This window comes from Arachis ipaensis, chromosome B4 (assembly GCF_059453495.1).
Source record: "Arachis ipaensis isolate K30076 ecotype BB chromosome B4, ASM5945349v1, whole genome shotgun sequence".
Lineage (NCBI taxonomy): Eukaryota > Viridiplantae > Streptophyta > Magnoliopsida > Fabales > Fabaceae > Arachis > Arachis ipaensis.
The window spans coordinates 56584402-56656490 of record NC_142439.1 but is presented as its reverse complement, the minus strand read 5'-3'; the positions used below and the strand labels follow the sequence as shown (position 1 = coordinate 56656490).

The 72089-nt window shown below is 38.1% G+C and overlaps 2 non-coding genes and 1 pseudogene across 2 annotated transcripts; 1 reads left to right on the top strand and 2 right to left on the bottom strand.

Moving 5' to 3' along the window:
* The first annotated feature begins 6224 nt into the window (after nucleotides 1-6224).
* Nucleotides 6225-6332, top strand: LOC148567672 (small nucleolar RNA R71). The gene has a single exon (XR_015881811.1). It is a non-coding gene; the product is annotated as a small nucleolar RNA R71 (small nucleolar RNA).
* Nucleotides 6333-28388: 22056 nt separating this feature from the next.
* On the bottom strand, nucleotides 28389-29606 carry LOC148567671 (uncharacterized; annotated as a pseudogene).
* Nucleotides 29607-54047: 24441 nt separating this feature from the next.
* Nucleotides 54048-54154, bottom strand: LOC148567670 (small nucleolar RNA R71). The gene has a single exon (XR_015881953.1). It is a non-coding gene; the product is annotated as a small nucleolar RNA R71 (small nucleolar RNA).
* Between the last annotated feature and the right edge of the window lie 17935 nt (nucleotides 54155-72089).

The following is a 72089-nucleotide window of genomic DNA, read 5'->3' as shown; positions in this document are numbered from 1 at the left end:
TTTTCTGTATGTGGCTTGGCTATTATTCTGTTGGTTGTTTTAGTTTGTGTTTTTCCAACAGTTTTGGTTTGAGTTTCTCTGCCATGGCTGTTGAGTTTGATTGTGGTTGTCTCCCCATCTGAGTTTGGGATGGTTCTTCCATGAAGGGTTGTAAGTATCACCATAGACTTCATTTGGCCCAGAATTTTGGTTGTGCATGTACTGGACTTGTTCTTGCTGTTGCTCCTCTTGAGTTTCTTCATTTTGCCCCCATGTGTTTGATGGTTGGCTTGTGTTAACTGCTGTAACTTGGAGACTATCAATCCTCTTGGCCATTTGCTCAAATTGTTGTTGAATTTGCTGCTGCATCATTTTGTTTTGAGCTAGGATTGAGTCCACTCCTTCCAACTCCATCACTCCTTTCCTTTGTGATGGTTGGCATTGCCTTTGGTGAGCAAAGAAATACTGGTTGTTGGCCACCATATCAATGAGATTTTGGGCTTTCTCTGCAGTTTTCATTAGTTGTAAAGAACCTCCTGCTGAATAATCCAAAGCCTCTTGAGATTTCAGTGTCAAGCCTTCATAGAAATTTTGCAATCTGTCCCACTCACTGAACATTCCCGGTGGACACTGGTACGCAAAATTGTGATTACACTTTAATTATGTAAAATTCATCGCTCTTTCTTTCCCTGGCAATGGCTCCAAAAACATGGTGCCAATACCATGGTTCACAATTCCGTGTAACTGACTAGCAAGTGCACTGGGTCGTCCAAGTAATACCTTACGTGAGTAAGGATCGAATCCCACGGAGATTGTCGGTATGAAGCAAGCTATGGTCACCTTGTAAATCTCAGTTAGGCGGATATCAAACAGTAATGGGTTTTTGAAAATAAATAATAGAATAGGGATATAGGTACTTATGTAAATCATTGGTGAGAATTTCAGATAAGCGAATGGAGATGCTTTTCGTTCCTCTGAACCTCTGCTTTCCTGCTATCTTCATCCAGTCAGTCTTACTCATTTCCATGGCTGGCTTTATGTGATACATCACCATTGTCAACGGCTACTTTCGGTCATCTCTCGGGAAAATGATCCAATGCCCTGTCACGGCACGGCTAATCGTCTGGAGGCATCACCCTTGTCAATGGCTTCATCTTATCCTCTCAGTGAAAATGATCAACGCACCCTGTCACGGCACGGCTATTCATCTGTCGGTTCTCGATCATGCTGGAATAGGATTTACTATCCTTTTGCGTCTGTCACTAACGCCTTGCAATCGCGAGTTTGGAGCTCGTCACAGTCATCCAATCATTGAATCCTACTCGGAATACCACAGACAAGGTTTAGACCTTCCGGATTCTCTTGGATGCCGCCATCATTCTAGCTTACGCCACGAAGATTCTGGTTAGGAGATCTAAGAGATACTCATTCAGTCGAAGGTAGAACGGAAGTGGTTGTCAGGCACGCGTTCATAGGGAATGATGATGATTGTCACGTTCATCACATTCAGGTTGAAGTGTGAATGAATATCTTAGAAGCGAAATAAGATGAATTGAATAGAAAATAGTAGTACTTTGCATTAATCTTTGAGGAACAGCAGAGCTCCACACCTTAATCTATGGAGTGTAGAAACTCTACCGTTAAAATTACATAAGTGAAAGGTCCAGGCATGGCCGAGATGGCCAGCCCCCAAAACGTGATCAATAGATCAAAAGATAATCCAAAGATGTCAAATACAATAGTGAAATGTCCTATTTATAATAAACTAGCTACTAGGGTTTACTGAAGTAAGTAATTGATGCATAAATCCACTTCCGGGGCCCACTTGGTGTGTGCTTGGGCTGAGCTTAAGTGTTGCACGTGTAGAGGTCCTTTCTGGAGTTTAACGCCAGCTTTTGTGCCAGTTTAGGCGTTCAACTCTGGTTTTGGCTCCTTTTCTGGCGCTGGACGCCAGATTTGGGCAGAGAGCTGGCGTTGAATGCCAGTTTGCATCGTCTATTCTTGGCCACAGTATGAACTATTATATAATGCTGGAAAGCCCTGGATGTCTAATTTCCAACGCAATTAGAAGCGCGCCGTTTCGAGTTCTGTAGCTCCAGAAAATCCACTTTGAGTGCAGAGAGGTTAGAATCCAACTGCATCAGCAGTCCTTCTTCAACCTCTGAATCTGATTTCTGCTCAAGTCCCTCAATTTCAGCCAGAAAATACCTGAAATCACAGAAAAACACACAAACTCATAGTAAAGTCCAGAAATGTGAATTTAACATAAAAACTAATGAAAACATCCCTAAAAGTAGCTAGATCCTACTAAAAACATACTAAAAACAATGCCAAAAAGCGTATAAATTATCCGCTCATCACAACACCAAACTTAAATTGTTGCTTGTCCCCAAGCAACTGAAAATCAAACAAGATAAAAAGAAGAGAATATACTATAAATTCCAAACTATCAATGAATCATAGCTCCAATCAGATGAGCGGGACTTATAGCTTTTTGCCTTTTGAATAGTTTTGGCATCTCACTCTATCCATTGAGGTTCAGAATGATTTGCTTCTATAGGAACTTAGAGTTCAGATAGTGTTATTGATTTTCCTAGTTCAGTATGATGATTCTTGAACACAGCTTCTTTATGAGTCTTGGCCGTGGCCCTAAGCACTTTGTTTTCCAGTATTACCACCGGATACATAAATGCCACAGACACATAATTGGGTGAACCTTTTCAGATTGTGACTCAGCTTTGCTAAAGTCCCCAATTAGAGGTGTCCAGGGTTCTTAAGCACACTCTTTTTTTTTTTTTTTTTGCTTTGGATCTTGACTTTAACCGCTCAGTCTCAAGTTTTCACTTGACACCTACACGCCACAAGCACATGGTTAGGGACAGCTTGGTTTAGCTGCTTAGGCCAGGATTTTATTCCTTTTGGCCCTCCTATCCACTGATGCTCAAAGCCTTGGGATCCTTTTTATTGCCCTTGCCTTTTGGTTTTAAGGGTTACTGGCTTTTTGCTCTTGCCTCTTGGTTTTAAGAGCTTTTGGCTTTTTCTGCTTGCTTTTTCTTTCTATTTATTTTTTTTTGCCTTTTTTTTTCTTTTTTTTTTTTTCTGCAAGCTTTGTTCTTTGCTGCTTTTTCTTGCTTCAAGAATCATTTTTATGATTTTTCAGATTATCAAATAACATGTCTCCTAGTCATCATTCTTTCAAGAGCCAACATATTTAACATTCTTAAAACAACAACTTCAAAAGACATATGCACTGTTCAAGCATTCATTCAGAAAACAAGAAGCATTGTCACCACATCAATATAATTAAGCTAAGTTCAAGGATAAATTCAAAACTCATGTACTTCTTGTTCTTTTGAATTAAAACATTTTTCATTTAAGAGATGTGATGGATTCATAGGACATTCATAACTTTAAGACATAGTTACTAACTACTAGTGATCATGTAATGAAGACACAAACATAGATAAGCACTTAACATAGAGAAAACGAAAAACAGAAGAAATAAGAACAAGGAATGAATCCACCTTAGTGATGGTGGCATTTCCTTCTTGAGGAACCAATGATGTCCTTGAGCTCTTCTATGTCTCTTCCTTGTCTTTGTTGCTCCTCCTTCATTGCTTTTAGATCTTCTCTGATTTCATGAAGGATGATGGAGTGCTCTTGATGTTCCACCCTTAGTTGCTTCCAATAATTGTGTGGAAGAAAATGTATCCCCTGAGGTATCTCAGGGATCTCTTGATTTGCAGTCAAATGTTCTACCACTGAGCTATAGACCCTTGATGGAAGCTTTTGTCTTCCCTTTCCTCTTTCTAGAGGTTTCTCTGGTCTTAGGTACCATTAATGGTAATGGAAAAACAAAAAGCTTATGCTTTTACCACACCAAACTTAGAATGTTGCTCGCCCTCGAGCAAAAGAAGATAGAATAGAAGAAGAAGAAGATATGGAGGAGATGGAGGGATGTGTGTATGGATGTGAGTGGTGAATGGAAAACAGAAGGGATGGTCCTGAATGGAGAGAGAGAGGGTGAGGTGGGTGGGGATCCTATAGAATTCACAGATCCTGAGATGATCCTGTGGTGTCCACAGATCTTGAGGTGATCCTGTGGTGTCCACAGATCCGGAGGTGTCAAGGATTTACATCCCTGCACCCATTAGGCATGTAAAATGCCCTTGCACACAACTCTGGGCGTTCAGCGCCAGGTTGGTGCCCATTTTGGGCGTTCAACGCCCATTTACTGCCATTTCTGGCGTTGAACGCCAGAACCATGCTTGTTCTGGGCGTTCAACGCCAGTATGCTGCCTATTTTGGGCGTTCAGCGCCAGAACCATGCTCTGTTCTGGCGTTTGAACGCCAGACAGATGCTCCTCCAGGGTGTGATTTTTCTTCTGCTGTTTTTGATTCCGTTTTTGATTTTTTTGTTTATTTGGTGACTCCACATGATCATGAACCTATAAAGACATATAACTAAGAAAAATATAGTTAGATAAATAAAAATTGGGTTGCCTCCCAACAAGCGCTTCTTTAATGTCAATAGCTTGACAGTGGGCTCTCATGGAGCCTCACAGATGTGCAGAGCTTTGTTGAGACTCTCCAACACCAAACTTAGAGTTTGGATATGGGAGTTCAACACCAAACTTAGAGTTTGGTTGTGGCCTCCCAACACCAAACTTAGGGTTTGACTGTGGGGGCTCTGGTTGACTCTGCTTTGAGAGAAGCATTTTCTGCTTCCTCTCCATGGTTGCAGAGGGAGATCCTTGAGTTTTAAACACAAGGGAGTCCTTATTCCATTGAAGGACTATTTCACCTCTGTCAACATCAATCACAGCTCTTGCTGTGGCCAGGAAAGGTCTTCCTAGGATGATGGATTCATCCTCTTCCTTTCCAGTATCCAGGACTATGAAATCAGCATGGATGTAAAGGCCTTCAACCTTTACTAACACGTCCTCTACTTGTCCATAAGCCTGTTTTCTTGAGCTGTCTGCCATCTCTAATGAGATTTTAGCAGCTTGCACCCCATAGATTCCCAGTTTCTCTATTACAGAGAGGGGCATGAGGTTTATTCCTGAACCAAGGTCGCATAGAGCCTTAAAGATCATGGTGCCTATGGTACAGGGTATTATGAACTTTCCAGGATCCTGTCTCTTCTGAGGCAATGTCAGTTGATCCAGATCACTTAGTTCATTGATGAACAAGGGAGGTTCAACTTCCCAAGTATCAATGCCAAATAATTTGGCATTCAGCTTCATGATTGCACCAAGAAACTTGGCAGTTTGCTCTTCAGTAACATCCTCATTTTCTTCAGAAGAGGAATACTCATCAGAGCTCATGAAGGGCATAAGGAGGTTTAATGGAATCTCTATGGTCTCTAGATGAGCCTTAGAGTCCTTTGGTTCCTCAGAGGGAAGCTCCTTATTGATCACTGGACATCCCAGGAGGTCTTCCTCCTTGGGATTCACGTCCTCCACTCCCCTTGTAGGTTCGGCCATGGTGCTTATGTCAATGGCCTTGCACTCTCCTTTTGGGTTCTCTTCTGTATTGCTTGGGAGAGTACTGGGAGGGATTTCAGTGATCCTTTTACTCAGCTGGCCCACTTGTGCTTCCAGATTTCTAATGGAAGATCTTGTTTCATTCATGAAACTTACAGTGGCCTTAGATAGATCAGAGACTAAGTTTGTTAAATTAGAAGTATTTTGTTCAGAGTTCTCTGTCTGTTGCTGAGTGGATGATGGAAAAGGTTTATTATTGTTAAACCTGTTTCTTCCACCATTAATAAAGCCTTGTTGAGGCTTTTGATCCTTCCATGAGAAATTTGGATGATTTCTCCATGATGAGTTATAGGTGTTTCCATAAGGTTCACCTAAGTAATTCACCTCTGCTATTGCAGGGTTCTCAGGATCATAAGCTTCTTCTTCATAAGAAGCCTCTTGAGTACTGTTGGATGCAGCTTGCATTCCATGCAGACTCTGAGAAATCATATTGACTTGCTGAGTCAATATTTTATTCTGAGCCAATATGGCATTCAAAGTATCAACTTCAAGAACTCCCTTCTTCATAGGCGTCCCATTACTCACAGGATTCCTTTCAGAAGTGTACATGAACTGGTTATTAGCAACCATGTCAATGAGTTCTTGAGCTTCTGCAGGCATTTTCTTTAGGTGAATGGATCCACCTGCAGAAGTGTCCAGTGACATCTTTGATAGCTCAGATAAACCATCATAGAATATATCCAGGATGGTCCATTCTGAAAGCATGTCAGAAGGACACTTTTTGGTCAACTGTTTGTATCTTTCCCAAGCTTCATAGAGGGATTCACCTTCTTTCTGTCTGAAGGTTTGAACATCAGCTCTAAGCTTGCTCAGCTTTTGAGGAGGAAAGTACTTGGCTAAGAAAGCCGTGACCAGCTTATCCCAAGAGTTCAGGCTGTCTTTGGGTTGAGAATCCAACCATAATCTAGCTCTGTCTCTTACAGCAAAAGGGAAAAGCATGAGCCTGTAGACTTCAGGATCTACTCCATTAGTCTTAACAGTATCACATATCTGCAAGAATTCAGTTAAGAACTGAAAAGGATCTTCAGATGGAAGTCCATGAAACTTGCAGTTCTGCTGCATCAGAGAAACTAATTGAGGTTTCAGCTCGAAGCTGTTTGCTCCAATGGCAGGAATGGAGATGCTTCTTCCATGTAAATTGGAATTAGGTGCAGTAAAGTCACCAAGCATCTTCCTTGCATTATTATTATTTTCGGCTGCCATCTCCTTTTCCTGTTCGAAAATTTCTGAAAGGTTATCTCTGGATTGTTGTAATTTAGCTTCTCTTAATTTTATCTTCGGAGTCCTTTCAGGTTCTGGATCTGCTTCCACAAGAATGTTCTTATCCTTGCTCCTGCTCATATGACAAAGAAGAAGGCACAGAAAAATAATAATAATAATAGAGATCCTTTATACCACAGTATAGGGATCCCTGTGTGAGTAGAAGAAGAGGGGGAGACAAAGAATGTAATATAATGGAAGAAACACAACTGTGAGGAGGGTTGAGATGTGAGATGAGATGTTAGTAGATGAATAAATAAATAGAATAAGACGAGAGAGAAGGAATTTTCGAAAATAATTTTTGAAAAAGAGTTAGTGATTTTTGAAAATAGTTTTTGAAAAATGTTAGTAATTTTCAAAAATTAAGATTTAAAAATTAAAATAATTAATAAATTAAAAAGAAATTTTGAAAAAGGGGGAAGATATTTTCGAAAATGAGAGAGAGAGAGTTAGTTAGGTAGTTTTGAAAAAGTTAAGAAACAAACAAAAAGTTAGTTAGTTAGTTGAAACAAATTTTGAAAAGATAAGAAGTTAGGAGGTTAGAAAAGATATTTTGAAATCACATTTTTGAAAAAGGTAAGATATTTTTGAAAAGATATGATAGAAATTAGTTTTGAAAAAGATTTGATTTTTAAAATCACAATTAATGACTTGATTCACAAGAAATCACAAGATATGATTCTAGAACTTAAAGTTTGAATCTTTCTTAACAAGCAAGTAACAAACTTCAAATTTTTGAATCAAAACATTAATTGATTATGTTATTTTCAAAAATTTGATATAAAAATAAGAAAAAGATTTTTGAAAAATATCTTTGGAATTTTCGAAAATAACTAAGAATTTTGAAAAAGATTTGATTTTTGAAAAAGTTTTTGAAAAAGATAAGATTTTCAAATTGAAAATTTGATTTGACTCATGAGAAACAATTTGATTTTAAAAATTTTTGAAAATGTCAATCCAAATTTTCGAATTTGATGAGAGAAAAAGGGAAAGATATTTTTTTGATTTTTGAATTTTTATGATGAGAGAGAAAAACAACAAAAAGACTCAATGCATGAAAATTTTGAATCAAAACAATGAATGCATGCATGAATGATATGAATGTCAAGATGAACACCAAGAACACTTTGAATATCAAGATGAACATCAAGAACATATTTTTGATGCAAAGAAAACATGCATGACACCAAACTTAGAAATCTTTAATGCTTAGGCACTAAGTATTCAAGAATGCATATGAAAAACACCATACAACACAAAACAAAAAATCATCAAGATCAAACAAGAAGACTTACTAAGAACAACTTGAAGATCATGAAGAACACTATGAATGCATGAAATTTTCGAAAAATACAAGATGCACATGCAATTGACACCAAACTTATAACATGACACAAGACTCAAACAAGAAACACAAAAATATTTTTGATTTTTATGATTTTATGATTTTTTTGTATTTTCTTTTAATTTTTTCGAAAATTATTGTGACAAGTAAAAATAAGGATTCCAAAATTTTTAATATGAATTCCAGGAATCTTGCCATGTTAGTCTTAAAGCTCCAATCAAAGGGTCAGGCATGGCTTAATAGCCAGCCAACCTTTAATAAAAATATGAGTGTAATTCAGACATGACAAGCCAAACATGCCCTATGCAAAAGAATTGGACATGACTCCACTGAGGTGATTAGTTGAAGGCCAATCCCAAAGCAGTTTGGGTATGGTTTTACAGCCAGATAGGCTTCAACATGCTTCATGAGACACTAGAATTCATTCTTAAAATTTTGAAGCCATAGAATAATTTATTTTTGAAAACATTATTTTTAGTAAATTTTTTTCGAAAACAAGTGAGAAAAATTTGAAAAATTTTTTTGAAAACAAAACAAAAAGAAAATTACCTAATCGGAGCAACAGGATGAACCGTCAGTTGTCCAAACTCAAACAATCCCCGGCAACGGCGCCAAAAACTTGGTACGCAGAATCGTGATTACACTTTAATTATGTAAAATTCATCGCTCTTTCTTTCCCTGGCAATGGCTCCAAAAATATGGTGCCAATACCATGGTTCACAATTCCGTGTAACTGACTAGCAAGTGCACTGGGTCGTCCAAGTAATACCTTACGTGAGTAAGGGTCGAATCCCACAGAGATTGTCGGTATGAAGCAAGCTATGGTCACCTTGTAAATCTCAGTCAGGCGGATATCAAACAGTAATGGGTTTTCGAAAATAAATAATAGAATAGGGATAGAGGTACTTATGTAAATCATTGGTGAGAATTTCAGATAAGCGAATGGAGATGCTTTTCGTTCCTCTGAACCTCTGCTTTCCTGCTATCTTCATCCAGTCAGTCTTACTCCTTTCCATGGCTGGCTTTATGTGATACATCACCATTGTCAACGGCTACTTTCGGTCATCTCTCGGGAAAATGATCCAATGCCCTGTCACGGCACGGCTAATCGTCTGGAGGCATCACCCTTGTCAATGGCTTCATCTTATCCTCTCAATGAAAATGATCAACGCACCCTGTCACGGCACGGCTATTCATCTGTCGGTTCTCGATCATGCTGGAATAGGATTTACTATCCTTTTGCGTCTATCACTAACGCCCTACAATCGCGAGTTTAGAGCTCGTCACAGTCATCCAATCATTGAATCCTACTCGGAATACCACAGACAAGGTTTAGACCTTCTGAATTCTCTTGGATGCCACCATCATTCTAGCTTACGCCACGAAGATTCTGGTTAGGAGATCTAAGAGATACTCATTCAGTCGAAGGTAGAACGGAAGTGGTTGTCAGGCACGCGTTCATAGGGAATGATGATGATTGTCACGTTCATCACATTCAGGTTGAAGTGCGAATAAATATCTTAGAAGCGAAATAAGATGAATTGAATAGAAAACAGTAGTACTTTGCATTAATCTTTGAGGAACAGCAGAGCTCCACACCTTAATCTATGGAGTGTAGAAACTCTACCGTTAAAATTACATAAGTGAAAGGTCCAGGCATGGCCGAGATGGCCAGCCCCCAAAACGTGATCAATAGATCAAAAGATAATCCAAAGATGTCAAATACAATAGTGAAATGTCCTATTTATAATAAACTAGCTACTAGGGTTTACAGAAGTAAGTAATTGATGCATAAATCCACTTCCGGGGCCCACTTGGTGTGTGCTTGGGCTGAACTTGAGTGTTGCACGTGTAGAGGTCCTTTCTGGAGTTGAACGCCAGCTTTTGTGCCAGTTTGGGCGTTCAACTCTGGTTTTGGCTCCTTTTCTGGCGCTGTACGCCAGATTTGGGCAGAGAGCTGGCGTTGAACGCCAGTTTGCATCGTCTATTCTTGACCAAAGTATAAACTATTATATATTTCTGGAAAGCCCTGGATGTCTACTTTTCAACGCAATTGGAAGCGCGCCATTTCGAGTTCTATAGCTCCAAAAACTCCACTTTGAGTGCAGGGAGGTCAGAATCCAACAGCATCAGCAGTCCTTCTTCAACCTCTGAATCTGATTTCTGCTCAAATCCCTCAATTTCAGCCAGAAAATACCTGAAATCACAGAAAAACACACAAACTCATAGTAAAGTCCAGAAATGTGAATTTAACATAAAAACTAATGAAAACATCTCTAAAAGTAGCTAGATCCTACTAAAAACATACTAAAAACAATGCCAAAAAGCGTATAAATTATCCGCTCATCAGACACTTCCTGATTAGAGCTTTGTATCATTCCCATGCCTCATACAAGGGTTCAGCATGCATTTGTGTGAATGTTTGCACTTCAGTCTTCAATCTAATAACTCTTTGAGGTGGGTAAAACTTGGCAAGGAAATTGGTTACTAGATCATCCCAATTGTTGATGCTGTCTCTTGGGAAGGATTCCAACCATTGAGTGGCTTTGTCTCTGAGAGAAAATGGAAATAGCAGTAGCTTGTAACTGTCAGGGTGCACACCATTGGTTTTGACAGTGTCACAAATCCTTAAGAAGGTGGACAAGTGTTGGTTAGGGTTTTCAAGTGGTCCTCCTCCATAAGAACAATTGTTTTGAACCAAGGTGATGAGTTGTGGCTTTAGTTCAAAGTTATTTGCATTAACATTTGGGGTGAGAATGCTACTCCCACAATGTCTAGGATCTGCACATGTGTAGGAAGCCAAAACTCTTCTCTGTGATGGATTATTGTTGTTATTGGCTACTCCTTCTGGTGGATTTGGTGGGTTTGTTAAGTGTTCCTCCATATCTTGGAATTCTTCTTCTGACTCCTCTTCTCCAACAATGTTTTTCCCTCTTTCAGCTCTTCTTAATCTTCTGAGGGTTCTTTCGTCTTGTTCATAAAATCTGGGTATAACTCTCCTTGTACCTGACATACAACCAAAGCATAAGAATCACACAACACCAGAAAGGCAATAACACTTCAATCCAGATAGTTAGTGTGTTAGTCAAAAATTAAAGAAACAGAAAATAAAAAGTGCTTGATCTAGATCTCCACTTCACTTAATCATTTCAATCTAATTCAATCCCCGGCAACGGCGCAAAAAACTTGATGTGTGGAAAACGATCCAACACAAAACTCATCGGCAAGTGGACCGGGTCGCATCAAGTAATAATAACTCACATGAGTGAGGTCGATCCCACAGGGACTGAAGGATTGAGCAATTTTAGTTTAGTGGTTGATTTAGTTAAGCGAATCAAGTATTGGTTGAGTGGCTTGGAATTAACAGAAACTAAATTGCTTGAAATGTAAAGGGAGAGGGAAGAATTGCAGTAAATTAAAGAACAGGAAAGTAAAAGTGCTGAATCTTAAAGAACAAGTAAAGTAAATTGCAGAAACTTAGATTGCAAGAAATGTAAATGACTGAAGCTTAAAGTACAAGAAATGCAAATTGCTTGAATCATAAAAGGAATTGGGAATTGGGATCGCAGAATTTAAACAAGAACAAGTAAATTGCATTAAACAGAAGAGTAGAATGTGGATTGAGGTAAAGTAGATCTAGGCAGAAAAGTAGAAATGCTTGAGAAATTAAAACAGAAAATGACTTGTGCTTAAATTGCAGCAAATTAAAAGAAGTTGAAGATCTCAGGAGTGGAAGAGACTAGAAAACAAGTCTAGATCTCAAATCCTTCCTTGATCCAACAAGAGCAATTGCAAAAGAAATAAAGAAAAGTAAATTGCAGAATTAAAGAGAAGATAAAGCAGTAAAGTAAACAGAAATGGAAATTCAATTATGCAGAGAAAGTAAACAAGAGATCTCAAGGTGAGATTGAAATAGAAGTTCTTCAATTCTTTACCCAAGATCAAAAGCAAGAAAAGTAAAGAGTGCTTAAGCAAGAACAAGGAAGAAGAGAGATCAATTCCTCTTTCCAATTCTCTAAGATCTAAATTCCAAAGTAAAAGCTCAAAAATGAAAATGAAAGTTCAAAAGAAAAATTCAAAGTAAAATATAGAGGTCCTAACTAAATCAAACTAGCTTCTATTTATAAACTTTCTATTCTTGGATTTTAGAATTTGGATGGGCTTTCAAATTTGGAGAAGAAATGAATTAAATTGGATTTTTAGTGAATTTTGGCCCAGGTGCACCTCCCAGGGGCAAGCTCAGTTGGAAAACCAAACTGAGCGCCCAAATGTTGCCTTGCTTGTGTGATTTGGTGCGTCAGACTTGGCCATGCTTCATTACACTAGAGCTCAGATAGAATTTTGAACTGAGCTCTAAGTGTGTAAATGTTGTGCGCCTCATGGGATCCTGGCCGTGTCAAGGTGCGCATGACAAGCTCCCTTGTGAGCATTTTGTTGCGCTAAAGAGTGGGAGGCTTGGGGAGAGTGGTGCTCAGTTGGGAAAACCAACTGAGCTCTCCTTGGTGGCGCCTTGCTCTTGTCTTCAAGGTCCCAAGTTCAAATCCTGGTGGAAGCAAGTTTGAAGCGAATTTCCTTGGAAGAGTGGGCGCTCCTCCTTCCCCTTTCATGAAGCTCCTTGGTTCGAACCCTCCTGTATGCATCTTTGCTCATTTTCTTTGCATTTAAAAGTGGCGCCCCTCCTTGTGTTTCAAAGAGCTCCCTGGTTCGAACCTTGGCCAATGCATCTTGGATTATTTTCCTTGCAAGCTTGGTAGTGATAGATCCCTTGTTCGAACCTTGGAGGAAGCATTTTAGCTAATTCTTTTTGATTTTTCTTGCAAGGAGCGTTCCTTGCCTCCTTTTGGTCCTTGGTTCGAAACTTGGTGGCTTCCTCCCTTGGAACTTCATCTTGAATTAATTTTGAGAAGCCCCCGATAAAGCTCACTTAGTGAACTGAGCCTTATGTTGTTTCCTTGCTTTCTTTAGTGCTCAGTTAACTAATTGAACTGAGCTTGGTGCTTTGCTCTTTCCCATTTGTCTTTGTGAAGCTCAGTTTGCTTTCTCAACTTGGCTTCCATTCTTCTTTGATTTTCGCCACACTTTTCCTCTCTTGGGCACGTTTCTTATGCCACGCTTTTCTTCTTTTCTTCTTTCTTCACCTACAAGTAATCAAAACAACCAATCAAAGTATCACCAAATTCACAAGGCTTATAAATGATTAAAAATCAATGAAATTTGACTTCAACCTCATGATTTAGCATCAAATAAATGGTGGTTATTTGATTCAAAGAAGTTATGCATTTTCATTCCAAATTACTTACTTAGAATGCAAGAAAGTGCATAAAACCTAATAAAAACAAAGAAAAAGGCTAGTGAAACTAGGCTAAGATGACTTGTCATCAATGTCTGCCGAGCTTCCCTGGTCAACCAGTGTTCGGTGGAGGTTGGCATTGGCCAGTCTGATGGTAACGACTACAGGATCGTCATGTTCAGGAATGATGCCAACGGCATCTTCTTTGGTGAAAGGAATGGTGGGGAGGTCGGGCAACTTACTCCCCTCTCCGACATGGTATACCTCCTTGAGGTGTCTTTTGCGAGACAACTTAGAGATTCCTCCTCCTGCGAATCCTCCATTGATCATGTGAACATGCCTTTCTAGGGTGTGAGGGGGGCATTTAGCTCGTCTTCCCTCTTCCTCTGTTCGTCTCTTTTTTGGCTCATCCGTTCTGTAGGCTAGGAATCAATCTAGTCTTCCTTCTCGAGCCAATTTTTCTAGAACGGTCTTTAAGTCGTAGCATTCGTGTGTGGGGTGCCCGTAGATTTTGTGGTATTCGCAGTACTCGGTCTGACTTCCTCCCCTTTTGTGTTTAATTGGACGGGGTGGTGGGATCTTTTCTATGAAACATATTTTCCTGTAGACATCTACCAAAGACACCCGAAGAGGAGTATAATTGTGGTATTTCCTGGGCTTCTCTGCCGGCTGGTCTTCTTTCTTTCTTGGCTCCTTGTCTTTGTCCTGGGATGGGTAGGAGAACCCTGACTTGTAGCTCTCTCCTAGTCGGGAGTTTTCCTCTATGTTGATATATTTCTCCGCTCGTTCTTGTACCTCATTCAGGGATGTCAGATGCTTCTTAGATATGGAGTGACTGAATGGCCCTTCCCGTAGGATGTTGATAAGTCCTATGATGACCGCTTCTGTAGGGAGATTCTATATGTCGAGGCACGCTTTGTTGAATCTTTCCATGTAGCTTAGGAGACTTTCTCGATTTCCCTGCTTGATCCCTAGTAGACTTGGAGCGTGTTTGGTTTTGTCTTTTTGATTGGAGAACCTGGCGAGGAATTTTTTGGCAAGGTCATTAAAGCCTGTGATTGATCTCGGGGGCAAGTGATTTAAGAGAATTGTCGTGTCGGTATAGAATTTCACAGAAAATGAATGAACTCTCGTTGCAAGTATAGTTCCACACCAACAAACAATCCTCCCAATCAAAAATTTGAGTTGTCACGAATAACAAACCCCAAATAAGAATTAACCGGAGTATTTGGACTCCGGATCATCTCACAAGGAATTACAATGAAGTGTATGATTATTAGCTATGAAGGGGTAAGGGGGTTTTGAATTGATAAGAGGACAAGAATTTAAATGTGCAAGAAAAGCAAATCAAGCAAGCAATTAAAGAAGAGAGACATTCATGGCAAGAGTTGAAATCATAGGCTTTCTATCCTAGTCATACAATGATTAATTCATCTTATTTAGTCAACTCCAACACATAGGGAGAAATTCAAACAAGATTAATCAATCATATCACAATAATAAACAAGAATTTATCCTATTTCATCATCTCCAACATTGGAAGAAGGTATAAGTTATCTTCCATGAGAGAAAGTAAAACAAGACTTGTTTATCTCAATCCAATATCCTAATCAACTCACTAATTGAATTAGCAAAAGATTAGAGTCAATGGAAATAATATTAACTAACAACTCTAGATCACCAATATTAGTTGGGTATTCATGACTCAAGATTGCCTAATTACTCTTTCCAAGCCAAGAATGCTCAAAATCTACTCTAAAGCCCAACCAAGTATTTTGTCAAACACTTGGTGGGTACAAATAGAAAGCATGGTAAAAGTGCAAGAATAATAAATCTACCAACTACTAATTACAAGAAAAGTAAATTCACAATTCAAATCATCAATAAAGAAACATCAACTATCAAATCTCATTAAAAGAAAATCCAAATCCAACATGAGTCCATGAACATAAAAGAAGCATAAAAGTAAAATTAACATCACAAACTAAGAGAATGAAAGTGTAGAAGCAAAAAAATCATAAAGGAAACAAGATGAAAAGATGAGATTAAACCTAGATCTAGGAGAGATTAACCTAACCTAATTCTAGAGAGAAGAGGGAGCTTCTCTCTCTAAAAACTAACCTACATGATGCTATACTAACAAACAATTTCTCCCTCCTTTGCCCAATCTTGAATTTTGCATGAAATAGCATTAGAAATGAGTTGGGTTGGGCCCAAAGTGCTTCAGAAATCGCTGGGGGCAATTTCACTTTAGTGGGCCACGAGCAGCATCGGCGTGCGCACCCCTAAACGTGAAGCAACATATGGCAAATTTTATATCATTTTAAAGCCCCGAATGTTAGCTTTCCAACACAACTGGAACTGCATCATTTGGTCTTTTGTAGCTCAAGTTATGGTCATTTGAGTGCGAAGAGGTCAGGCTTGACAACTCTACGGTTTCTTTGATTTCTTCCTGAGTTCTCCCACTTTGCATGCTTTTCTTCTCACTTCTTCCATCCAATACTCGCCTTATGAACCTGAAATCACTCAACAAACATATCAAGTCATCGAATGGAATTAAAGTGAATTAATATTACCAATTTTAGGGCCTAAAAAGCATGTTTTCATATTTAAGCACAAATCAAGGGAGAATTGCAAAACCATGCTATTTCATTGAATAAATGTGAGAAAAGGTGATAAAATCTCCCCAAATAAGCACAAGATAAACCACAAAACCAGGGTTTATCAGCAAGCTGTCGAATCACTTTATTGCCGTTTTGGTGAGGGTATAGGAAGGCCCTGCAACGGGTTGCATCTGAGGCATCCGTAAGATACATCCAACTTCTAAAGTTGCAGAGAGGATGGCTTAGATCGGATGTTCCATCATATGGGGGTCATGTTAGGGGCCTTGAAGTCCTTTGGGACTTTAGCCATTATGATTTATTTTGTGAATGGATCTTGCTCTCTGTGGGGGCTAGTTTCACGGCTGGATCGAGCAGTTTTAGCTTTGAGGTCGGCTTTAAGTTTTTGGAGTTTCTCTTTTAGCTCCCGGCGTCGTCTTGTTTCTCTTTGTAGATCTCGCTTGGTCTCTTGTTCAAACTGTTTGAGGAGGTCTTGCTTCTCACGGATGGCATCTAGAATTTCTGCGTTCTGGGGTTGCTTGTCCCCCTTGGAGTGGTGTGCATCCTTTGATGAGGTTGGTATGACATCTGTGTTTTTTGTCAGTGTTCCATCTTCCAACCCGGAAGTGTGATCATTTGTAGGGGGGTTGTTTGCCATGATGGTGGGATGACTTCCAGGTTTCCGGTAACGGCGCCAATGTTCCGAGGGTTACCTGAATCTGGGAGGTCAATCTCGGACGAGATCTTCTGGTATGGTCAAGGTTGCCGCGCCCGACTTGTTGAAATGGACGGTGCTGCTGGTCCTCGTTCACCTAAGGGTGGTTGTACCTACAAGAGACTTTGATGCTTAAGTCAATACGGGCTTTAGGAAGGTGTTTTGTAGAATTAGAATGTCTGTTATACCTGGGTCTCCAGTGTATTTATAGTAGTGTTTAACGATCTTCCTTTGAGGTAAGTTCGTCATCTTATCTTATCTTTTGTGAGCGAGATCATATCTTTGGCTAACCGCCTTGTAGTAGGCGGTGGTCCTTTAATTTTGGGCCTCTCTGGCGATCTTCCGAGCTCTTTATGAAGAGTTTGTTTTTAATGGGCCATCCTTTAAAGAGGTCGGTCCCTTTTCTTCATCCAACCCGGACCTTATAGCTCGGTCTAGGGCATGAACACTGTCATTCCACCCCATATTCATATGACGAAGAACGAAAACAACACCTTAGAATTGAATCAAACATGAATTGAAGTAGAAGAGTAATAGTATTAATCCATAGAAATAAGCAGAGCTCCTAACCTTAACCAGGAGGTTTAGTTACTCATGCTTTACAAAAGTAAAAGAAGATCCAAAAATAATGTTCAGTGCTTTCAGAATCTCCCTCCCTAGACCTAAACTGATCTCCTCTTTAAATAGGAAAATACTAACCCTAAAAGATGTTAATTTAAATTTAAAAGTTACAAAGATAAAACTAGATAAGCTAAGGAGTGCTAAAATCCATTTTGGGCCCACTTGGTCATAAGCTTCGGTCAAGCTTGGCGTTCAACTTGGGATATGGGCATTGAATGCCCATTAGGGAGTGAGCTCGCTGCCTTCTGCTCCCTGGCTGGCGTTGAATGCCAGTTTTGGGCGTTCAACTTGGGAAGTCAGTCCTTCTTGGGCGTTAAACGCCAGAAGTGGTCGTTTAATGCCAATTTCAGCAGTCATTCTAGAAAAGAAGTATAGATTATTATATATTGCTGGAAAGCTCCGGAAGATAGCTTTCCAATGTGATTAAGATTGTGCCAACTGGATTTCTATAGCTCAAGATGTGCTTGTTAGATGCACGGAAGTCAGGATTGACAACATTTGCTATCCTTTCTTCGTCTCTAAATAAGATTCTACCAAATTCGCCCAAAATTCACCTAAAATCATAGAAATAACACAAAAACTCAAATTAGCAACCAAAAGATGAATTTTGCACTAAAACTTAATAAAATATAACGAAAAATACTAAGAAAATGCTATGAAAAAGGGTACGAAATTCTAGTGAGATTTTGGTAGGCTGCACCTCATAAATTCCTAGCTTCCTCATTACAGAGAGAGACATAAGATTGATGCTTGATCCAAGGTCGCACAATGCCTTCTCAAAAGTGATGGTCCCTATAGTCCAGGGAATAAGGAAGCTCCTAGGATCTAGCATATTTAGAGGTAACTTCTTTTGCACTAGGGTGCTACACTCTTTGATCAACACCATAGTCTCATCTCCCCTTAAGGCCTTCTTCTCAGAGATTACATTTTTTAAACAGGCCATATAGTGGGGTTTCTTCTCCACACCTCTACAAAAGTAATAATGACTTGTAGCTTTCTAAGGACTGCCAAAAACTGAGCAAGTTACTTATCCTCAGGTTCCTCTTGCACGTTTGAAGAGGGTTATTCTTCAGGCTCCCTCATTTCTAGAAGGACGTGCTTGGTGACACTCTCAGTCTCCTTTTGAGCCTTGATCTCCTTCAGTTTCTTAGTAGTAGGAACCTCCTTGGGTTTGGCCTCAGCTTCTATAGTGAGGGCCTTGCACTCTTCCCTTGGATTTACTTCAGTGGTTCTTGAAAAAGTGTTAGAGGGAGCCTTAGGAATCCTCTTACTCAGCTGATTGATCTGTATCTCCAAATTCCAAATGGATGACCTAGTTTTTGCCATAAAACTAGGAGTGGTCTTAGAGAGGTTGGAGACTATTGTAGCTAGGTCAGAGAGGCTCTGTATGGGCATCTTCATCTACTGCTGAGAGGGTTGGAACCATCTGATATTGAACCTATTTTGATTTGTTCCACCCTGATTGTTGTTAAAGCCTTGTTGAGGCCTTTGCTAATCTCTCCACCCGAAGTTAGGGTGATTCCTCCATATCTGGTTGAAAGTATTTGAATAGGGATTATTATTGTAATTTCTGGAAGAATTTTCCATGTAATTCATCTCCTCCATGGTGGTCCAAGCGTTGTCACCAGCGTCCCCTTCATAAGCTGCCTCTTGAGAATTGGCACCTAAGCTCTGCGCCCCACTCAAGTGATCGGAGATCATGTTGATCTATTGGGACATGAGCTTGTTCTGAGCTAAGATGGCATCAAATGTGTCCACCTCCATGACTCCTCTCTTCTGAGCAGCTCCAGTGTTCACAGGGTTCCTCTCAGAAGTGTACATGTATTGGTTGTTGGCAACCATCTCTATAAGCTCCTGTATCTCCTCAAGCGTCTTCTTCATGTGGAGTGAGCCACCAGTAGAGTGGTCTAATGATATCTTGGACATCTTAGAGAGGCCATCATAGAAGATCTCCAACATGGTCCAGTTTTGGGCGTTCAACTTGGGAGGTCAGTCCTTCTTGGGCGTTAAACGCCAGAAATGGTCGTTTAATGCCAATTTTGGCAGTCATTATGGAAAAGAAATATAGACTATCATATATTTTTGGAAAGATCCAAAAGTTAGCTTTCCAACGCCATTAAGATTGTGCCAATTGGATATCTATAGCTCAATATATGCTCGTTGGAATGGACAGAGGTCAGGATTGACAACATCTGCTATCCTTTCTTCGTCTCTGAACAAGATTCTTCAAAATTCGCACAAAAATCACCTAAAATGATAGAAATAACACAAAAACTCAAATTAGAATCTAAAAGATGAATTTTTCACTAAAACATACTAAAACTTAATAAAATATAACTAAAAACACTAAGAAAATGCTATGAAAAAGGGTACAAAATGCTCACGCATCATGTATGCCTACCCTATGGCCGATGAGTCTCATCTGTCGGTTATATAGCTAAACCCGACATGTCCGGTAGCTAACCCTAGACAGAACACCATACACGGAGCAAGTGGGACCAAACTGCAACCCTTGCATCTTACCTGCGTACCCAGAGCAGGGGATAACTTCACCCTTGCCTCTTACCTAGGTGGTGTTATAGTTCTCAACCCGGAGCAAGCGACAACAGAACTCAACCTTTACATCTTACCCGGAGTCTCGACCCTTACCCGGAGCAAGTGGATAACACCATTGCATCTTACCCGGAGTCTCAACTTATACCAGAGCGAGTGGACAATGCCACCGCCTCTTACCCGGTCACATATATCTTGTTATCATTATAATTCATTCATATTCATTCAAAATTCATAATTTAATTTACTTCTCATTATTCTTCTTTGTCATAACCAACTGCATCATCAGTCAAATCTCAACTTATACCCAAAGCAGGTGGACAACGCCCCTGCATCTTACCCGGTCACATACCTCAATATCATTCAATTAATTCAAATATTATACTCTAATATCGATCCTCCTCATCCTTTATTCAAATTCAATCATTAATCCATATCTCATTCAATTTGAAACTCATCATTATCATCATCATATTTATTCGTCACTCTTTATATAGCATCACCAACCATTCATTAATTAATTCAACACTTCGTAAAACCCTTCCAGATGTCTCCTCTATTTATTTAATAGAATTGTCCTCATTCTAAGGTTTAAAGGATTACTAACAGACCTTAAACAAGTATAAGAAGGTTTGGGAAGCTAGAGAATTGGTTTAGTATACAAAAATCTCACTTTTAGCCAAAATCGGGGTCTCGCGTATGCGAGTTTAGGCGAAACAGTAGGAACATCTTGCATAGCATGTACCGCCTGTGTATACGAGCGTCTGATTTAGCAGTTCTGCATACACGAGACTATGTCCACGTATGCGAGATATCAAGGCAGTGATTAAATCTTGCGTCGCATGTGCATGCTCGCGTAGGCAACCCCGCTTTTTTCCTCAAAAAGTTGCTAAGTTGCAGAATTTCAAAATTCAACACCAAAGTTCAAACGCTCATAATTCTTTTGTTTTAAATGATTTTTCATCCATTCTTTGAACGGCATAAACTTTACGGATCAAATTTTTATTTGAAATAAGTTTGACAAAATTTAGGTTTCAGAAGCTGAGTTATGCCCCCCCAAAGTTGGTTGAAAATCAAGTTTTACTAAAAATCCCAAAACCTCTTTTTTTTTCCAAATTTTCAATTTCACAACAAAAGTTCACACCTTAAAACAACTTGAAATACGCTCAAATCAATTCCCTAACCATTTCATCTCTTTCACAACATTTCCATACTCCATTTTATCCATAAACCATTGCATAAATCAATGATCATTAATTAATTCTCATCAATCACCACCATCATCAATCATCACATATTTACATATTTAAACTCAACATTTTCACTAGAAATCACTAAGCCTCCACATATGCACATAGTTCAACTTAACCTACGGTCAACTAGCCTAAGTTTTCACGTTACATTATACGTTATCTACGAGAAACCAAAACCATACCTTGGTTGATTCCTCCCTAAGCACAGAACACTTCAAAAATCTCTCCTTTCAGAAGCATCAAGCTTCCATATGCCAATTTCACAAGTTTAACCGCTAGAATTTCGTCTCAGCCCTCCAATTTAACTCTAATTCAACAAGATACACAATCTAATTCATACAATATTGCAATAATCAACATAGGGCTCACTAAATGACCGATTCTCAAGGGTTAACAAGTTCTTACCTTACCCATGAGTTAAACGGGCAAAATCCAATGATTACCCACTGCTAGAGTTCATCTAAACCATCAAAATCATTTAATTTCTCAAAAGGATAGAATTGGGTGAGAAAATTTGATTTTCTTACCAAATTGTTTGATGGGTTTTATAGGAAATTCTAAGACAAACGTGTGGCTGCTAGCGACTCTTCAACCGGAGCTCTGGATTGAAAGTTATGTGAGATTGAAGATTTGGAAGAATATGAAGTTAGGGATCCATGAGTCCCTCCCTCATATCAGCGTGTATCATGAATTTTGGGGGAAGAAGAGGGTGAAGCAAGCATACATATATATGGGTTGTGTAGGTGGGCTTGGGCCCACTTGGACCCGGTTCACCTGATTTATCTTGTTGGTCTAATTTTGGACCAAAATCTTTAAAATTTTTGTCAAAATTCATATTTTAATTATTTCTACCTCATTAAACTATAAATTTAACTTTATAATTTCTTTAAATAATAATTAATTTATTGGCTAATTATTTAGTAATTACCCGGGATTTACATCTGTACTCGTCCGGAAGCCCGCCTCTGTGATCGTCGTCGTCGGCAGTGACAGAGGGTGCCGTCGTCGTTGTCATCCTTGATCCTCTTCTCCTCTATGTCATGCAAACAATTGCTCAATCTTCTTCAAGAGCGTCCTCTGCTCCGTGAATCTCTGCCTGGAGCCTCGCCGTGGAATCTCTGCTCAGGGCCTCGCCATCACAAACTGATCCTCTTCTGAGCTCACTGTCACCGCCATTCTTCCCTCGCCATGTCTCCAGTAAGCCGCTGCTTTTTCAGTTTCAATTTCTAAGATTCTGGCTTCATAGTTGATTTTTTGTACTAGATTCTGAGTTGAGATTGTTTTTTGAGTTGGGTTGTTGCTTAATGCGATTCTAAATTTAGTTTGGATTATTTTACTTAATTTTTTTTTCTGGATTTTTTGGATTGGGAGGTTAAGTTGTTTGTACTCTGGGTTTTTGTTGTTGAAAAACATTGAATTTTTTGAACCTAGTGAGGGATTGGTTAGTTATAAGAGGATTGTTGCATTCTAATGGCCATTTCAGGCAGCTGCGAAGTGTCGAGATTTAGGAGCATGCAATGGTCTTCTATATCGTGCTGACCCACGCATAGCTTCCTTCGTGTAGTAGATTTTCTTCCAGTGATACCTTTTTCCACAATAAGAAATTTCATTAATGAATGGAAATTTATATGTATGGTAAAGAATTCCACAATTGAAATCTCGTTGCAAGTATAATTCTAAACCAACAAACAATTCCTCAATAAAAAAATTATTTGTCACAAGTACAAACCCCAATAAAAAAAATCGAAGTATTTAAACCTCGTGTCATCTCTCAAGGAATTGCAGGGAAGTGTTCTTGTTATTGGCTATGAAGGAATGTTTTGGGGATTTTTGAAATAATGAACAACAAATGTAAATTGCAAAAGAGATAAACTGAAACTAAGAAAGCTCTTGGCAAAGGTTGATAGTTAAGGATCTTTATCCTTGTTACTAACCACAATATGATAATTACAAGGATTAATCCCATTAAGTCATCCTCTAACAAGTGAAAGCAAGTCAAACGAGCTACATCAATCCTAATCCATAAGTCCTAGCCACCTCACTAATTAAGTTAGTGGAAGCTAGAGTCAATAGACACCAATCATCAATCACTTGGACATTAGCAACTCAAGTTAACCTAAGTTACCATCCCAAGCCAAGAACACAAAAATATACTCTAACATCCTTCCAAGCATTTAATCAAACACTTGAAAGGAATAAAAGGAAAGAAAAATAAAATTGCAGGAAATATAAATCTACAACTACCAATTGCAAGGAAATTAACAACAACAAGCAATTAGACAATAAAAGAAATAAAACATAAATTGTATTAAAGAAAAATAAAGGAAACAAGAGTGCATCAACAACAAAGTAGACAAATACAAAGAGTAAAATACTAAACTAGGAAAGCAAAGGTAAAAGAACAAGAAATTAGAAAGGAAAAATAAATCAAAGAATGAATTAAACCTAGATCTAAAGAAATCCTAATCCACATCTAACCTAATTCTAGAGAGAAGAGAGAGAAGAGAAACTAACTAAAGCATGATGAAAACTCCCCTATGTGCTCCCCCTTGCTCAATCTTCAATTCTGCATGAGGTAGTTGATGAGTTATTTTCGTGAAAAATAAATTTCTCCCAAAACACACGAATCTAACCGGCAAGTGCACCGGGTCGCATCAAGTAATAAAACTCACGGGAGTGAGGTCGATCCCACAGGGATTGATGGATCAAGCAATTTTAGTGGGTGATTAGTTTAGTCAAGCTGACATTCAGTGAATTGTGTGAAATGTAGCCAACAGAAAGTAAATTGCAATGAATCTTAAAGATGCAGAAAGTAAAATTGCAAGTAAGTTAAAGAACAAGAAAGTAAAATAGCTGAAACTTAAATTGCAAGAAAAGTAAATTGCATGAAAAGTAAAGGGGCTGGGGTGTTGGAAATTAAAAAGAGCAATAGATCACGCAACTGGAAATTTAAATTGCAGGAAGAATAAAGGAAATTGGATGCTGGGAATCAAAACAGAATTGAAATTTTGAAGTGCAGTGAATTAAAAGCAGCAAGAAAAACAAAGAGAAATCTCAGAGGGAGAATGAAACAGAACACCTTCAATTCTCCACCCAAGATTCAAAACAAAGAAAATTAAAGAGAGAGCTCTCAAATTCTAGTGCTCCCTCGTGGAGCCAGCCTCCCCACAAAAATGAAAATGATGCCTTATATAGGCTTTACAAAATGGAAATGAAAATGAAATTAAAAACAAATTACAATTAAATGAAATTCCTATTTTATCTATTTCTTGTGCCTTTGAGTGATGATCATTTGGGCCCTTGCTCTTGATGGAATTGGGTTGATAAAGGCCTTGGTTGATTGCTCTTGGAGTTTGAAGAGGAACCGAATTGAACCGGGTTGAGTTTGCAAAAGTTGGACCAAAAGTTGGAGCTAAAGTTAGGGGTCTAACTTTGGCTCCAACCTTTCATAGCAGCCCACAAAACTTGCTGGTATGAACGTTGGTGCCAACGTTAGGGGTCTAACTTTGACCCTAACGTTGGCCTCCCTTATGCACATTTATGGCGCCAACTTTGTCCTCTTGTCATGTTGCCAATTTTATGCCCAATATAGACTATCATATATGGTTGGAAAGCTCTGAATGTCAGATTTCTAACCCACTTGGAATCACTTCAATTGGACATCTACAACTCAAGTTATGATCATTTGAAGAGGGCATGGTCGCTGGCTTTGGTGTGCAGCGTTTGAGGTAACGTTTGCCTCAAACGTTGGCGAAAACGCCAGTTCTGGAGGCTCAAACGTATTGTCCACCCCATACTATTATACATTGTTGGAAAGCCCTGGATGTCTACTTTCCAATGCCGTTGGGAGCACATTATTTGGAGCTCTACAGCTCGAGTTATACTCCGTTGAAGGTGCAGAGGTCAGTTGGCCTCACTGCAGGTTGCCACCATGTTCGTTTATGCACATTGCGGGGCAGTTTTCTCCCTCAATTTTAGTGTCCACCATGCAGTGCCATATATTCTTAGAAAGCTCTTGATTTCTACTTTCCAATGCTTCTTGAATCACCTCATTTGGAGCTCTGTAGCTCAAGTTATTCTTGTTGGAAGTATACCCCTTCAAGTTGTTGTGGTGTGTGGCGCCAACGTTAGCCTCAAAGTTAGGGGGCTAACGTTGGGGCAAACTTTTGCTCCTCCCCTTGTGAATTTCATGTGCCAACGTTAGCCACCAAGTTAGGGGGCTAACGTTGGCGCAAACTTTTGGTGCCCAGGGAGGTTCTCTTCATGCCAACGTTAGCCTCAAAGTTAGGGGGCTAACGTTGGCGCAAACTTTTGGTGCCCAGGGGTGAATTTCATGTGCCAACGTTAGCCTCCAAGTTAGGGGTCTAACGTTGGGGCTAACTTTTCAACCAAAAGTTTGTGAAAAAGTTTGATGCTAACTTTAGGTCCAACTTTTTGCTTCCTGGTTCATTTTCATTTATTCCATTGTCTTCTCTTTACTCCTAGCTATTCCTTCTTGCTTCAACTCTTCTCCAAGCTTTCTTCACCTATCATTAATCAACCAAACACATCAAAGCTATGCTCAAAATCATGAGATATACATTCTTTCATAATATGTGACAATTTTAGCATAAAACCTCATGAAATAGCATGAATTCACACATGGTTGATTAAATCAAAGGAAACATGAAAATCTACCCAATTGGCTTGCTTATGGCTCAAGAAAGTGCATAAAACCTATTGAAAACAAAGGAAAAAGGCATAGAAAAATATGACATGATGACATGTCATCAGTAGTCTTTGGAATCCATTGGATTTGGGTCTGGGAAGCTCATAAATCGCCCCTAGCATTTTCACTTTAATGAGGTTACGTGCGATCTGCGATGCGTACGCATGGGTCACACGTACACGTCGATTGGCATTTTACTTCCCACGCATATGCATCATGTCACGCGTACACGTCGCCATGCGACTTCATCTTCCACACGTGCGCGTAAGTCACTCGTGCACGTTGATTCATGCACTCCAAATCCTTGATTTTCCATGTGTTCTCCACTTTGCATGCTTTTCTCTTCACTCCCTTAATCCATTCCTAGCTTTGTCAACCTGAATTCACTATCAAACATATCAAGGCATCTAGTGAAATCAAAGGGAAATTAAAATTAACAAATTAAAGGCCTAAAAGCATGTTTTCACACTTAAGCACATATTAAGGGTGAATTACAAAATCATGCTATTTCATTGAGTAAATGTGGGAAAAGTTGATAAAATTCTCTAAATTCAACACAAGATAAACCTTAAAAATGGAGTTTATCAACCTCCCCACACTTAAACAATAGCATGCCTCGTGCTAAACCAAGAAAGAAACAAGGGGTATGACATTTATTTAATGCAAATAAACTATATACAACCTATCTAAATGCAACTATCTATGTGAATGCAATTACTTGGTCAAAACAAATCAACTTCCAAGAAAACATATATAAGCATAAGGGCTAAAGCAATAGAAATCAAATCAAACCCACAATTATATTGAATTATCAAAAGATTTACAAACTTGCAAGAAAAGGGTGATCATGGTGAAAACATGTAATTGAGCAATCAAACCCTCACCGGATGTGTATCCGCTCTAGTCACTCAAGTGTTTGGGGTTGATTCACTCAATTCTCCCCTAATCATGCTTTCCAAGATTTGGTTTTCATCTAACAATCAACAATTATTTCATGCATGCATACAAATATCATGAGGACTTTTCCAAAAGTTGTAATGGGACTAGGGTCAAGGTAGGGTTATATATGGTTAAGTGGACTAGAATTTGAATCTTTGATTAACCTAAGCTTCCCACCTAACCTATATAACAACCTATACTATTCTAAACAAACCTAGCTACCCATAATCCTCACTTTTTCACATACTCATGCATTTTTTTTTTCACTTCACAACACATATGCATTGATTATTATTGAACTTCACTTTCGAGCATTTTGTCCCCTTTTTATTGTTTTTTTTTCTTTCTTTTTCTATTTTTTTCTTTTCTTTTTCATATTTATTTTTTTCTTTTGTTTTTCTCATTTTTCTTCCTTTCAAACTAAACTATATACAAGAACATCAATGCATAAGGTTTAAACATTTAATTAATATGAGTATGCACCCAATTCCCAAATTTTGACCAAAATACAAAAATAATCTTTTATCCCAACCAATATTCCCAATTCTCCCCAAACTTGAATGATAAGAACTCTCACTAGCCTAAGATAATCAAAGATCTAAACAAGGGACATTTATTATTTTTCACTTAAGGCTTGTAATATGCTACAATTAAGAACAATTGGGTTAAGCATAGGCTCAAAATTGGCTAACAATGGAAGGTAAAAGGTTGGCTATTTGGGTAAGTGAGCTAATAAAATAATGGCCTCAATCATATAAGTGCATGTATACATGGAATAATGGACATAAAGAATTAAACAAATCAAAGATCACAAACATAGAAAGAGAATAATCACACATAAGAATGAAAATAAGTGGTTATATAATGTAACCACACCATTAGGCTCAAATCTCACATGTTTGTGTTCTTAGTTCAAAAACATGATTCACAATATATATAATTCAAGCAAGCTCAACACAAAAATTTTCAATCAATTGGGGTGGTGCCCTATAGATAAATCTCTTGAAGAATTTCATTGTTTTGACTAAGCTTATTATATGTATCCTAAATGCAATGTTATGATTGAGAAAGCAAAAAATTCTTAAATTATTCCCTTTTTCAATCAAACCAAATTCTCATATGCGAAAGAGGGTAAACTAAGCTCAATAATTCAAATTTTTGCAATCACAACCAATACTCAAATATATATATATACTGTCAACTAAAAGTGCAAATCCAATCTAACAATCTAATATATATATATATATATATACAAACCGAAGTGCAAAATGCAACAAGCCAAAACAAAAGTATCTAAGGTAACTAACATATACAATAATCCCAAAAAGTGCAATAAAGATAAAGTGCAAATACAACAAATAGAACAAAATAAAGGAAGAATGTCTGAAATGGTCACCAAATTAGAAATTCCCGCCTACAACGGCGACCTCCCCAAACTTAGATGAAAGCATTGTCCTCGATGCTACGACTGAGATTGGGTGAGAGGGTTGACATCCGCATCTGGCTGAGGCTAAGGCTGTGGCTCCACAGAGGTCTGCTATGTCTCTGTGGGAGCCTGAGTCGGTGTCGGTGCCTCTGGCTACTGAGCCTGCTCCTCCCGATCCTCCTCGTCCTACTCAGAAGAAGTGTTGGAACCAGAGGGCATCTCGGTGCCTAGTGATGCGAGTGTCCGAGTAACGCATCGATAACATTGCTTGTTGCAATGTTCACTCCGCACCATGAATCTAATGAGATGCTGAACAAGTTGGTAAGTCGGCCAGGGTGCTGATGGTGGTGGTGCTGGACCGGAAGATGTAGCTGGTGCTGGGGATGGTCCAGCTGCAGCTGATGAAGATGAAGGGCTAGATGCCACTGCTGCAGAAGCTCGAGCTCTACCCGTGGCTGGTGGTCTGTCACCCACCCAAGTCCCCCACGGAATAACTCTCTCCTTTCCATGGACTGGGGGTGGTGACTCATCATCTGGCAGCCATGGAACTCCAGCCTGCTGAGCCATCTCTATGACCAAAGTGGGAAATGGGAGTGTACCTCTGACATGGGCTGGACACATGAACCTCCTAATTAGTCGGGGAAAGTACAGCTTCTTCCCCTATATAATACACCCAATCAACACGAGCATGTCAACTGGGATCTCAGTAAAGTGCGTGGTAGGCATGATATAGTGAGCAAGAATCTGTTGCCATGTCCTATCCTCCCTCATCAAATAGTCAAACATCATCCCCTTGGGTTTCAATTTGTTGGCATCCATCTCCCAAGGGGCGTCCGGCTGTGCAATAACACTCCTCAGTGCATCATAATCATAAGTCAGGCAGTGCATCTCCTCCTCAGGCCTCTGAAAAGCATCTTTATCACTGACCTTGGGCTGACAGTGGTGTGCATGCTCAATATCAATCTCTGTCATCAGAATCTGTCCTCCTCTCAAGTGAATCGAGTCAAGGGTCAGTCTAAAGAAATTACAGTAAAATTCACGGACCCACGACTCGTTCACCTGAAGTAGTTCCCTATCCACAAAAGACAGGCCCACTGCCTCAATCCAAAGCTCAATAGATTGCCTCAAATCAACGGGAATAGCCAGCTTCTTTTCCAAGTTGAAATGCCGCTACTAAAAGAGCGGAAAGTGAAGCTCACAGTACAAATTAGGGAACTTCTCTGCTTCGGTCGGAGGCAGTAGCTGATCTGCCTTATCCTTGTTAGAAAAATATATCTTGGCATAACCGGAGGTTGCAGAGGTAGCGGAAGACTGAGATTTCTTCCTTTTTTGGGAGGTAACCTTTGCTTTTCCTTTTCCTCTTTCAGACATCCTGGAGAAAAAGAAATCGCAGGATATAAACAATTAAGCAAAGCAGAGGAGTGTAAAGCAAGGAATAAAGCAGCAGATAGAAAATAGACAACAAGGGATATTGAGATATATTAATGAAGTGAGTTAAAGAGATAAAATCTTGGAATGTAAGAAAAAATAGACTTTAGACAATAATAAGAACATAAACCAAAAGAATATGAAGGAGTTAAGCTGAAAAACTAACAAGTAGGGTCAGAAGGTTAATCAAGTCAGAAATCAGAAAACTGGGTCAAAGATTAGTGGCATGACGGTTATTGGCTTAACCAAGGGAATTTCACAAAGTATAGGAAACAAGCACACTCACGTTCATGGAAATGATGCAAGTCATTGATGATGAAATATAAATTGCATAAAAGCATAGAATGGAAAAGCAAATCATCATCAATGTTTATGGTCACTAAGTTTGTAAAAATTGGTGTTGAAGGAATTGGGATCAGCACGTGGTGTGACCAAAAGATGGTTGAAAGCAATTTCAATTTAAAATGTTCACACGAGTGGAAAGCACCAATTATTACAAATGAAAGAACCTTGAGCAAAAAGGAACAAGTTTAAATCAAATGACATAATCATGGACATAGGCTTCATTGGTTAGTTAAGGTGAAATTTGAACTTGAACCAAGAAGTCATAAGGCATTTGACTTTAACCTGAATTGTTGAGACTACAAACAAGGTTCGTATTGACATAGTGAATCAAGGTTCAATTTGACACAGAAATCCATCAAATAGTACCCTGATTCTGTCAATCATCAATACACATGAGAGGGAACCAAAATAAAACGGAAATGCTGACCAAAGTAACTTATGAATTGAACTTGGCATAGGCTAAAATGAGTTCAAATCGAGAAATGCCAAGTCAATTCATAAGCTACAAGTTAACACAAGGCAATTTCCAAAAGTAAATTGGACGTTCCCGAATAGGCAAACAGCAGCAAGACACTCATATGAATTCAATATATGTCAATTAGCATGAAGACAGGAAATTCATATGACTCAGGCATCATTAAGCAAAATAACACAGCTTGAATCAGCATAGCAGCAGTCAAAAAGTAAGAAACTTCAAAATTCACAACACAGCAGCATGTAAGAGCACAACACATCAAATCATCAAAACAAATGAAAATTCACCAATTCAGACGGCAAGAACGGAGCAATTATCAGAACTAAATCTACTAACCACATCCTAGCTACCTAACCACCTAAAATCAACTAAACATGCATTTCTAATCTAACTAAACTAAACAGAATTAAACAAAGCTAACAAAATGAATCAAACAGAATAAAAATTGAAGAGAAAAAAACCAGGGGAACCTGGAAGAGGAGGGAGAAACATAACTGGATGATTGGGAAAGGAGAGGGCAGCGCCACCTAGAGATGGCGGCGACCGGGTGGTTCGCGGTGGAACAGGGGCGCTGGACTCAGTGAAATGCAGAGTAGAGAAGCAGAGCTCCCCTCTGGTTGCGGCGACGAGAAAGGAAGGAACGAGATAGGGGATGAAAAGATGTTGGTGGTGGTTGAATGAGGCTCGTCAGCAGCAATGGAGAACTGCGGCGGCAATGGTGGTGGCAAAGAGGGAATGGACAGAGGAGGAAGAAAGAAAGAAAAGAGAAGAAAAAAGGAAGGAAGGAAGGGAAGAGGGATGGTGGTCAGCGGCGGTATGGTCGTCGGAAGGATGGCCGGTGATGGTTTTCTGGGTTTGAGAGTGGTGGTTATGGTTGTGTGAAGGGAAATGGAACGTTGATGGAAAAGACAAACGATGCGAATGGCTAGGGCTTCTCGCGTCGAAGGTGTTAATGATTTTGAATCCACGCGTGCGCGTGGTTGGAGAGAAAGACAATTGACGCGTAAGCGTCATATACGCTTAGGCGTGGAAGGGGAGAGTGCACAGCGATGCGTACACGTACGCGTGGAGTGAAACTTGAGCTAGAAGTACAATGCTCACGCCAAGTTTTCACAACTCTCGGGTAGGATGTATGGGGGGTTGTGTTGACGCATCGACGCGTACGCGTACCATACCTTTTTTTTTTCAGAAACACCCAAAAACTGCTTAAAAATCCTCCTAACACTACCTAGCACTCAAAACTAACCAAAATGCAAAATTAACAAAAACCTTTTTGGTTTTTGAAAAAGTTTTCAAATGCAAAACAAGCAAAACTTGCACCTCAAGCAAAAGATGCAATTTAAACCAACTAACAACCAAAGCATTAAAAAAAGAATATATGAAGAGGAACCTACCTACAATGGTAACTCAAATCACTTATTAATCATATCTACAAGAGAATGGAAAGATGTTACCATGGTGAGGTGTCTCCCACCTAGCACTTTTAGTTTAAGTCCTTAAGTTGGATATTTGGGAGAGTCCTCATCATGGTGGCTTATACTTGTATTCATCGTTGAACCTCCAAGGATGCCTGCTCCTCAAATGGTTGTCAGAATTTCCAATCGTCTTCACCAAGCTTGGGTGAAGTTCTACCCAAGATATGAGCTCCCAAGATTGGTCTTCATGTTGTGATCCGGGATCCCATATCTTATTTTCACACCCGTCTTCTAGTTGATCATCATGATTCTTCCATCCAGGTGGTGGACACATAGAATTCTCCTTACAACACCAAATTCTCCTCCTAGACCCACACAAACTAGCGTACCTCCAACCACGATGCCTTTGTGATAAACTCCATTTTTAGGGTTTATCTTGTGTTGAATTTAGAGGGTTTTGTCAACTTTTCTCCCATGTATCCAATGAAATAGCATGGTTTTGTAAGTTCTCCTTTAATTATGCTTAAGAGTGAAAACATGATTTTTAGGTCTTTAAATAGCTAAATTTGATTCACCTTGATTCCATTAGATGCCTTGATGTGTTTGCTAAGTGATTTCAGGTTTAGGAGGCAAAGATTGGATTGAGGGAATGAAGAAAAAGCATGTAGAAATGGAGAACTCATGAAGAAATGAAGGAATCATAAAGCTGTCAACCCCGACCTCTTTGCATTTAATGGATCATAACTTGAGCTACAGAGGTTCAAATGAGGCGGTTCTAGTTGTGTTGGAAAGCTAACATCCGGGGCTTCAAAATGATATAAAATTTACCATTGTTTCCTGGCGTTTAGAGACGTTCACGCGCATCATACACGTACACATCGGTGATGGCACGTGATTCACTAAAGGCAACTCGTGGCCAGTGATTTCTGGAGCATTTTGGGCCCAATCCAACTCATTTCTGATACTATTTAACCCAAGGATTGAAGAGGGATGACACATCTAGACACTTAGTTAGTTTTAGTTTAGTTTTATCAAGCTTTTAGTTAGTTTTTAGAGAGAGAAGCTCTCTCTTTTCTCTAGAATTAGGATTAGGTTTAGATCTAGATCTACTTCTTCTTCTCTTGCTTCAATTTTCCTTTTCCTCTTTAATTCTTCTCTTGTAGTTGTAGAATTTTTCTTCTCTTGTAGTTCTCTTGTAGTTTCTTTGTATTGTTAGTTGTAGTTTATGAATTCTTTTGTAGATCTACATTTCTTCTTCAATACAATTGGTAAGTTCTTTGTTGTTTCATAATTGTTTTGATTTCCTATTATTGATCTCTTGCCTTTGTAGCTAGATCTCTCTTTAATTCTTGCAATTCATGTTGTTAACTTTATTGCCTTCTATGTGTTTGTTGAAATGCCTCTTTTAGTTATGAGTTAGATTTTGCTCCTCTTGGCTTTGGTTGAGTAATTAGTGACTCTTGATTTGTCAAACTCCTTTGTTGATTGATAATTAGAAGTTGCTAATTGATTTGAATTCCACTAAAGCTAGCCTTTCATTATGAGTTGGCTAGGACTTGTGGACTCAAGTTAATTCATCTACTTGACTTTCCTCCATGGTTAGGGGTTAACTAAGTGGGAGCAATGAATAATTCTTATCACAATTGATAGGGATAGCTAGGATAGGACTTCTAATTCTCACACCTTGCCAAGAGCCTTTCTTAATTGTTAGTTTGTTTCCTTTGCCATTTACATTTCTTGATTCTTATCTCAAAAATCCCAAAACATACCTCTAACCAATAAGAAGAACACTTTATTGTAATTCCTAGGGAGAACGACCCGATGTTTGAATACTTCGGTTATTTTCATTGGGGTTTGTTTTAGTGACAACCAAATTTTTGTATGAAAGGATTATTGTTGGTTTAGAAACTATAGTTGCAACGAGATTTCATTAGTGAAATTCTATACCATCAATTTTCCACTCATCAAAATGGCGCCATTGCCGGGGAGTTGCAATGGTGTTATGTTATTAGTTATTGTATATATGTGAACATTGTGAATATCTTAATTTTTGGATTGCTTGTTAGTTCTTTCTAGTTTTAGGACTTTGCTTCATTGTTTCTTGTTAGCTTTTGTTTCTTGTTTTCTCTTTTCATCATGAATTTTCACTTTGGCTATGAGTTTGGTTCTAATTATGTTGTAGGAAATGGGAGCTACAATGAGGATGTGTATCAAAGATGGGACACTCAAACGTGGAAGGAGCCATATTATCAATCTTCATGGCAACAACCTCCACCAATACACTATGCACAAGAGCCATTCTATGATGCATACCAATCAAATGGCTTTGGTGAATTTTCTTTTGACTTTCAAGAACCACCACCATATGCTTATGAGTCACATACTCAACATAACCCTTAACCATACTCACAAGCCCATTTTCACCAAACACCTCCATATGACCCTAATCCATATCCACCATACCAACCACCTTTTGAACTATATGAGCCATACATAGAACAGCCACCATTCCAACCTCAATACTTCCAAGAACCACCTCCTCCATATTATGACCAAGATGAACCACCTCCAATGTGTGAAAATTTTCACCCTTAAGATGAGTTCTACCTTCCACCACAACCATCCATGGAAGAATATCCATGTCCATCTTTCAAGGAAGTAATGAATCGGCTTCAAGCAACCGTCCGTGAAAAGTTAGATGCATGGGACTCATACCATATGTCCAAGGATGATTGTGTAGGAGCAACCGAAGAGGGAAGCATGAAGGGGATTGTAGAATCTCAACTTGAGAATAATAGATTGGAGTGTGTTGAGCAACAAGTAGAAGAAATGGAGTACATAGAACTACCACACCCTCACTATGATAAACCACCTTCCTATTATGAACCATTCCATCCACCCCAACCTCCAATGGATGACATCCTTGGTGTTCTTCTCCAAGGGCAAGAAGAGATAAAAAGGGATATACAAATAAATTCTCCTATGTTGAATTTAGAGAGTTTTGTCAACTTTTGAGTAATTAGTAACTTTTGAGTTGTCAAACTCCTTTGTTGATTGATAATTAGAAGTTGCTAATTGATTTGAATGCCACTAAAGCTAGACTTTCATTATGAGTTGGCTAGGACTTGTGGACTCAAGTTAATTCATCCACTTGACTTTCCTCCATGGTTAGGGGTTAACTAAGTGGGAGCAATGAAGAATTCTCATCACAATTGATAGGGATAGCTACGATAGGACTTCTAGTTCTCACACCTTGCCAAGAGCCTTTCTTAAATGTTAGTTTGTTTCCTTTGTCCTTTACATTTCTTGATTCTTATCTCAAAAACCCCAAAACATACCTCTAACCAATAACAAGAACACTTTATTGTAATTCCTAGGGAGAACGACCCGAGATTTGAATACTTCGGTTATTTTTATTGGGGTTTGTTTTAGGGACAACCAAATTTTTGTATGAAAGGATTATTGTTGGATTAGAAACTACACTTGCAACGAGATTTCATTAGTGAAATTCTATACCATCAATTTTCCACTCATCACTACGCCTCGAGGGTTCGACCTTAATAAGCCTAACATCAAACATCCAACCACTACACAACTCCCTCTTACTCTTAACTCCACAAAGAGCTCTAAGTTGCCCATCCGTTTCAATCAAACCATATTCAATTGAGAAGGTGAAGCATAATGGTAAGAATTTTACCTACTTGAATGTTGTGTTGGGTGGTGACTTAGGAAGGGATGTCTCCAATGGTTCCTAAAGCACTATTCCCTTATGCTCTTCCTTGGTTATTGACCTCTTGACAACTTTTTTCAACTTCTCCTTTCTCGTCAACTTCTTCCGATTCCTCCTCATCATCAATCAAGTCAAACCTTGGAGGTTGTGTGAAGTCCACTTCAACATAAACTTCACACCCAATAGAAAAGTCTTCAACAAGGTCACCAATGTCACTTAGTATGGAGTTATCTTCAATGACTTCAATTTCATGCCCAATGGGAGAGGATTCCATTATAGATAGAAATTCATTGATGATTGAATCCATCTCTTGATCAACCTCTTCAAAGTCTTCAACCTTGATTTGGTTGGAGGTTGTTGAGACTCCCATGGTGGTTCCGCATCTCCTAAATCTTTAACCAATTCTTCCTCTTCTTCAACAATCATGGCTTCCTCCAATTGCTCTAATACAAAACCCAACTCCTCATTCTCCATCAAATTTTTCAATCTCTCCTTCATGCTATGCTCTTCTTTTGATCCTTCACATGTGGCCATAAAAGTACTTTGAATGCATGGGTATTGGGAGGCCAAAGTGTGCACTACTTTGGTCAAGATAATCACAAATTCTAATGCATTCCTTTGTATATCCTCTTGCCCTTGAAGTAGCAAAGTGAGAGAATCATCTATTGGGGCTTAGGGTGGATAGGAGGATTCATTAATTTAGAGAAAGGGTTCATAATAGGAAGGTGGTTCTTCTTGGTAAGGGTACGGAGATGGTGTGTATTGAGGTGGTTCTTGGTAGTAATCGTCATGGGATGGTGGTGGTTCTAAAGGTTATCGCTCATAACGGTCACAAGGATGAGGTAGGGGTGGTTAGTTATATGATGGATATGGATCATAGGAAGGTATTTGGTAAAAAAGGGCGTGTGAGTATGGTTGATGGTCATGTTGAGGATGAGGTTCATAGGCATATAATGGTGGTTGTTGAGTGTCACAAGGAAATTTACCATAGCCATTGAATTGACATGCATTAGGATGGGATTATACCTATAAGTAACTGGAGGATGTTGCCAAGAGGAGTGATCAACTCATTGGGGCTCCTCCCATCTTTGATTGTTCCATCCTTGATACATGTTGTTATTTAAATTCACATCTCCTACAACATAATTTGAACCAAACTCGTAGCCAAAGGGGTGAGAATTCATAGTGAAAAGAGAAAGATAAAAACAAAACTATTAAGAAGCAAAGAGAAACAAAGTCCTACAACTAGCAAACCAACCAAAAATCAAGATATATACAACATTAACATATGTACAATAACCAATAACAAGGCACACAGTTACAATTCTCTGGCAACGGCACCATTTTGATGAATGAAAATTTGTATGTATGGTAAAGAATTACACAATTGAAATCTCATTGCAAGTATAGTTCTAAATCAACAAATAATTCCTCAATAAAAAATTTTTTTGTGACAAGTACAAACCCCAATAAAAATAAACTGAAGTATTTAAACCTCGGGTCGCCTCTCAAGGAATTGCAGGGAAGTGTTCTTGTTATTGGCTATGAAGGAATATTTTATGGTTTTTTAAAATAATGAACAAGAAATGTAAATTACAAAAGAGATAAACTAGAACTAATAAAGCTCTTGGCAAGGGTTGATAGTTAAGGATCTTTATCCTTGTTACTAACCATAATATGATAATTGCAAGGATCAATCCCATTAAGTCATCCTCTAACAAGTGAAGGAAAGTCAAATGATATACATCAATCCTAATCCATAAGTCCTAGCCACCTCACTATTTAACTTAGTGGAAGCTAGAGTCAATGGATACCAATCATCAATCACTTGGACATTAACAACTCAAGTTCACCTAAGTTACCATCCCAAGCCAAGAACACAAAAATCTACTCTAACATCCTTCCAATCATTTAATCAAATACTTGAAATGCATAAAAGGAAAGCAAAATAAAATTGCAAGAAATATAAATCTGCAACTACCAATTGCAAAGAAATTAACAACAACAAGCAATTAGACAATAAAAGAAATCAAACATAAATTGTATTAAAGAAAAATAAAGAAAACAAGAGTGCATCAACAACAAAGTAGACAAATACAAAGAGTAAAATACTAAACTAAGAAAGCAAAGGTAAAGGAACAAGAAATTAGAAAGGAAAAGTAAATCAAAGCATGAATTAAACCTAGATCTAAAGAAATCCTAATCTACATCTACCCTAATTCTAGAGAGAAGAAAGAGAAGAGAAACTAACTAAAGCATGATGAAAACTCGCCTATGTGCTCCCCCCTTGCTCAAGCTTCAATTCTGCATGAAGTAGACTCTAGAAGCCATTGGATTTGGGTCTGGGAAGCTCAGAAATCGCCCCCAGTATTTTCACTTTAAAGAGGTCACGTGCGAGCTGCGACGCCTACGCATGGGTCACACATACGCATCGATTGGCATTTTACTTCCCACGCGTACGCGTCATGTCACGCGTATACGTCGCCATGCGACTTCATCTTCCACGCGTGCGCGTAAGTCACGCGTGTGCATCGATTCATGCACTCCAAATCCTTGATTTTCCATGTGTTCTCCAGTTTGCATGCTTTTTTCTTCACTCCCTTGATCCATTCCTAGCCTTTTCATCCTGAATTCACTATCAAACACATCAAGGCATCTAGTGAAATCAAAGGGAAATTAAAATTATCAAATTAAAGGCCTAAAAGCATGTTTTCACACTTAAGCACATATTAAGGGAGAATTACAAAACCATGCTATTTCATTGAGTAAATGTGGAAAAAGTTGATAAAATCCTTTAAATTCAACACAAGATAAACCTTAAAAATAAGGTTTATCATTCATCAATGTGTTATTCAATTGAATTGTATATTAGCAGCCCAAAAAGGGATAATCAAATTGTATATTAAGAGAATTGATGTTGAATAATTAGCCTTGGGTTGAAAATATTGCCTGCAAGATCTTTAATTTTTAGCAATTTGAGTGGAAATTCTCTGCCTCGTTTAGTTATTTTAAAGTCATCAATAAATTTAGTGAAAATTAAGCCATTTAGTTTTCAATTTAACTCAATCTGAATACTATCAATGAAATTTTTGTCTTCAATTTTATTATATATTAAATTTTTAAAATACTAATGGATATTTTATAGTACTATGTATTACTCCCTAATGGTCATAATCATAATAATATATTCTTTAAATAACAATATTTAAAATTGTGAAATTGTGAACTTATAGTATTAAATTATGAATAATTTATTATGTAAAATTGTGAAATTTTGAATTTTATTAAGTTAAAAATTATTGAATTTATATATTTAAAATTATATATAGTTTTTTAATAATTTTATTTAATATTTAATTAAAACGATTAAACCCCGGTTGAACCCCAGCTGAATCAGGGAACCATTGAACCAGTGACCTTACTGATTTATTGATCGATCCGATTCTCGCAACCTTGCTACAAATAAACAAAAATGTTTTCTTTAATGCTGGATTTTTTTCTTCTTTTTTTCTCTTATTTCTTTCTTTCTTTAAGTTGAATGAATGTAGGTCCATCCTCTTCCAAGTAATTTTGCAACATTATGTGTTTCTTGTTCTGTGCTTATTTTTTTTGTTTTTATTCTTGTTAACAGAGTAAAACAAGAAGAAACTTGAGAAAATTCTATGACAAATATTTTGGATCAGGCAACGTCATCAATATGACAAAAATTCTATGATAACGATAATAATAATAACGATAATGATAACAATGATATGTATAAGAAGAAGACGGCAATGACTATTGATGGGATGGAAATGGATTTCCAACACCAAAAACTCACCGGCAAGTGTACCGGGTCATATCAAGTAGTAAAACTCACTTAGAGTGAGGTTGATCCCACAGGGATTGATGGATCAAGCAACTTTAGTGGGTGATTAGTTTAGTCAAGATAACATTGATGTGAATTGAAGTGAAATTGAAGCAACAGAGAGTAAATTTGCAGGAATTATAAAGTGCAGAAGGTAAATTGCATTGAAACTTAAAGAGCAAGAAATGTAAATTGCAGAAACTTAAATCACAAGAAATGTAAATTGCATCAAATGTAAAGGGGATTGGGTGCAGGAAATTTAAAGGAAAGCAATAAGCAGCACTTAGAACAATTGCAGAATAATTAAATTGCATGAAAAGTAAAAGGGATTGGGTGCTGGGAAATAAAACTTCAATAAGAAAATGTAAAGTGCAATCAAGCAAAGAAGTAAAAGATGAAGTAAGTGCAGCAGATTCAAACAGAAATGAAAAATTGTTTGAAGAATAAGACAGAAAGAAACTTAGCTCAATTGTAAAATCTAAGAGAGAATTAGAGGATCAAAGAAGAGCAATGAACTCAGGAAGAAAATCTGGATCTCAATTCTCCTTTGCTCAGTCAGAAAATATATTGCAGAAGAAAATGAGGTTTTAAAAATAGCAGAGAAGATTAAAACCCAATCCTTAGATCAATTGAGAGGAAGAGTGGAAGATGATTCTCAGAATTTGAATCAATGGAGCTCTTCAACCTCAATTCAAGATCCAAAACAGAAAAGCTAAAGTTGCAGAAGAATAAGATTTAAAACAGCAAATAAAATTTGAATTATGCAGTAAAAGAACAAGAGAGAATTCAAGGTGAGAATTGAAACAAAATTCCTTCAATTCTCCAATTCAAGTTAAGATGTAAAAGTGAGCTCTCTACTACTACTATCTATTGGAGCCAGCATTTCCTAATGCTCTCTATTAGAGCTAGCCTCCTCTACAAAGATGAAAATGATGCCTTATATAGGCTTTACAAAGTGAAAATTAAAATGAAATTGAAATTAAAAACAAATTACAATTTAAATGAAATTCCTATTCTAACTTGTTCTTGTGCCTTTAAGTGATGATGTGGGCTTTGCTTGCTTTGGATTTGAAGAGAGATGCGTCTAATTGGCCTTGGTTCAATTGGTGAAGAATTGAATCCAATTTTATTTTTAATTGAATTTTGGACCATGAGTGCTACTCCCGGGGAACGGCTCAGTTGATTAAGTGAACTGAGCTCTCCATCTTGCACTTGGTGTGCCAAGTTGTGCGCGTGACAAGCTTTGGTGCAGCCTCCTAGCGTGCCTTGCTTGCAACAATTCGAAGAGTGCAGCGCTCAGTTGAAAAAGTGAACTGAGCGACCTTGTGGGCATAGAAGGGTCCTCTCTTCGATCCTTGGTGGGAGCAATTCAGCTCCAATTTTCCTTGTGAAGAAAACAAAGGTAGAGCTCAGTTGGAAAAGTTAACTGGGCTCCCTTTATATTCTTTGTGTAGCGCTCCACCTTTGTCCTTTAGGTCATGGGTTCGAAACCTTGTGGCTTCATTTCTTGGAGTTGTGCCTTGAATTAATTTTAAAAAAGGCACGATAAAGTTCACTTAGTGAACTGAGCTGTGCATGTCTTTGTGCTTCTTTGTAGCGCTCAGTTTACTCACCCAACTCAGCTTCCTTGCTGATGCCAACTTAGTGTCCATGAATGCTAATCCTTGCTTGAGCTCTCATTCCATCCATTAAATAATGCCAATGCATGATGGTATTAATTAATTGAATGTATGCATGCTTTATTTTCACGCCTTGGCATTGATTTAATAATGCATGCTTTCATAAATTCCTTAATGCCATAGCATTGCACTCATTCTCATGCTTTCATTAAATCATTGGCTTTATTAATTAATTGCTAATGCATTGGCCAATTTATTTTAACGGCATTAAAATGAAATGCATGCTTCCATGACTTTAAGTATTGATGCTTAATGCATTTAACGTTAAAGCATTTATTTACCAATTAGAAATGTATGGCTTTATTTAATAATGCTTAATGCATTAACGTTAAAGCATCATTTGCCAATTGCATTTTCATGAATTAATGCACGCATGCATACGGCATTGATGCATGTCTCAAGGCTTCATGGTCATGGGCCACGCTTTTAAAAGCGTGGCCTAAGGTTCCAAAGCGTGCTCAATCTTCAAAGCGTGCCTGAAATTCCTCTTTTCTTCTTTTTAGCTCTTTTTATGCTTTTTTGCTTCTTTTTCTCCTTATTTCCTACAAAAATTATAAAATCAAAAGATCAAGGAAATATACCATTTAAGCACAAAAGAATGCAATATTTAAGCACTAATTATCAATTTCTTGTATGAAAAAGCATAGAAAAACATGACATGATGACATGTCATCACGACACCAAACTTAAACCTTGCTTGTCCCCAAGCAAGAAAAGAATCATGCAATAAAGATTGAAAATCCAAGATAAGAAGAATAGCAACTCAATGTTCATGGTAGGCTAGTTTTCTCTGCATGCTACAATCACAAAAGAAATGTAAATGATTGATGCTTCTATCTAGCTCATTTTATGAAATCTTTTCCTTATATTTCTTCCTTGAAACAAGCTTTTGATTTTCTTATTAGCTTTTCCTTTTGGGTGCTTTTCCCCATGAGTTGATAACAAAGCTACGACTCTAAATGCTTTGTTTTCAAGTATTACCACTTGATACATAAGCACCACAAGCATTTAATTAGAGGACTTCATTAAGCTCATTTGTTTTTTTTTTAGCTCTCTAATCATTGATGCTCAGAGCCTTGAGCTTTGAGGGAGTGCTTTTGCACTTGGGCCTAGCCTTGACTTCTAAGTGTTTTGTTTTCAAGCATTTTACTTGATACATAAACACCACAAGTACTTAACAATGAAATTGTCATTGGTACTCAGAGCCTTCAGCTTTCTCATTCTTTCCCTTTTTCTTTCTTGCTTTATTTGAATTTACTTCCTTCAAGGTTTTCATGATTTCAAAAGATTTCACAAAATATCCTAGATGAAAAATTCAATTAAATAAAATCCAATACAATTGAGCAACAATTAATCATACTAGCTTTGCAATACTTGTATGCACATGCTAAGTTCTTCTTTAATGCCTTGTTTGTTTATGATCATGATAATTTATTGCTTTTGAACTCACAGAATTCAAGTTGATAGTCATAATGCCACAGCAACATGTTATCATTTAGAAATTAGACTATGCTTATTCATACACACATGCATACAGAGAAGATAAAGACAATCATGCAAATTATAGTGGTGGAAACAAATGAGAGGAAAAGGAACTTTATAACCTTGCAATTCATCTTTTCTATTGTTGTCCTTTTCCTTCTATTCTTCCTTCTTCCCATACTAATACTAAGAATGCTTGCTCATCCTCAAGCAACAATTAGAACAATGGCTATGGGGCTAAGATGGATCATGAATGTCTTTCATAATGAAATATTAGTAGCACATGTATTTTAAGCAAGCAAAATTAAAGATAACAATCAAGGCACAAGAGACAAAGACATTTTGATTGCATAAATAAGAAGGTGTGCATAATACATTGCATAAAAGATAAGTAGCACACCAAACTTAGTGTGACACTTTCACTTGGAATTAATGCAAGTATCTTGTAAGAATTGGAACTAAATTTTGTTGCATAGCAACACCAAATTTAGAATGCAATCATATGTCAATTTATTTGAATTAAAACTAAGCAAATGAAACTGTTATTTTTTAAGTACAATCACCAAGCCAAGAATTTGTCATGAATAAGGATCTCTTGGTGATGTACTAACAAAGACAATTAATAAGCAAACTAGAGGAAAGTATTTAAAAACAGAAAAATGAGTAAAGCAAGTAGAATGAAAAAGTGTTAAATCAAAAGAGAAAAATAAAACTGCAGAGGCATTGTGATTATGCAAACAAGTGGTGCTGCTGGATGACTTGCATAGAAAATTAAGTGACACACCAAACTTAGAATCTTAGTGTGACACTTCCATGTAAAATTGATGCAGTCATTCAAAGGGATTGAAAATAAATGGTTGCAAGGCAACACCGAACTTAGAATGTAACCATATGCCAATTTATTGAATTTAAACAAAGAAAAGAAGGAAAACAAAGCAGAGAAGAGAAATTATACCTACAGTTGACATGTTGTTCACTTTCTTCCTCTTCTTCCAGTTTGTTAAGAGGAATGACCTCAAAGGGGGAGAAGTTTCAGCTATTGTCCCCTTTCTTGGTTTCCTCTCAGCAAGCCTCCTTTTGTACATAGCTTGATTGAGCTTGCTTGCTAGATCAGGGGCATGATTGGTGCTCTTGTTAATTGCCTTCACTTCTTGGATATCAAGACTTGGTTGCTGTGTGATTATTGGAGTTTTGTATTCATCCAGAGCCTTTTGAATTGGTGGTTCCATGATTTTCTCTATGTACTTCTCTGGTTCACTTGAGTTTGGAATTCTTTGGTTGTCTTCCTCACTTTCTTGCTCTTCCACTTCCTCCCTTGCACTCAACATTTGACTTAATAGCTTTTTCATGGAGGAAGTTTGTTGATCTTCCTAACATTTCTTCATCTCCTCTTCATATCTTTTAATCTCAGATTCAGTTGTTGAGACTTTTTGGTCCAGGGGAGTTTGTGAGGGTTGTGAATGTTCATGTTCCTTTGTCACCTCAAGTGCAGTTTCAGGTTCAAATATTTTCACTACCTCTTTCTTCTTCACTAAAAATTCACTTGACTCAGTAGCCTCTTCCTTTTGTTTTTCCTCCTTCTTCGTTGCACTCAATGATAAACCACTTTTTATGGTTTATCTTGTGCTCAATTGAGTGGTTTTTATCAACTCTTTACCCACTTATTCATACTATTTGCATGGTTTTACATTTGCCTTCCTAATTATGTGCTTTGATTGAAAACATGCTTCTTTGGCTTTAAGTTCCCTATGTTTAATCCTCTCTTATTACCATTAGATGCCTTGATATGTGTGTTAAGTGATTTCAGAGATTACAGGGCAGGAATGGCTCAGAGGATGGAAAGGAAGCATGCAAAAGTGGAAGGAATACAAGAAGTTGGAGAAATTGCTATGCTGTCCAGCCTGACCTTTTTGCACTCAAACGGCTATAACTTTAGCTACAGAGGTCCAAACGATGAGGTTCCAGTTGCGTTGGAAAGCTAACGTCCGGAGCTTTGATTTGATATATAATATGCCATAGTTTCCCTGAAGCTAGGCGACGCGAACGCGTGCTCCATGCGAACGCATCGCAGTGACAAAAAATCAACGTGTTTGAAATAGCAACCAGCGAATTCTGGGCTGTTTCTGACCCAGTTCTCGGCTCAAAAAATACATATTAGAGGCTATAAAATGGGGGAATACATCCATTCATAATAACAAGCTCATAATTCACAATTTTTAGTTTTAGATGTAGTTTTTAGAGAGAGAGGTTCTCTCCTCTCTCTTAGGATTTAGTTTTAGGATTTAGGATTATTTTTTTCTTCATCACAGGTTCAATGTTCCTTTAATTTATTTTTCTACTTTTATTTTATTACTTTAATTGATATTTATCTTTTCAATTTGGCTTATGCTACATTCATGTTATGATTTTCTTAATTAATCTTAATTGAGGTATTTCAGATTTAAGATTGCTTTGCTTTATTTATATTGATGCTTTTGATTTAATTTAGATATTTTCTCCCTTTTGGCTTGGGTTAAGTAATTGATAACACTTGAGCTATCAAAGAAAGCAGTGGTTGAAATTGAAAGTTGCTCCAATAACTCTAGTCTTTCCATAGGAATTGACTAGGACCTGAGGATTAAGCTAATTAATCCACTTGATTTACCTTCATAGTTAGAGGTTAACAAAGTGAGATTAAAATCTAATTCTCATCACAATTGATAAGGATAGGACTTCCAATGCTAATACCTTGCCAAGAGTTTATTTTATTATTACTATTTTATTTTTCTTATTATTTAACATACTTCTTTCTTACTTTCAAAACCCCCAATTTACAAGACTCATAACCAATAATAAGAACACCTCCCTGTAATTCCTTGAGAAGACGACCCGAGGTTTAAATACTTGGTTATCAATTTTAAAGGGGTTTGTTACTTGTGACAACCAAAACGATTGTAAGAAAGGTCGATTGCTTGGTTTAGTAACTATACTTGCAACGAGAGTTTACTATAACTTCTAAACCATCAATCATCAGTTCTTCACTTAACAATTGAGCTATCTGCACTTCCATGTTTTTGAGGGAGTTTTCTAGTTCTTTCTGGTATTTCTCTTTCTCCTGCGCAAATCTTTTGAGCATGGACTCAAGCTTTGAGAGTCTTTGGCTATTGGAAGTTTGTGTGGGTGGTAAGTTTTGAAGGGGGCTTTCTGTTGAAGCATGGTCAAGTGATGATATCTTTGGATGAATATCATATGGAGCATTAGAATTCCCTTCCCAGCCACCATTAGAATCATGACTTGCATCATTTTGTGGTGGAGGAAAATAACCCATATGATTTTCTTTCTCATCTTGTGTCTCTTAAGCAAATCTCCATGGATTAGAGTGCTTAGAATTTGTATTTTCTTGGTGATATTCCCTGCCACCATTAGAGATTGATGATGGTGGGTAATATCCCATAAAATTTTGTTTGACCATAAGATGAGTTGAACTCCATTTGTATTTTGTAAAATGCAACATCAATGAAAATTGAAATTACTCATATTAGAGATGAGAATTTCTTAGTGAGGCAAAAACACAAACACCTTGGTTTCAAGAACAAAAACAAAAAAAAATGCTTAAGCTAGACTTCTCACCCACTTAATCATTGTTGATCTAAATCAATCCCCGGCAACGGCGCCAAAAACTTGATGGGTTGGAAACAGATTTCCAACACCAAAAACTCACCGGCAAGTGTACCGGGTCGTGTCAAGTAGTAAAACTCACTTAGAGTGAGGTCGATCCCACAGGGATTGATGGATCAAGCAACTTTAGTGGGTGATTAGTTTAGTCAAGCTAACATTGATGTGAATTGAAGTGAAATTGAAGCAACAGAGAGTAAATTTGCAAGAATTATAAAGTGCAGAAAGTAAATTGCATTGAAACTTAAAGAGCAAGAAATGTAAATTGCAGAAACTTAAATGACAAGAAATGTAAATTGCATCAAATGTAAAGGGGATTGGGTGCAAGAAATTTAAAGGAAAGCAATAAGCAGCACTTAGAACAATTACAGAATAATTAAATTGCATGAAAAGTAAAAGGGATTGGGTGCTGGGAATTAAAACTTCAATAAGAAAATATAAAGTGCAATCAAGCAAAGAAGTAAAAGATGAAGTAAGTGCAGCAAATTCAAACAGAAGTGAAAAATTGCTTGAAGAACAAGACAGAAAGAAACTTAGCTCAATTGTAAAATCTAAAAGAGAATTAAAGGATCCAAGAAGAGCAATAAACTCAGGAAGCAAATCTGGATCTCAATCCTCCTTTGCTCAGTCAGAAAATATATTGCAGAAGAAAATGAGGTTTTAAAAATAGCAGAGAAGATTAAAACCCAATCCTTAGATCAATTGAGAGGAAGAGTGGAAGATGATTCTCAGAATTTGAATCAATGGAGCTCTTCAACCTCAATTCAAGATCCAAAATAGAAAAGCAAAAGTTGCAGAAGAAGAAGATTTAAAATAGCAAATAAAATTTGAATTATGTAGTAAAAGAACAAGAGATAATTCAAGTGAGAATTGAAACAGAATTCCTTCAATTCTCCAATTCAAGTTAAGATGTAAAAGTGAGCTCTCTACTACTACTATCTATTGGAGCCAGCCTTTCCTAATGCTCTCTATTAGAGCTAGCCTCCTCTACAAAGATGAAAATGATGCCTTATATAGGCTTTACAAAGTGAAAATCAAATTGAAATTGAAATTAAAAACAAATTACAATTTAAATAAAATTCCTATTCTAACTTGTTCTTGTACCTTTGAGTGATGATGTGGGCTTTGCTTGCTTTGGATTTGAAGAGAGATGGGTCTAATTGGCCTTGGTTCAATTGGTGAAGAATTGAATCCAATTTGATTTTTAATTGAATTTTGGACCATGAGTGCTACTCCCAGGGAACGGCTCAGTTGATTAAGTGAACTGAGCTCTCCATCTTGCACTTGGTGTGCCAAGTTGTGCGCGTGACAAGCTTTGGTGCAGCCTCCTAGCATGCCTTGATTGCAACAATTCGAAGAGTGCAGCGCTCAGTTGAAAAAGTGAACTGAGCACCATTGTGGGCATAGAAGGGTCCTCTCTTCGATCCTTGGTGGGAGCAATTCAGCTCCAATTTTCCTTGTGAAGAAAACAAAGGTAGAGCTCAGTTGGAAAAGTTAACTGAGCTCCCTTTATATTCCTTGTGTAGCACTCCACCTTTGTCCTTTAGGTCATGGGTTCGAAACCTTGTGGCTTCATTTCTCGGGGTTGTGCCTTGAATTAATTTTTAAGAAGGCACGATAAAGTTCACTTAGTGAACTGAGCTGTGCATGTCTTTGTGCTTCTTTGTAGCGCTCAGTTTACTCACCCAATTCAGCTTCCTTGATGATTCCAACTTAGTGCCCATGAATGCTAATCCTTGCTTGAGCTCTCATTCCATCCATTAAATAATGCCAATGCATGATGGTATTAATTAATTGAATGCATGCATGCTTTATTTTCACGCCTTGGCATTGATTTAATAATGCATGCTTTCATAAATTTCTTAATGCCGTGGCATTGCATTCATTCTCATGCTTTCATTAAATCATTGGCTTTATTAATTAATTGCTAATGCATTGGCCAATTTATTTTAACGGCATTAAAATGAAATGCATGCTTCCATGACTTTAAGTATTGATGCTTAATGCATTTAACGTTAAAGCATTTATTTACCAATTAGAAATGTATGGCTTTATTTAATAATGCTTAATGCATTAACGTTAAAGCATCATTTGCCAATTGCATTTTCATGAATTAATGCATGCATGCATACGGCATTGATGCATGTCTCAAGGCTTCATGGTCATGGGCCACGCCTTTAAAAGCATGGCCTAAGGTTCCAAAGTGTGCTCAATCTTCAAAGCGTTCCCAAAATTTCTCTTTTCTTCTTTTTAGCTCTTTTTGTGCTTTTTTGCTTCTTTTTCTCCTTATTTCCTACAAAATTTATAAAATCAAAAGATCAAGAAAATATACCATTTAAGCACAAAAGAATGCAATATTTAAGCACTAATTATCAATTTCTTGTATGAAAAAGCATAGAAAAACATGACATGATGACATGTCATCAACTATAATGATGATGGTCATGATGATAAAGATAATGGAGGGGAAGGAGGAAAAGGAAGGAGGAGAAGAAAGTCCAATGAAAAAAGTAGGAGGAAGAGGAGGAGGAGAAGGAGGTGGTGGTGGTGTTGGTGATGACTCTAACGAAAGAGAAAAATGACGAAAAAGAAGGAGACGAAGAAGAAGACAAAGGAGTGATAAAGAAGAAGAAGAAGAATGCGTAGCAGAGGCACATGAGTGTAAATGACTTGTTGAACTTGTTTGGTTAAATGACTTTATGTAGAGATTAAGTCTGAATGATATTAGACCAAATAAATTGTTTTTTTTTTAGAAAATAACTATAATACACCAATTATATATTTATTAATTTTAAAATCCTAAATCTACCATCACTCCTCTCTTTCTTTCATATTAAAACCCTTAGATGCTCTCTACCTCTCCTCTCACTTCCATTTGCCCCCTCATTCCCTCTCACTCTCTTGTCACAAAATCACCACGTCTAATCTTCTTTGGTCTCTGCTGTCCCCGTTGCCATCCAGCCCAACAGCCTCCGTCATTCTCAGTCTTTCTCTCTGCGTTGCGCTCACTTCTCAATCTCTCAACACCGTCCTTCTCCCCCCTCTGTGCGTCAACCTCTCTCCCAATGCCGTGGTGCACTCGTGTCGTTCTCACTTTGTCGTTCTCATCAGACAATAGGAAACAACGGCATGGTTCTCAGCGAGTTAGTGTCGTTACCGTTGTCAGCACTGTGCCGCTGTGGTGCTCTATCTCTCCCCTTTATCATTGCATCTTCTAGCTTCCAATGGAGCCTTAACCTCAGGTATGAATATAATTCATTGATTTTAGTTTGATTTTTGTTCTACTTATTTTTTTGTTATTTTTGTTAATGCTTTTACCGTTTTAAATCTATTTTGAATTTCTATTTTTATGATTGTAATTCTTGACACACTATTTGTAAGTTTGTTATGATTTTGATTTTTTAAGCTCTGTTTATATGATTCTGTTTCCTTGATTAAATTTGTTGCTATCATTCCGAATTTTGAATGTTTTTATAAATTATAGGTTGCAGTTTCACCAATACCAAGTGGTGGGTAGGGCTCTTCCCATAGAGAAAGATGAGCACCCTAAGATCTATCGCATTAAGCTATGGGCCACCAATGAGGTTCGTGCCAAATCCTAGTTCTGGTATGTAATCACTTTGATATGATTTTTCACAAATTTTTGCATCTCCAGTATTTTTTTCTTTTAATTTTAAATTCTAAAGTTAATACTTAAATCCTATATTCTTTGTATCACGATACTATGTGGAATTTTAGATATTTAGTTGATCTACAGAGATTTTGAATTAAACTGTTGAGGTTAGTAAAGTGACTACAAATGATGGAAGCTATAAATTTAATAGTGATTGACTTCGTCAATTCATCACTTTACTAATCTCTTCATTTTAGAAGATCTTTTACAGAGATTTTTTACATAAATCTAGTAAGCTAGTGTATAGTTGTGCACCAATTTGATTGTTAAATTGTTGGATATTTTTTATTACTAAAATTGTAAAATTGATTTTAAAATATCTTTGAAGAACTATTTTGATGTCTTGTTTTCAATCTTTATAGGTATATTTAAGCTTCAATTTTGATATGCTATTATGTGTAAATGACATGCAAATATTGTTTTGGATGTTTTCCATTTCTCCAAGAATAACCAGTTATATTGCATCTTATTTTCGTGCTAATTATTTTTAGGTACTTTTTGTGATCAGGGAAGAGTATCCTTGCTAACTTTCTCTGTTTTTCCATCCTTAAGGTCTTAGACACTGTTGTGAAGCCTTACAATGCTACTCTCTTTATTCACTATCTTGTTGAAAATGCCGATGAGTGCACTTTGTTTTCTCATCTCCTAAGGCATACTTGCATTGGTACACTGCTGAAAGTATAGATGAGATGGAGTTTACCAAAGCTGAGAGCAATATGAATGATCTTGTAGCTGAGTACCAGTTGTTCATACCCTGGACCGAGCTATAAGGTCCGGGTTGGACAAAGGACAAAATTGACCGACCTCTTTAAAGGTTGGCCAGTTGGCCGACCTCTCCAAAGGTTTGCCTGTTTTAGGATCTCCTCGTATAAAGCTTGGAAAGAGCACCATAGAGGCCCGTAGAGGCCCAAAGTAGAAGGACCGCCGACTGCTTGATGCCAAGGCATCTTAGGCTAGTTTCACTAGCCTTTTTCTTTTGTTTTTAGTAGGTTTTATACACTTTCTTGAGCTATAAGTAAGCAATTGGTTTAAAAATTCATGTATGTCTAGATTCATTCAACCATGATTATTTTGATGCAATTTCATGAGAATTATGCCATAATTACTTGTGGGCTAAGCATGATGAGTGTTCTCATGACTTTAGCAAGACTTTAATGCATGTATTGGTTGATGACAGGTGAAGAAATGCATGGAAGGAGGTTGAAGAATGGCCATGGAAAGGGTGAGTAGGAAGCAACGTTGGTGGCCAAAGTTGGACCAACAACATTGCCTCAAACATTGAGAGGAGTGAAACAGGGGAGGCTGCTGCATAATTATCTGATACCCACGTTGGAGGGAGTGTTGATGAGCAAATGTGACCTCCAACGCTAGTTATACAATGTGCTTTCTGGAAAATTGAAAAATTGTGGCAACGCGTACGCTAGTTATACAATCGTTGGTGAGCTAACGTTACCTCCAACGCTAGTTATACAATGTGAATTTTTGACAATCCACGTGCACGCGCAGGTGACGCGCACGCGTGGATAGGCCAACATTGGAAGGAACGTTGCCAGTCCAACGTTGAGGCCAACGTGCACGATCTGAGCTCCAAAATCATGATTTTGAAAAAGCGCATCGACGCTCATGCTTATGCTATGCGTACGCATGAGCGTGAAATTTGGCAATCCACGCGCACGCGTAGATGACGTGCACGCGTGGATGAATCAGCGTTGGAAGGAGCGTTGTTGGTCCAACACTGATGCCAACATGTGCGAAAATGTTTCAAAATTGGAAATGGAGAATTTGCATCTACGCGTATGCGTACTTGACGTGCACGCGTGGATGAGCATTCTGGCCCCAAACGCGCACACGCATAGGCAGCGCGGACGCGTGAACTGGTAAATCGTTCCATCCACGTGCACGCGTATGTCACGCGTACGTGTGGATAGGGAAATGTTGGCACTCCAACGTTGAGTCAAACGTTGTTCAAAACGTCCAAAAATCTATTTTCTCTAAAGGAGGTTTGACTCAACGTTGGCCCTCAAACGTGGACTCCAACGTGGGCATCAGAACTCTACACAATCAAGAACATCTCTTCTCAACAGCATTGGAGCCAACTGGAGCAACTTCAACCCATTTCAATGAAGACCAAAAGCCTAATTCAGAGACTGAAGATCAATTGAAGAAAGTGTATAAATAGCTTAGAGTTCAAGTTAGTTAGACAGGGTGCATATACACTGATACTGAAATTCTGCCCAATTTTCTTATTTCTGTAACTTTTCAATTCTGCAATGTATTTTCCAATTCTATTTTCCTATCTGAGAGCTATGAACAATTAAATCCCTTTCATTTTGTTAGGGAGCTCTATTGTAATTCAATTGATCGATAACAGCTTTCATCTTTTTCTTCTATCTTTTCTCTTGATTTTGTTAGAAAGCTTTCGATCTTAATTTAATTAGATAGTTGTCTTGACAGAGAAGCTATTCATAATTGGAATTCTTCTGATCCTTGAGAGAGGGATGAGGAATTCATGCTAGAATTGCTTTCTCACATTGGATTAAATTGGGGTTGGATGGATATTGTGACATTTAATCCTACCAATACTTTGATCTATGAATTTGTGTGGTCTAATCAGTGACCAAACCTCATCTCTTCCCATGAGCAATTAAATCAAGACATTGGGCAATTGTTCATGCTTAGAAAGATTGGTGAGCCAAGACATTAGGATCCAATCATCTAAGATTGCCAAGCAAAGTCAATGAATGCATTGAATGAGGAAGAGATGAAAATAAGTTGATCCGGAGAGTTCAATATCTCCTGAAACCCAATGAATTTCCTATTCTGATCTCACCCATTCTGTTTATCCAATTTGATGCTTAATCCCATTCCTACTTAATTTCTTGCAATTTAAGCTTCTGCACTTAATTTTTTGCAATTTAAGCTTCTGCACTTTAATTACTTGCAATTTAAGTTTTTGCTCTTATTATTCTGCAATTTAATTTCTATTCATTTACATTTCTTGCACTTTAAGTTTCCCGCCAATTTACATCCTGCAATTCCAAGCTCAATCTAATTCAGTTCAACTAGAACAATTCTTCAATTAACATTGATCAACCAACCAATCCCTGTGCGATTCGACCTCACTCTACAGTGAGTTTTTACTTGATGAGAATCTGGTGCACTTGCCGGCAGGAAATTGTTGAGAGACAGTTTTCGAGTGAATCAAGTTTTTGGCGCCGTTGCCAGGGATTGGTTTTGTATTAACAATTACTAAATTGGAGGATAACTAGATTGAGCAATTTTCTTTTCTTTTGTTTATTGAATTTCAATTTCTGTCGTTACATTTACTTTCTGCAAATTTTAGTTGTTTCTCTTTATTTTTTCTTTATTTTTTTACTTTCCAGCAAAACTAGTCCACTAACTCACCAACTGTTTGATTAATTGTCTCAATTGCTCTAACCAAACTCTTTCATTAATTGTGAAATCTTCACTTACTGGTTGCTGCCTATTTTGTCACTTGTATGACAGGTAGAAGAGGGGTTTCAACCTCTTTCGATAGCGAACCAGAAAGAACCTTCCTGAGATTAAGGAGGGAAGCAAGAGAAAAAAATGTTATTGGTGCAGAGGAAGAGGAGGAAGACTCGAATATAAACCTGGAGGATGATATAGAAAACCATCATGAAGGAGAGGTGAACAATCATGCTAGAGGAGGTGCAGCCAACCCTGCTAGATAAGAAAGGAGAGTTCTAGGGTCTCACATCAATCCAAACCCAGGAAACTGTGGTAGCAGCATTCAAAAGTCAACCATCTATGCTAACAATTTTGAATTGAAGCCACAACTCATTATACTCGTCCAAAACAATTGTTCTTTCAGAGGAAGTGCCCAAGAAGACCTTAATCAGCATCTCACTACATTTCTAAGGATCTGTGATATAGTAAAGTCAAATAGAGTTCACCCTGATGCCTACACAAGTGGCTATTCCCCTTTTCTCTAAGGGATAAAGCATCCAAGTGGCTAGAATCATTTCCAAAGGAGAGCCTCACAACCTGGGAAGATGTAGTTAATAAATTCTTGGCAAGGTTCTATCCTCCACAAAGAGTCAATAGGCTGAGAGCAGAGGTTCAAACATTCAGACAGCAGGATGGTGAAACACTTTATGAGGCATGGGAGAGATTCAAGGATTTGACAAGGAAGTGCCCTCCTGATATGTTCAATGAATGGGTACGGTGGCATATCTTTTATGAAGGACTATCATATGAATCCGAGAAAGCTGTAGCGCCAAAAATTGACGTGCGGAAAATTACCAATTAAGAATTTATAATGAAAACTAACGTCGCAAGTATAGTTCTTAACCAATGAAAATTCCGCGTATCAATTTAAAAAGGGGTTGTCACAAAATTAAGAACAAAATACTGGGAATAGAATTCCCAGGTCGTCTCCCAACGAGTTGCTTTGAGAGTGCAAATTATTGATCAGGGGTTTTCCGAGAATTTTTGGAGTGAGGAACGGAAAAATAAATGACTATAAATTGACAAGAGATTTTATGTAATTGAAATAAAAGTCTTGGCTAGGAGAAGATTAATCGGAAGTTCTATCCTTGTTGGATTTCCCAAGATTAATAGTAATAGGTTGTTGTTTCTACTTAGTTAACCTTCAACGAATGAAGGAAAGTTAAGTAGTTGAGCTAACTCTAATTCACAAGTCCTAATCCTCTCCCTTGGAAAGGATTAGCGTTAGCAGCTAGAGAGCTAGCCAATAACTTCCAATTTTCTAACAACTCTTGAGTTTTCCAACTCAATGGTCTCCTATTAATCAACTCCAAAGCCAAGTTGGTAGTCTACTCCATTGACATGGATGCCAATTTTACATACATATTCAAGGGGTAGAAAGAAGACATAATAATCAAATTAATTGGAAGCAAGCAAACAAATAATAAAATTATATGGAAAAGTATTCTTTGCATTAATAAATCCCAAAATCAGAAATATTCATCTGTAGCTCTAAACAAGGTAAATGGCTAATAAAAGGGAAGGAATTAGAAAATAAACACGAATAATAAAGACTTCAATGGAGGTAGTAACTCTTTTCAATTATCCAATCCAAAATGTAGAACCAGAAAAAGGTATGTGACTATGAGGAACCCTGGAGGAAATAGTGTTCTCTTCGAAGATTCAAAAACTAAAACTAAAAACTAACCAATGAGAGAATGTGTGAATGTGTCAATGTGTGTTGAGTTTTTGCTGTCCCCTGGCTCTAGTTTATGTTTCTGGGCCGAAAACTGGTTCCAAACTCAGCCCAAAATCGCCCCTAGCGATTTCTGCAGTCGCAGAATATTACGCACGTCACGCGTACGCGCCAGGTGTGCGTCCGCGTCGATGGCCTTCTGCGTGTGTCATGCGTACGCGCCAAGTGCGCGTCCGCGTCTCTATGGAGTGCGCCATGTTGTGCGCACGCGTGAAGTGTGTGTGCGCGTCGGTCCTCGCTGGTCAGCTCCTTGGTTTCTTCTATTCCTTCCATTTTTGCAAGCTTCCTTTCCATCTTTCAAGCCATTACTGTCCTATAAAGCTTGAAAACACTTAACACATAGATCACGGCATCAAATGGTAAAAAGGGAAATTAGAGATACACAATTTAAGGGCTTAGGAAGCAAGTTTTCAACCATAGAACAAAATTAGGAAGGATTTGTAAAACCATGCAAATTGTATGAATAAGTATGCAAAGAGTTGATAAAGCCACTCAATTCAGCACAAGAATAACCATAAAATAGTGGTTTATCAACCACTCTTCTGGAGGCTCTCTCAACAAGAAGAAGATGGTTGAGGAAGCCATTGATGTCATTGAAACAATGGCTGACAATGAATACTTTTATGCCTCTAAGAGAAGCAACAACAGAGGAGTCATGAAGCTGAACAACATGGATGCAATTTTGGCTTAGAACAAGATGATTTCCAAGAAATTTGCAGAACTCACAAGGAAGATGGAGGCAAGCCAAGTAGCAGCAATCCACACCCAACCATTAGCATAAGAGGAGTCAAACACAGAGGAAAAAGTAATCAACTACATTGGAAATTCTACAAGACAAGAACATGATCCTTACTCCAAGACTTACAACGATGGTTGGAAGAGCCACCTAATCTTTGGGTCGGAAAACCAACAAAACCAAAACCAAAATCACAAACCTCATAATCCAAACCATTATAACAACTCCACTCACCAACACTCTAACCAAAGACCATATCAGACCACACAAAACACTTATTCCCAGCCACCATACCAAAACCAAAACAATCAGCCTCAACACCCTATTTCTAACCCACCTTCTGAGGATAGGCTTTCCAAGATTGAAACTATGCTTGAAAACCCTTGCAGGGAGTCTAAAGATATGAAAAATTTCAAGAAGGAGGTGAGATCTAATTTGCAAAACCAAGATGCTGCCATCCAAAAACTTGAGACACAAATTGACTACTTGTCCAAACAAGCTCATAGCCATAGCCCCTGTAGTTCAACCAAGACAAGCTCAAGGGAGGAATGCAAGGTTATTACACTCAGGAGTGGAAAAGAATTGAAGGAGACCTCAAAAGGAAGTCAAGAAAGGGAAGTATATGGAAGCCAAAATGACAAGAAAGAAGTACAAAAACATGACCCCAATCCACTAGAAGAGAAAGAAGTCCTAAGGCCATTTGTCCCAACAACTCCTTATCCTTAGAGATTGCAAAGGAAGGAACAAGACAGCCAATTCTCCAGATCCTTGGAAGTCTTCAAAAGGCTGCAGATCAACATTCCTTTTACAGAAGTACTAGAGCAAATGCCTCTTTATGCCAAATTCTTGAAGAAACTAATGACCAAGAAGAGGAGCTGGAAAAAATGATGAAATGGTGATATTGACTAAGGAATGTAGCGCCATTATCCAACACAAGCTGCCTCAGAAATTGAAGGACCCAGGGAGCTTCCAAATTCCTTGCATCATAGGAGAAATCACAATAGAGAAAGGGTTTATGTGATTTGGGAGCTAGTAAAAATTTGATGTCCTTAACAATGATGAGAAGAATGAAAATTGAGGAAGTCAAACCAACAACGATGGCTCTCCAACTAGTAGATTGAACCTTCAAATTTCCTCATGGAATAGTAGAAGACTTGTCGGTGAAGGTGGGAGATTTCATCTTCCCAGCTGACTTTGTAGTGTTGGATATGGAGGAAGAAGCCAAAGCTTTAATAATTTTGGGAAGGCCATTTTTAGCAACTGTTGGAGCAATAATTGATGTCCAAAAGGGTGAGCTTACCCTTAGACTACATGATGAGAAGCTAGTGTTTAATGTGTTCAAGGCCATGAGCTACCCACAGGAAACACTAGGAGAGTGTATGAGGTTGGATGCCGTGGAAATTGTAGTGCAAGAAACATTTGAAGAAACACTTGAAGAAGTGGCAGAAGATGATTCCACACTAGACATTGAGGTTGCTGATATTAAAGCTGCTGAAGTGCCCATCCCAAGCAAACACCAGAGGGTAGGAAAAAGGAGAAAGAAGCACCCAAACTTGAACTGAAAGCATTACCTCCTACTCTCAAGTATGCATACTTTGGAAGTGATGAAAGTTATCCAGTACTCATCAATTCTGCTCTTAGCCAAGAATAAGAAGAGGAGTTAATCAAGGTGCTGCAAAAGCACCAAGATGCCATTGGATGGACCCTTGCTGATTTAAAAGGGATAAGCTCATCCATATGCATGCATAAGATCCTATTGGAAGAAGATGCTAAGCCCTCCATTCAAGCCCAAAGAAGATTGAATCCAGTCATGAAAGAAGTGGTGCAAAAGGAGGTTATGAAGCTTTGGCAGGCAGGGGTGATCTACCCAATTTCAGATAGTCCATGGGTGAGCCCCGTCCAAGTGGTTCCTAAGAAGGGAGGCATCACTGTGGTGCCCAATGAAAAGAATGAATTCATCCCTACAAGAACTGTCACAGGATGGAGGATGTGTATCGATTATAGAAAGCTTAATAAAGCTACAAGAAAAGATCACTTCCCACTCCCTTTCATAGACCAGAAGCTAGAAAGGCTTGCAGGACATGCATATTATTGCTTCTTGGATGGCTATTCAGGATACAATCAAATAGTTGTTGATCCAAGAGACCAGGAGAAAACATCATTCACATGTCCGTATGGAGTCTTTGCTTACAGGCGCATGCCATTTGGGTTGTGCAACGCGCTTTCAACTTTCTAACGCTGCATGTTATCTATCTTTTCAGACATGATTGAAAAATTCATTAAAGTCTTTATGGACGACTTTTCAGTATTTGGGGATTGATGAGCGGATAATTTATACGCTTTTTGACATTATTTTTAGTATGTTTTTAGTAGAATCTAGTTACTTTTAGGGATGTTTTCATTAGTTTTTATGTTAAATTCACATTTCTGGACTTTACTATGAGTTTGTGTGTTTTTCTGTGATTTTAGGTATTTTCTGGTTGAAATTGAGGGACTTGAGCAAAAATCAGATTCAGAGGTTGAAGAAGGACTGCTGATGCTGTTGGATTCTGACCTCCCTGCACTCAAAATAGATTTTCTGGAGCTACAGAACTCAAAATGGCGCGCTTCCAATTGCGTTGGAAAGTAGACATCCAGGGCTTTCCAGCAATATATAATAGTCTATACTTTGCTCAATTTTAGACAACGCAAACTGGCGTTCAACGCCAGCTCTCTGCCTAATTCTGGCGTCCAGCGCCAGAAACAAGCTGCAAAGTGGAGTTCAACACCCAAACTGGCACAAAAGCTGGCGTTCAACTCCAAGAAGGACCTCTACACGTGCAACACTCAAGCTCAGCCCAAGCACACACCAAGTGGGCCCCGGAATTAGATTTATGCATCAATTACTTACTTCTGTAAACCCTAGTAGCTAGTTTATTATAAATAGGACCTCTTACTATTGTATTATTCATCTTTGGTCTCAGTTTTAATCCATTGTTCATCTTAGGAGACTATTGATCACATTTTGAGGGCTGGCCTCTCGGCCATGCCTGGACCTTTCACTTATGTATTTCCAACGGTAGAGTTTCTGCACTCCATAGATTAAGGTGTGGAGCTCTGCTGTTCCTCAAAGATTAATGCAAAGTACTACTGTTTTCTATTCAATTCATCTTGTTTCGCTTCTAAGATATTCATTCGCACCTCAACCTGAATGTGATGAACGTGACAATCATCATCATTCCCTATGAACGCGTGCCTGACAACCACTTTCGTTCTACATTAGATTGAATGAGTATCTCTTAGATCTCTTAATAGGAATCTTCGTGGTGTAAGCTAGAATGATGGCGGCATTCAAGAGAATCCGGAAAGTCTAAACCTTGTCTGTGGTATTCCGAGTAGGATTCAAGGATTGAATGATTGTGACGAGCTTCAAACTCGCGATTGCTGGGCGTAGTGACAAACGCAAAAGGATAGTAAATCCTATTCCAGCATTATCGAGAACCGACAGATGAATAGCCGTGCCGTGACAGGGTGCATTGACCATTTTCACTGAGAGGATAAGATGTAACCATTGACAAGGGTGATGCCTCCAGATGCCGTGACAGGGCATTTGGATCATTTTCCCGAGAGAAGACCGAAAGTAGCCATTGACAATGGTGATACATTACATAAAGCCAGCCATGGAAAGGAGTAAGATTGATTGGATGAAGACAGTAGGAAAGCAGAGGTTCAGAGGAACGAATGCATCTCCATACGCTTATCTGAAATTCTCACCAATAATATATAAAAGTATTTCTATCCCTATTTTATTATTTACTTTCGAAAACCCCATTACTATTTTATATCCGCCTGACTGAGATTTACAAGGTGACCATAGCTTGCTTCATACCAACAATCTCCGTGGGATTCGACCCTTACTCACGTAAGGTATTACTTGGATGACCCAGTGCACTTGCTGGTTAGTTGTGCGAAGTTGTGAACCATGGTATTGGCTTCATGTTTTTGGCGCCATTGCCAGGGAAAGAAAGAGCAATGAATTTTACATAATCAAAGTGTAATCACAATTTCTGCGAACCAAGTTTTTGGCGCCGTTGCCGGGGATTGTTCGAGTTTGGACAACTGACGGTTCATCTTGTTGCTCAGATTGGGTAACTTTCTTTTCGTTTTCTTTTCAAAAATCTTTCAAAAATTTTTCTTTTGTTTTCAAAAAAAAAAAAAAGTTTTTTCAAAAATATGTTCTTGGTGTTCATCTTGACATTCAAAGTGTTCTTGGTGTTCATCTTGACATTCATAGTATTCTTGCATGCATCACATGTTTTGATCTAAAATTCTCATGCATTGCATCATTTTTCTTATTTTTCTCTCTCATCATAAAAATTTCAAAAATAAAAAAAAAATATCTTTCCCTTTTTCTCTCTCATAAATTCGAAAATTAGATTTGACTTTTTCAAAAAAAAAATTTTTTAAATCTAGTTGTTTTTATGAGTCAAATCAAATTTTCAATTTAAAAATCTTATCTTTTTCAAAATCTTTTTCAAAAATCAAATCTTTTTCAATTTTCTTAGTTATTTTCGAAAATTATAAAAACATTTTTCAAAAATATTTTTCTTATTTTTATCAAATTTTCGAAAATAACATCATCAATTAATGTTTTGATTCAAAAATTTCAAGTTTGTTTCTTACTTGTTAAGAAAGATTCAAACTTTAAGTTCTAGAATCATATTTTATGATTTCTTGTGAATCAAGTCATTAATTGTGATTTTAAAAATCAAATCTTTTTTTTAAAACTAATTTCAATCACATGTTTTCAAAAATATCTTCTTATCTTACCTTTTTCAAAAATTTGATTTCAAAATATCTTTTCTAACTTCTTAACTTTTTATCTTTACAAATTTGTTTCAACTAACTAACTAACATTTTGTTTGTTTCTCATCTTTTTCAAAACCACCTAACTAACTCTCTCTTTCTATTTTCGAAAATATCTTCCCCCTTTTTCAAAAATTTCTTTTTAATTAACTAATTATTTTATTTATTTTTTTTTTGAATTTTCGAAAAACTACTAACCTTTTTCAAAAACTATTTTCGAAAAATCACTAACTCTTTTTCAAAAAAATTATTTTCGAAAATCCTCTCCCTCTCTCATCTTATTCTATTTATTTATTTATCTACTGACATCTCTTCCTCACATCACTCACCAAATTCGAACCCCCTCTTCTATCTGTGTTCGAATTTTTTTCTTCTTTTCTTTTTCTACTAACAATAAGGAACCTCTTTACTGTGACATAGAGGATTCCTCTTCTTTTCTTTTTCTCTTCTCTTTCTTATGAGCAGGGACAGAGAAAAAGGCATTCTTGTTGAAGCTGATCCAGAACCTGAAAGGACTCTGAAGAGGAAACTAAGAGAAGCTAAATTACAACAACCCAGAGACAACCTTATTGAAAATTTCGAACAAGTAAGGGAGATGGCAGCCGAACCTAACAACAATAATGCAAGGAGAATGCTTGGTGACTTTACTGCACCTAATTCCAATTTACATGGAAAAAGCATCTCCATTCCTGCTATTGGAGCAAACAATTTTGAGCTGAAACCTCAGCTAGTTTCTCTGATGCACCAGAACTGCAATTTTCATGGACTTCCATCTGAAGATCCTTTTCAGTTCTTAACTGAATTCTTGTAGATATGTGATACTGTTAAGACTAATGGAGTAGATCCTGAAGTCTACAGGCTCATGCTTTTCCCTTTTGCTGTAAGAGACAGAGCTAGAGTGTGGTTGGACTCTCAACCCAAAGACAGCCTGAACTCTTGGGATAAGCTGGTCAACGCTTTCTTAGCCAAGTTCTTTCCTCCTCAAAAGCTGAGCAAGCTTAGAGTGGATGTTCAAACCTTCAGACAAAAAGAAGGTGAATCCCTCTATGAAGCTTGGGAAAGATACAAACAGTTGACCAAAAAAGTGTCCTTCTGACATGCTTTTAGAATGGACCATCCTGGATATATTCTATGATGGTCTGTCTGAGTTATCAAAGATGTCATCGGATACTTCTGCAGGTGGATCCATTCACCTAAAGAAAACGCCTGCAGAAGCTCAAGAACTCATTGACATGGTTGCTAATAACCAGTTCATGTACACTTCTGAGAGGAATGCTGTGAATAATGGGACGCCTATGAAGAAGGGAGTTCTTGAAGTTGATACTCTGAATGCCATATTGGCTCAGAACAAAATATTAACTCAGCAAGTCAATATGATTTCTCAGAGTCTGAATGGAATGCAAGCTGCATCCAACAGTACTCAAGAGGTTTCTTATGAAGAAGAAGCTTATGATCCTGAGAACCCTGCAATAGCAGAGGTGAATTACTTAGGTGAACCTTATGGAAACACCTATAACTCATCATGGAGAAATCATCCAAATTTCTCATGGAAGGATCAAAAGCCTCAACAAGGCTTTAATAATGGTGGAAGAAACAGGTTTAGCAATAGCAAGCCTTTTCCATCATCCACTCAGCAACAGACAGAGAATTCTGAGCAGAATCCATCTAGCTTAGCAAACTTAGTCTCTGATCTATCTAAGTCCACTGTGAGTTTCATGAATAAAACAAGGTCTTCCATTAGAAATTTGGAAGCACAAGTGGGCCAGCTGAGTAAAAGGATCACTGAAATCCCTCCTAGTACTCTCCCAAGCAATACAGAAGAGAAGCCAAAAGGAGAGTGCAAGGCCATTGACATAAGTACCATGGCCAAACCTGTAAGGAAAGGAGAGGACATGAATCCCAAGGGGGAAGACCCCCTGGGACGTCCAGTGATCAATAAGGAGCTTCCCTCTGAGGAACCTAAGGAATCTGAGACTCATCTAGAGACCATAGAGATTCCATTGAACCTCCTTATGCCATTCATGAGCTCTGATGAGTATTCCTCTTCTGAAGAGAATGAGGATGTTACTGAAGAGCAAACTGCCAAGTTTCTTGGTGCAATCATGAAGCTGAATGCCAAATTATTTGGTATTGAAACTTGGGAAGATGAACCTCTCTTGTTCACCAATGAACTAAGTGATCTGGATCAACTGACATTGCCTTAGAAGAGACAGGATCCTGGAAAGTTCATAATACCTTGTACCATAGGCACCATGATCTTTAAGGCTCTGTGTGACCTTGGTTCAGGGATAAACCTCATGCCCCTCTCTGTAATAGAGAAACTGGGAATCTATGGGGTGCAAGCTGCTAAAATCTCATTAGAGATGGCAGACAATTCAAGAAAACAGGCTTATGGACAAGTAGAGGACGTGTTAGTAAAGGTTGAAGGCCTTCACATCCCTACTGATTTCATAGTCCTGGATACTGGAAAGGAAGAGGATGAATCCATCATCCTAGGATGACCTTTCCTAGCCACAGCAAGAGCTGTGATTGATGTGGACAGAGGAGAATTGATCCTTCAATTAAATAAGGACAACCTTGTGTTTACAACTCAAGGATCTCTCTCTGTATCCATGGAGAGGAAGCAGAAAAAGCTTCTCTCAAAGCAGAGTCAACCAAAGCCCCCACATTCAAACTCTAAGTTTGGTGTTGGGAGGCCACAACCAAACTCTAAGTTTGGTGTCAAACCCCTACATCCAAACTCTAAGTTTGGTGTTGGGAGGTCTCAACAAAGCTCTGCACATCTGTGAGGCTCCATGAGAGCCCACTGTCAAGCTATTGACATTAAAGAAGCGCTTGTTGGGAGGCAACCCAATGTTTATTTATCTAATTTTATTTTTGTTTTTCATGTTTTCTTAGGTTCATGATCATGTGGAGTCACAAAATAAACGAAAAATTTAGAAACAGAATCAAAAACAGCAGAAGAAAAATCACACCCTGGAGGAAGCACCTGTCTGGCGTTCAACGCCAGAACAGAGCATGGTTCTGGTGCTGAACGCCCAAAATAGGCAGTATCTGGGCGCTGAATGCCCAAAACGGGCATCATCTGGGCGCTGAACGCCAGAATTGCACCCTGGAGAGGAGCTGGTGCTGAACGCCCAGAACAAGCATGGTTCTGGCGTTCAACGCCAGAAATGGGCAACAAATGGGCGTTGAACGCCCAAAATGGGCACCAACCTGGCGCTGAACGCCCAGAGTTGTGTGCAAGGGCATTTTACATGCCTAATTTGGTGCAAGGTTGTAAATCCTTGAACACCTTAGGATCTGTGGACCCCACAGGATCATCTCAGGATCTGTGGACCCCACAGGATAATCTCAAGATCTGTGGACCCCACAGGATCCCCACCTACCTCCACTAACTTCTTCTCATCCCTCACCACTCTCTTTCACACAATCCCATAAACACTCTTCCCCAAAACCCTTCACCAATCACCTCAATCCCTCTTCCCCATCACCTCTTCACCACTCACATCCATCCACTCTTCCCCATAAACTTACCTCATAAACTCCACCTACCTTCAAAATTCAAAATCAATTTCCCACCCAAACCCACCCTATATGGCCGAAACTTAACCCCCCTCCCTCCCCTATATAAAGCCTTCCATTCTTCCTCATTTTCAGACAACACAACCCTTTCTTCTCTTCTTGGCCGAAACACAACCCCTTCTCCCTCTCCTCCATTTTTTCTTCTTCTTCATCTATTCTTTCTTCTCTTGCTCGAGGGCGAGCAATATTCTAAGTTTGGTGTGGTAAAAGCATAAGGTTTTTTTTTTTCCATTCCCATTAATGGCACCTAAGGCCAGAAAAACCTCAAGAAAGAGGAAAGGGAAGATAAATGCTTCCACCTCTGAGCCATGGGAGATGGAAAGATTCGTCTCACAAGCCCATCACTAAGAAAAGGATGGAGCAAACAAGAGAGCACATTCATGAATCTCAACAGGCACATGAAGAAGCTCATTATCAAGAAATCCCTGAGATACATCAAGGGATGCACTTGCCTCCACAGAATTTTTGGGAGCAAATCAACACCTCCCTAGGAGAATTAAGTTCCAACATGGGACAATTAAGGGTGGAACATCAAGAACACTCCATCATCCTTCATGAAATTAGAGAAGATCAAAAAGCAATGAGGGAGGAGCAACAAAGACAAGGAAGTGACATAGAAGAGCTCAAGGACATCATTGGTTCCTCAAGAAGGAAACGCCACCATCACTAAGGTGGATTCATTCCTTGTTCTTACTTTCTCTGTTTTTCATTTTCTATGTTAAGTGCTTATCTATGTTTGTGTCTTCATTACATGATCATTAGTAGTTAGTAACTATGTTTTAAAGTTATGAAAATCCTATGAATCCATCACCTCTCTTAAATGAAAAATGTTTTAATTCAAAAGAACAAGAAGTACATGAGTTTCGAATTTATCCTTGAACTTAGCTTAATTATATTGATGTGGTGACAATGCTTCTTGTTTTCTGAATGTATGCTTGAACAGTGCATATGTCTTTTGAAGTTGTTGTTTAAAAATGTTAAATATATTGGCTCTTGAAAGAATGATGACTAGGAGACATGTTATTTGATAATCTGAAAAATCATAAAAATGATTCTTGAAGAAAGAAAAAGCAGCAAAGAACAAAGCTTGCAGAAAAAAAAATATAATTAGGCGAAAAAAAAATATAGAAAGAAAAAGAAAAAGCAAGCAGAAAAAGCCAAAAGCTCTTAAAACCAAGAAGCAAGAGCAAAAAGCCAATAACCCTTAAAACCAAAAGGCAAGGGCAAATAAAAAGGATCCCAAGGCTTTGAGCATCAGTGGATAGGAGGGCCTAAAGGAATAAAATCCTGGTCTAAGCGGCTAAACCAAGCTGTCCCTAACTATGTGCTTGTGGCGTGTAGGTGTCAAGTGAAAACTTGAGACTGAGCGGTTAAAGTCAAGGTCCAAAGCAAAAAAAGAGTGTGCTTAAGAACCCTGGACACCTCTAATTGGGGACTTTAGCAAAGCTGAGTCACAATCTGAAAAGGTTCACCCAACTATGTGTCTGTGGCATTTATGTATCCGGTGGTAATACTGGAAAACAAAGTGCTTAGGGCCACGGCCAAGACTCATAAAAAAGCTGTGTTCAAGAATCATCATAATGAACTAGGAGAGTCAATAACACTATCTGAACTCTGAGTTCCTATAGATGCCAATCATTCTGAACCTCCATGGATAATGTGAGATGCCAAAACTATTAAAGAGGCAAAAAGCTATAAGTCCCGCTCATATGATTGAAGCTATGTTTCATTGATAGTTCAGAATTTATAGTATATTCTCTTCTTTTTATCCTATTTGATTTTCAGTTGCTTGGGGACAAGCAACAATTTAAGTTTGGTGTTGTGATGAGCGGATAATTTATACGCTTTTTAACATTATTTTTAGTATGTTTTTAGTAGAATCTAGTTACTTTTAGGGATGTTTTCATTAGTTTTTATGTTAAATTCACATTTCTGGACTTTACAATGAGTTTGTGTATTTTTCTGTGATTTCAGGTATTTTCTGGCTGAAATTGAGGGACTTGAGCAAAAATCAGATTCAGAGGTTGAAGAAGGACTGCTGATGCTGTTGGATTCTGACCTCCCTGCACTCAAAATGGATTTTCTGGAGCTACAGAACTCAAAATGGCGCGCTTCCAATTGCGTTGGAAAGTAGACATCCGGGGCTTTCTAGCAATATATAATAGTTTATGCTTTGCTCAATTTTAGACGATGCAAACTGGCGTTCAACGCCAGCTCTCTGCCCAATTCTGGCGTCCAGCGCCAGAAACAAGCTGCAAAGTGGAGTTCAACGCCCAAACTGGTACAAAAGCTGGCATTCAACTCCAAGAAGGACCTCTACACGTGAAACACTTAAGCTCAGCCCAAGCACACACCAAGTGGGCCCCGAAAGTGGATTTATGCATCAATTACTTACTTCTGTAAACCCTAGTAGCTAGTTTATTATAAATAGGACCTCTTACTATTGTATTATTCATCTTTGGTCTTAGTTTTAATCCATTGTTCATCTTAGGAGACTATTGATCACATTTTGAGGGCTGGCCTCTTGGCCATGCCTGGACCTTTCACTTATGTATTTCCAACGGTAGAGTTTCTGCACTCCATAGATTAAGGTGTGGAGCTCTGCTGTTCCTCAAAGATTAATGCAAAGTACTACTGTTTTCTATTCAATTCATCTTGTTTCGCTTCTAAGATATTCATTCGAACCTCAACCTGAATGTGATGAACGTGACAATCATCATCATTCCCTATGAACGCGTGCCTGACAACCACTTCCGTTCTACATTAGATTGAATAAGTATCTCTTAGATCTCTTAATCGGAATCTTCGTGGTGTAAGCTAGAATGATGGCGGCATTCAAGAGAATCCGGAAAGTCTAAACCTTGTCTGTGGTATTCCGAGTAGGATTCAATGATTGAATGATTGTGACGAGCTTTAAACTTGCGATTGCTGGGCGTAGTGACAGACGCAAAAGGATAGTAAATCCTATTCCGGCATTATCGAGAACCGACAGATGAATAGCCGTGCCGTGACAGGGTGCGTTGACCATTTTCACTGAGAGGATAAGATGTAACCATTGACAAGGGTGATGCCTCCAGACGATTAGCCGTGCCATGACAGGGCATTTGGATCATTTTCCCGAGAGAAGACCGAAAGTAGCCATTGACAATGGTGATACATTACATAAAGCCAGCCATACAAAAGAGTAAGATTGATTAGATGAAGACAGCAGGAAAGCAGAGGTTCAGAGGAACGAATGCATCTCCATACGCTTATCTGAAATTCTCACCAATGATATGCATAAGTATTTCTATCCCTATTTTATTAATTACTTTTGAAAACCCCATTACTATTTTATATCCGCCTGACTGAGATTTACAAGGTGACCATAGCTTGCTTCATACCAACAATCTCCGTGGGATTCGACCCTTACTCACGTAAGGTATTACTTGGACAACCCAGTGTACTTGCTGGTTAGTTGTGCGAAGTTGTGAACCATGGTATTGGCATCATGTTTTTGGCGCCATTGCCAGGGAAAGAAAGAGCAATAAATTTTACATAATCAAAGTGTAATCACAATTTCTGCGCACCAGGGATTCCTTCCCTAATTGCCTAAATCACTTCGCCTTGGTATTGAAAAGATGCCAAGAGACCAATTTGGTTTTGAATTGGGAGAAATGCCATTTTATGGTGATAGAAGGAATTGTTCTTGGTCATAAAGTCTCTAACCAAGGCATTGAGGTAGACAGAGCTAAGGTGGAGTTAATTGAGAAATTACCTCCACCTAGTAATGTCAAGGCAATTCGGAGTTTCTTAGGACATGCTGGATTTTACAGAAGGTTTATCGGAGATTTTTCAAAAATAGCCAAGCCTTTGAGTAACTTACTTGTTTTTGATACACCTTTTGTATTTGATCAGAATTGCATGCTAGCTTTTGAACTTTTGAAGAAAAATCTTTCTTCAGCATCTATCATTGCCCCACCTAACTGGGATCTACCCTTTGAATTGATGTGTGATGCATCAGATGTTGCCTTTAGGGTAGTGTCAGGACAGGGGAAAGACAACTTAGTGCATGTTATATACTGTGCCAGCAAAGTCCTAAATGAAACCCAAAGGAATTACACAACTACTGAAAAGGAACTCCTGGCAATAGTGTTTGCATTTGATAAGTTTAGATCATATCTCATTGGGTCTAAAGTGATTGTTTTTACTGATCTTTCAGCATTGAAATATTTACTTGCAAAGTAAGAATCAAAACCAAGGCTGATAAGATGGATTTTATTGCTGCAGGAGTTCAACATTGAAATCAAAGACAAGAAAGGAGTGGAAAACAAGGTGGCAGATCACTTGTCAAGGATTCCCTGTGAAGAAGGAAGCACACAAAGCCTGAATATAAATGAATGTTTCCCTGATGAGTAGCTGATGTTGGTTCACAAGGCACCATGGTTTGTAGACATTGCAAACTTTAAAGCCACTGGGGAGGTGCCTCCAGAATTCAACAAACACCAAAAGAGGAAGTGATGAGCAGATAATTTATACCCTTTTTGGCATTGTTTTTACATAGTTTTTAGTATGTTTTAGTTACTTTCTATTATATTTTTATTAGTTTTTAGTCAAAAATCATATTTCTAGACTTTACTATGAGTTTTTGTGTTTTTCTGTGATTTCAGATATTTTTTTGGCTGAAATTGAGGGACCTGAGCAAAAATCTGATTTAGAGGCTGAAAAAAGATTGCAGATGCTGTTGGATTCTGACCCTCCTGAACTCGAAGTAAATTTTCTGGAGCTACAGAAGCCCAATTAGTGAGCTCCTAATTGCGTTGGAAAGTAGACATCTTGGGATTTTCAGAAATATATAATAGTCCATACTTTTTCCGAGATTTGATGGCCCAAACTGGCACTAAAAGCCAGCCTAAAACTTTCTGGCATAAAACACCAGAACTGGTACCAGAATTGGAGTGAAACGCCCAAACTGGCACCCAAGCTGGCGTTTAACTCCAAGAACAGCCTATACACATGAAAGCTTCAATGCTCAACCCAAGCATACACCAAGTGGGCCCCAGAAGTGGATTTCTACACTATCTGCACTTAGTTACTCATTTTCTGTAAACCTAGGTTACTAGTTTAGTATAAAAACTACTTTTAGAGATTTATTTTATATCTTTTAATCACCTTATGTAACTTTTTACATCTGAAAACCTCTTTGGAGAGGCTAGCCTCACGGCCATGCCTAGACTATTTTCACTTATGTATTTTCTACGGTGGAGTTTCTACACCCCATAGATTAAGGTGGCGAGCTCTGCTGTTCTTCATGAATTAATGCAATTACTACTGTTCTCTATTCAATCACGCTTGATTCTATTTCTAAGATACTCACTCATACTTCAATCTAGAGAATGATATGATCCCTCACACTTATCATTATTCTCAATTATATGAACGCGTGCCTGACAACCACTTCCGTTCTATCTGAGCTCAACGTAGTCATTGGGCGACAGCTTGAGTGCGTATCTCTTGGGTATCTATTACACGGACCGAGTCCGTGATTAGTATCTTCGTCGTATAGGCTAGAACAATTTGCAGCATTCCTGGGATCTGGAAAGTCTAAACCTTGTCTGTGGTATTCCGAGTAGGATCTGGAAAGGGATGACTGTGACGAGCTTCAAACTTGCGAATGTTGGGTGACCACGAAAATTGTTGTCGGTCTAGATTTTCTTTCTAAAGAAAGGAATCACTTCGTTGTAAGCATAGCTCCAAACCAACAAACAATCCCCGCATCAAATTAAATATATGTGGTTTTGTCACAATTAACAAACCCCAAATAAGAATTAACTGAAGTATTTAGACTCTGGGTCATCTCCCTAGGACGCAATGAAGTGCTCAATTATTGGCTATGAAGGGGTAAAGGGGGGGGGGGTTTGGTTCATAAGAGGGCAAGAAAAGTAAATTAAACAAGAAATTAAAAAAAGCAATATAAAGAACTCTTCGCTAAGACTTAGGTAATTGAGATCACCATCCTTGTCAATAAACCAAATATTGATAATTGTGAGAGGCCAACCTATTAAGTCTACTTCCCAAAAGCCTTAAGTACGTAATATCTACTCCTAAGCTTGAAGTACATCAAAGAGATTTGATCACATCAACCCTTAAGTCCCAACCTACCTACTAATTAACTTAGTAGTGGGTTAGCGTCAATGGGTGTCAAATTGATCACCAAGGGTTCTCAAATCACCAAATCCATTATACCCAATGACTCGAGTTTACCTAATTCCCTTAGCTTAGACCAAGAGTCAACAAAACTACTCAAAAACTAAAGAGAACATTTCATCAAACACATGGAGTGCAATAGAAGTAAGCGTCATAAAATTGCAAGAATAATAAAATCTAACAACTATTAATTGCAAGGAAAGTAAGATCACAATTCAATTCATCAATAAAATAAACATCAACATCATTTGTATTAAATATAAATCAAATCCAACATGAGTTCATCATCACGAAAGAGAGCAAAATGAGAAATTAACTTGACAACTAAGAGAATCAAGATGAAGAGATGAGAAATTATAAAGGAAACAAGATGAGATCAAGTAATTAATTCAAGATCTAAGACAATTTAACCTAATCCTAACCTAATACTAGAGAGAAAGGGGAGCTTCTGTCTCTAGAAAACTAACTAAAGACTCATGTTGGCTAAACTAATTGCTCCCCCTTTTCTTGGACTTCAATTCTGCATGAAATACACTCAGAAACAAGTTGGATTTGGGCCTGGGCAGCTCAGAAATTGCCCCCAGCGTTTTGCCTTTGAGTGGGCCACGTGAAAGTATCGGCGCGTGCGCATCATGTGCGCGTGCGCGTCGATTGGCAAATTCTTCATCTGCGTGAACACGTCTCTATGCGAAACCACTTCTGTGCATGCGAGCCTTGTACGGGTGCGCGCCCATTGATTCATTCCCAATCTTTGTTTCTTCATGTATTCTCCCCTTTGCATGCTTTTCTCCTCATTTTTTCCATCCAATACTTGCCTTATGAACCTGAAATCACTCAACAAACACATCAAGGCATCGAATGGATTTAAAGTGAATAAAAATCACCAATTTAAGGGCCTAAAAAGCATGTTTTTACACTTAAGCACAATTCAAGGGAGAATTACAAAACTATGCTATTTCATTGAATAAATGTGGGAAAAGGTGGTAAAATCTCCTAAAATAAGCACAAGATAAATCACGAAATTGGGGTTTATCAAATCTCCCCACACTTAAACTAAGCATGTCCTCATGCTAAAATCAAGAAAGATGCAAAGGGTATCACATTTATTCAATTCAAACTAACTAAATGCAATCTATCTATATGCAATCTATTTACATGATGCAATGGCTTAGTCAAAATAAATCAATCTTCAAGAACATACATGCAAGCACAAGGGCTAAGGTATTAGCAATCAAAGCAAACCACAATTGGATTGAATCATTGAAAGAGTTTACAAACTTGCAAGAAAAGATGATCATGGGTGAAAACATGTAATTGAGCGATCCATTCTTCACTTTTTCACACACCCATGCATTTCTTTTTAGATTTTCACACATATGCATTGAATTTATGAAACTTTAAACTTTGGGACATTTTGTTCCCTTTTTGTTGCAATTTTTTTTTCAAATTAAAATATATACAAGAACATCAATGCATATGGTTTACACATGATTTTTATATATGAGTGTGTACCCAATTCCTAAATTTTTTTTTTCAACCAAAACATAAAC